Source organism: Lissotriton helveticus, chromosome 1_2 (genome assembly GCF_964261635.1).
Source record: "Lissotriton helveticus chromosome 1_2, aLisHel1.1, whole genome shotgun sequence".
Classification (NCBI taxonomy): domain Eukaryota; kingdom Metazoa; phylum Chordata; class Amphibia; order Caudata; family Salamandridae; genus Lissotriton; species Lissotriton helveticus.
The window spans coordinates 445,544,096-445,600,728 of NC_136058.1; the positions used below are offsets into that span (position 1 = coordinate 445,544,096).

At 48.1% G+C, this 56,633-nt stretch overlaps 1 protein-coding gene across 5 annotated transcripts; it reads right to left on the bottom strand.

Moving 5' to 3' along the window:
- Positions 1 to 701: 701 nt before the first annotated feature.
- Positions 702 to 35,297, bottom strand: LOC144807692 (uncharacterized). Of its 5 annotated transcripts, none has more exons than XM_078673335.1 (4): positions 34,954 to 35,297; positions 6,357 to 6,439; positions 1,072 to 3,159; positions 702 to 986 (listed from the first exon to the last, which is right to left on the bottom strand). In XM_078673335.1, the coding sequence occupies exons 3-4, from the start codon at positions 1,971 to 1,973 to the stop codon at positions 956 to 958; spliced, it is 933 nt and encodes a 310-aa protein (XP_078529461.1). In that variant the 5' UTR covers positions 1,974 to 3,159; positions 6,357 to 6,439; positions 34,954 to 35,297; the 3' UTR covers positions 702 to 955. The 5 variants fall into 5 exon arrangements, with proteins under 5 accessions (XP_078529461.1, XP_078529460.1, XP_078529459.1 ...); XM_078673334.1 differs by having other exon boundaries at positions 34,904 to 35,287; XM_078673333.1 differs by having other exon boundaries at positions 702 to 3,159; positions 34,954 to 35,287.
- Between the last annotated feature and the right edge of the window lie 21,336 nt (positions 35,298 to 56,633).

Sequence of the window (56,633 nt, forward strand, 5' to 3'; positions counted from 1 at the left end):
CGGTCCAACAATGGCTCGGTCGTATAATGGCTATTTATCATACGCAAGTGGCAGTATATGCAAAAAAAAGCGAGGGGGCTAGGAGGAAAGAGTCAAAGGTGTGGGCACCTCTGACGGGTGGGTGGCTACACTTGAAGAGGGATAGTAGAGCATCTTTCCATTCTCTATAAGATGTGGGAATGGGAATCAGTTGGGTAAATTTTTCCGCAGGTGTCTTCTACGTGGGAAAGATAGGAATATATGTATAAATGTTTGATCAGTGTATAAGACGTGACATGAATTAATCTTAAGAACGGACTGTCTACTTGGAGAGGTACGTTAAAACGTAAGCTATAAAATGTGCAATAAAGATATGTTTAAAAGAAAAAAAGGAAAACATCAAGTCATTCTCAAAGCTGTTGCAAAGGTAACCCATGAACCTGAGAAGAGGGGCTGTGGACTGTGCTTGGTAGAACCAAAAACCTACTTGAGGAATTATCAGCGTCAGCTTTTTGAGATTGGAAGTAAACCAGTTTTGCTCTTAGTATAAGTGGTTTACAACCACTGGAATGGATATGACAAGTGCTTCTGGCAAAGGGTATATTTTTAAGGTTTTTCACTCAGTGTGGGCTCTCTCATGTCGAAAGGCATCCATTCTACAACTCAAGTGTTTCTGACAGTCAGAACAGTTACAGGGATTTGGCACAGGACGCGTTCTTTCATTTTAATTGAAATTAATTTTATGAATAAAGCTTTTCTGGCATTCAGAACACTAATAAACACTTTTCCTTTATAACATGGATCTTCCAACTGAATCTTTACATACCTTCATAACACTCATACATTTATTTTAGCTAGTATTGGCTTTTACATGTGGAGTGAGAATTATTGTATAACTAAAGCTTCTCTGGAATTCAAAGAACTGAAGAGGTTCTTCCCCCATTGTGTGTTCTCTCATGAACAGTAAGGTGACTTTTCACACCGAAGCTTTTCTGGCATTCAAGGCACTGATAAGGTTTTTCCCCAGTGTGAGTTCTCTGATGTATAATAAGACTGGTTTTATAACTGAAAGTTGTTAGGCATTCAGAGCACTGATAAGGTTTTTGCCCAGTATGAGTTTGTTCATGGTGAGTGAGACAAGCTCTTTCCCTAAAGTTTTTGTGACATTCAGAGAACTGATATGGTTTCTCCCCAGTGTGAGTTCTCTCATGTAAAGTTAGACTGAGTTTATAACTGAAGCTTTCCCGGCATTCAGAGCACTGATATGGTTTCTCCCCAGTGTGAGTTCTCTCATGGATTTTAAGACCACTTTTCAGCCAATATCTTTTCTGGCATTCAGAGCAGTGATATGGTTTTTCTCCAGTGTGGGTTCTCTCATGTTGAGTGAGAAGGTATTTACGACTAAAGTTTTTTGGGCATTCAGAGCACTGATGGGATTTCTGCCCAGTATGGGTTAACTCATGCCGGGTGAGAACTTTTTTTCGACTGAAGGTTTTCTGGCATTCAGAGCACTTATGAGATTTTTGCCCAGTATGTGTTCTCTCATGTTGAGTGAGATCTGTTTTACATTGGTAACTATTTGGGCATTCAGAGCACTGATAGGGTTTCTGTCCAGTGTGAGATCTCTCATGGCGACTGAGATTGGTTTTTTGAGTGAACCTTTTGTGACATTCAGGGCACTGATAAGGTTTCTCTCCAGTGTGCGTTCTCTCATGTTGAGTAAGGCTGAATTTACACGGGAAACTTTTGTGGCATTCAGAGCACTTATGAGGTTTTTCCCCAGTGTGAGTTCTCACATGTCGAGTCAGATGGTGTTTGCGAGTGAAGCGTTTCTGGCATTCAGAGCACGGATGACGTTTTTCCCCAGTGTGAATTTTCTCATGCTGACTGAGACTGGATCGACAACTAAAGCTCTTCTCACATTCAGAGTATGTACGAGACTTCTTTTCGGTGCTAATATCTCCAAGTTCGGTTTTATCTTGTATACATTCCATTATCAGATAAGATTTCTTTCTGAAGTTAATATCTCCAAGTTGAGATTTTTCTAGCAGACACACCAGAAGACAAGACTAAATCTTATTCAGCATGTGTTTAGCATCACCCACTCAAATGTGGTGCACTTGTTCAACTTAACACTTGGACACTTATTTAGCCAAAGATCACTTCTCTGTGGAGTTCACAGTTTATAACCTCTGTAGGCAACCTAATTCACCCTACAACCTTAATATCAGCAGCCCCTGGTACTTATGGGGAAGCCTCTCATGGGATTTTTGCATCTTTATTACATCTATGTGGATTCTCTCACCCTTTTCTGATACATATTTGTTTATGAGTTAATGAAGCACTGATTAGGTCTTTGGTTGGTGTTCAGTATTTCAAAACTAGGTACATATTCACATAATGTATTGGCATGAACATTCAGAATACTTTTATGTATCGGTAGCAGCACATTGTTTCTTGTCACCCTTCTTACATATGTCTCCTATGTCTGTATATAAGACTACAATGAGGATGTTAAGGATTTTGCAGGTCTTGCCCGGTAAAAAGTACCTGAGGTCACATCTAATGGGCAAGGATGATAGTGGACATGTGGACCCTGACTACAAGCAATAGGTCATTGGTCACACAGGTGCTTTTATTTTCCCTCATTCTCCTTCCTTTGGTCCCACATCGCTAGTTCGTAACTAGCAGATATCTTAGTCCTAACCTGACCACCTGGTCTTTTAAGCAGCTTCATTAACACTGTATAATTGATGAACAGATATTTGTTTTTGATTTAAAGACTATTCACTGGATATGGTGCTCAAGTGTTCCATTTTGCTGAGGTCTGTTAAAAACTCTTCAAGTCCCCCTAGTTCTGTCTGTATGATCTTCTCTTGGATCGGATAGAGCTTTAGACTGATGCTTGTCCTCTCTGGTTGAGACAGATGGTCTTCCTGCCCTGGGTTAACATCTCCAGGGTATTCTTCATATACCATTAGAGCAGCAGGAAATCTATTTATAGAAACTGCTTTCACATTCTTTATTTTACTCTAATCTAAGTTCCTCACCACATCTTTTTCATAGATACTTTCCTCTTGTTGGAGCTCTGAAGCAACTTTATTTCTTTACCATCAGTCCTTTAATAGTTTTCAATTATACTGATCACCATTTTGTCTTCTACGCCCACTCTTCAATAACCTGTGGATTTAAAACCAGAGATTGTTAAATAATGCAAACTGGAACAAAGGAATAACATTTATTAGCTAATCCAGAGTCTGAGTTCATTTTGGGCGAGGGATGAGAGGGCTCTAGGCATTCTTGAGATAGAAAGCTTGGGAACACTGGAACACTAGATTGAGGAGGTCTAAAGATGGAAATTCTGATTAACAGTGTTGTGCACATCAGTAATAATCAGTTAGCTATTCAAGTGTCTGATCAAAACTTCCTCCCACTCACTGTGCGGTATACCTCTTCGCACAACTCACCAAACCAGACAAGCAATATCTCAAAGAACAAGCACTCACACCCTCAAAAGAGTCTCCCCTTCCCAGCACCACAAACAATAGAAAAGATAAGACAAGAATTTTGGAATATCATTGCCAACCTTAAGCTGGCAGTTGACTTACTACGGCTCAGGAAACTAGGAGACCGCATAGAACTCCAACCCCCTACAAACACGTAGTAACAAGCACACCTAGATGGATCTCTATGCCTTTGCCAAAAAACTATACGCCTTAACAGGACAACAAACCAAATGTTAAAGGTGGACATTGATGACCTTTGCCAATCTTACATAACATACCCTCACCACACAGAAACAACTTATAAAATATACACAATAGCTATAAATACGTCTTTGGAGCAATGAATCATCATAGCTTCTACTATAAACCTCTCAAAAGTAAGACAGATCACATTCAACCCAGGTAATCAAGACAGAAAAAGAGAGCCTAAAAAGACACTGAAAAGCTTACCGCACAACAGCAATCAGCAGCTAAATATGCCAAAGACATAGCCGACCCCATCCTGTCACATAATCTAGACCAGGGGTGTGGAATTTAATAAAATATCTACATTTCAAAGGGGCAGGATGCTCCAGAAATCTACTTGTCCTTTTAGTGCCATGTAGTGTGGCGACAAATTATGGCTGCAAACTCCTTATATAGGAGCTCTGATATAGCCTCTCTGATTATGCCAGGGGCTCATACCATAGTAGTGTTTGAATATTTGCAGTCCGCTTATGTTGCCACGTTTCCGCAGATCTACATACTGGGGCTGAAGGTAGTAGTAAGCCATAGTTCTAGGGTTAGAATGACATTTTGAGCCCGTGCAAACCTACTAACTTACATACTTTAAGGGTTTTCAACAACTCTTCTCTGATCTTTTCCCATACTGAGAAATGTTGGAAATTTATTCATACTGAGAAATGTTGGAAATTTACTCCTTACTATGACAGCCGTAAACCTTCTTCCAGAGTTGGGAAAAAGAGTGGTTGGAGGGAAAGTTAACTTGCAAACACTCAGATGTTCACATGAGCAAAGATGCACATGCATATTTGCTCATGCCAAAATGCAGTTCATAAATATTTTTTAGGAGTACTATTTTTTGTCCTACATCTGTAAATTCTTGAGAATTCACGAAAGCGGTATATCTGCACTTAATGCAAGGACATATACCCTGGGTGCACTTTTTAGACTTTCTTTATTAATTGGTTCTCTAATTTAGTCTGGCGTTGACCATGACGTATTGCGTTTATTAAAATGTTGTCTCTCTCTCTGTATCGGCTGGCTTTACTGTGAGTGACAGCATTCTGCTTTCACAAGGAGCATATGGACACACAGTAGTTTTGCTCAATGCCAGTAACTACTGTGCAGAATATGCTATTTGAGACCAAAAACACATGTTGCTTTTGCCAATGTTTGTTTAATGGTAAGGGCCTGGCAATTCTCTCACCAATAAGGTTTTACAAAAACCATGCCAAAACAATTCGCACATTGATAAAACTAAAAGGCTGACCACCAATTTCAGACCTACTGGCTTTGCCGATGCTCGTTTATTTTTGTTTCCCATAATCTTACGGAAACTGGTTACACTGATTTTCCATAATGAATAGTATTGGGAAATACTAGTGTGCATCAACACGTTACGGAATGATGCTGCAGCTGCAAAGAAATGGTATGTGAAATGTTATAGTGGTTTAGCGATTTTTTTAAAGCAATTTTTTTTTGCTTTCATTCATTTATGAACATTTTATTTTGAAAACAGAATCATCAATCTTGCTTTCGATTTTCTGCAAATATTTGCTTCAAATAAGAGCATTCTGGGAACATTATACATAGCCTCATATTGCCAAACTTTGAAAACGTGTGTAGATGTTTCTATAGTGGAACCACAGTCAGTAGTGCAGTCGGAGCTTACAACATTTACTCTCAACCTAATAATAAATGCTTTCAATTAATAAACCATAAATACAAGCTTGAACAGCATTAATATATGGACAAAAATATTACCTTAACTGCAGACCGTACCCTTCCCTGATCTATAATGTGGTACTGCAAACTGGCAGCCAACGGGTTTGTGCTGCAGGGAGTTGGGCCTACTTGTCCCAAGGACAAAACACAAATGAAAACGTGTTGCCCTTGGCCTCAAACAATATGCCCTGGGCGTCGGCCTATAGGAATTCCACATCCCTGCTAGACACAACAATCCTACCAGTGACCCGATTAAATAACGCTTCCACACCACTATTAGATAACTTAGTTCCACCTAACTACAACATCATTAGACTGGACCACACAGTAAAACCAAGTTGGGGGCGTGCGGGTTGCATGCATTCACAGATCAGCCTTACAAATCAAACGATTCCAAATGGAGAAGATATCCTCCTGTGAGTTGAAGTCCTCCGGGGTTAGGGGGATTTATTCCCTGACCAAATTACACATTATCTACCACCCTCCTGGAGACAACCAGGCCCTCATGAGCAATTAACAATCACAGTACAGACCTTAAGTCACCCGAAAACAATCTTCTCTAGGTAACTTCAACCTAAATTGAGGACTCACATGTGACTGTAATTAATCTTTTTTAAAGACCATAATCTGGTGCAATCAGGGGAGAGAAAATGGCCTACTGCTAGGGCGGTCGACCTTGAATCTGGGGAACTGGGTTCGAGTCTTGGCCATGCAGCTGAACATACTGTGATTCTAGGCAAATCACTTAATCTCCCGGTCCCTAATAAAAATGAAAAATAAAAAAATGGGTCCTCATGTAATGCAACTGGTGCTATGTAAAGCGCTCTGATACCCGATCTGGGTAAAGTTCGCGACATATAAAACTCTGTAAAAAAACAAACAAACATGCACAGGTCGAACACATGGCAAAGGAACATCACTAACCTTTATCTCCACAGCAGAAGCACTATGCATAACGGCATGCGATTAGTCAGATCATCCCAGCATCTCATTCCACATCTCAGCTCCTGAAGCAAAGGCAACGAGATAAGAGGTTAGACTTAGACGGTGGGCCAGGGATACTAGAAATAAGAATAGAGATGATCTGTACGATCTATGCCAAAGAAAACTTCAACCCCAAGGAAGCATTTCCGATGTTCAAAAACTCATGGAACACTACAACAGAACTATGAATGACAAAATGGAGACGGTAGCCCCCACCTCCCCAACAACAAAAAAGGACCAAAAACAAATTAACACAACCGTGGTAGAACGGTCATCAAAATGAAGAAAGAAGCAGACTCCGATTTGCAGAGAGACGATGGAGGCTAGCACCGTCACCATACCTAAAACAGCTCAGAACTCTGAGGAATTCATATAAAAATGTATATTTATTTATGTTTATAGTTTTGTATTACGCGAACATGACCCTAGTGCAGGGGTCTTCAAACTGTGGTGCGCGACCCCCAGGGGGGGCGTGGAGCGACACAAAGGGGGTCGCGCCTTCACAGTCATACTTCTGCCCAGGCCCAAGGGCTTTAGCCCCCCTCCTCCCTCGTCGTGTGTCTCAGCCCAGCTGCTGTAGAGCAACTCGAGTTGCTGGGGGCTCGGCTGGGCAGTGTCTGGAGTCATCTCCGGCACACCCAAGTTTTTCACATGTCTTTAAAGACCATTTGCATATTTAACATGACTTTGCAAACTGGTTACAGCTGTCTCTGACACACTGAGCCTCAGACGTGATCTCCCAGTTCCTCTGTCTCTGACACTCTGTACATCAGACTTTATCTCCCAGCCCCTCACTCTTCCCCAGTCTCTGACGCATGGCAACATATGAAAGATTATGGTACAGTAAATTCTGTCAAAAGAATATTTGCAAGATGTGCATGATTTTGGGGATTCAGTTTGTAAGCAAAACACACAGTAAGACTAAGAACGTGTCAACAAATATTTAACCCCTTGACCGTGGTGAAAATGTTGCCGCGGTGGGGTGATTTATGGCGTGGGAGTGGTTCGGAGGGCCCCCGGCCGTCCTCCGCACACGCCCACCGTGACGTTGGACGGCCGGCGGCCATCCGACGCACGCAAGTGGTTAAACAGATCAAAATAAATCCTGTGCCGATCTACGCCCGATCCGTGTTGATGCCTACAGGAAAAACTGACATTAACTAAATGCTGCGCATGAGGAAATCCATGATAAAAAGAACCTTATTTCAAGTTACATATTTATTATTTTCAAAGAAGGTGCTCGAGCAAAAATAAATCATATACCCGGATCACATATTGTGCCTTTTGTAAATATTTTGTCACATCATGCATTCTTGATATGTCACCGATTTAAATCCTAGAAAGTGTTACCACTGTCTTTTTTCTTTACATTGTAGTACTTGTTAATATCTGGATACCATTTTTGTGTCATGTTGGCCTTGTAGCCCTCCAAAGGCTATTTAAAGTTTGTAGATTTATACAGCGAGGCTTATTACCCGCGAGGGTGGCCAGTCGCTGTCTAAGGGCACCGGTACATTAAGTGGTTTGCCCACAATCACAGGATGTTGCGCCAACGCCGAAAATCCCCAGCTCCCGAGTCGGCAGCTCTCTCCGCTGCACCACAACCTCTTCCTGCTGTGAAATACCGTGGTATTTGGATACAAAGAGACGCCATGCAGTGGCCTTCCTGGTCGCCAGCTTCAATCCTGGCGGCCCCACTTGATTGAAATTTAAGATTGCAGTGATACTTGTAAACAAGGGGGATTGAAAGAAGCACTACAAATTATTCACTGTGCCTTATAGCAAGCAATTTCTTTTTGTCATGATTTACCCCTTGCTAATATAGACACGTGCTCTAAGCATCAATCGCCTAAATCAATGGAGCTATCCTGCCACAGTCTTGACCCTAGGCCAGGTGCCTTCACCTACCAGGCTATCTTACTGCAATCTGATTGTATACATCACATAAGCGCCAAGTACTATTTTTTCATTTTATTTTTTTCATCTTTTTATTTAAATGAAAACAAATACACACTTAAACAACGACCGGAGTGCATAGGGTAACCACAGTTGCAATATATCGACACAGACTTCTATACATTACAATATGATTTAAGGAGAATGAAACAGGCCTAAGAGTCCTCCGAGTCCACACTGACTGGGTCTAATTCCGGAGGTTCACAAATGTTGCCTCGGTAAGCATTCCAAGCTCCCCATATCCTGACCCATTTGTGGGGCCGCCCTCTGGAGACATACACAGACTTCTCACGAAACATACACCAGTCAACATCTTCCATCCATTTTCCAACCCTGGGCGCCCGTGTTGCACCCCAGAGCTGTGCGATGTTACGTTTGGCGACTGCACAAGCGAGAGCCACCCAAACCTTACCATGGCTCGGCAGGTCCGTGGGCTCCCACACATTCAACAGACATCTCGCCTCCGAGTCGACCCTCAGCTCCCACACTTCACTCATTTTGGAATGTATTCACTTCCAGAAAGCACGGACCCTCTCACACTCCCACAAAATATGCATGAACGACCCCGGCAACCCACACCCCCGCAGGCAATCAGCTGACCCAGCCAATCCCATCCTCTGCAGTCCCAGGCCTGTGATGTAAGATCGATGCAAAATTCTAAGTTGAACCAAACGGAGCCTCATGGGGACTGCCACTTCCTTGGGGGATGCTACCGCCTCCCTCCAGTCCTCATCGTCCAGAACAAGGCCGTCAGCGACCCATTGGTCGCGTAGGCGCACGAAGGGGTCCTCTGAGTGATTGATCAATTTGCAATATGTAAGAGAGATCGCCTTGGTGGGCAGAAGGCCATCAAGAATGCGATCCTCCAGAGGGGATGCCACCGGTAGCACCTCGTCGCCAGAAATAGCTGCATTCCAGGCGTGGCGGATCTGGAGGTAATGGAACCGCTCGGCGTCATTCAATCGATACTTGGCCTGCAACTCCTCGAATGTCAGAACCCTATCTTTGCCCCACATGTCACGAATCTGCGATATTCCGATCAAGTCCCAGCGATCGAAGCCTTTCGATTTCCAAGGCATCCCTAACCTCTCAGAACTCCACAATGGCGTAGACAATGTCAAACGCCCAGCCCATCTAAGAGCACTATTGGCCTCATGCCACACTCTCGTGGAGCACAAAGTGGGCCCCTTCAATGAAAACCGGCCACGCTTCGCGTACAAGACACGGGTGTACTCTCCCCCCGGCACCTGACCACGGTCCATCACATAGCCCGGGTCAGCCGGGGATCCATAAATTACGTGGTTGATAGGAGCCAACTGAGACGCCCAGTAATATCTCCGGATGTTTGGCAAACCGATCCCACAGCGCCAAGTACTATTATTAATGATCCTAACACCTTTCTCTGTTTGCAAACATCTGATATGCACCATACGCACATTTCTTGCAGCTCTCAAGTGTTGTGGGCTTTGCTCCTGCTCAGCACCAATAGAAATTTAAAGTGGCATTACACATGTCCATAGCGGACTCACATTCGTGTCAAACTTTATCACTGAAAGGAAGATTTCTGTCGGCACAATGTGCTCAAGAACCCTTAAGGAATTCCAGATTGGCACTGGCATCACTGTGGACATTCTATTTGTTTAATTTCATGCCACTTGTGCATATTTCCCACGAGTATTCGTTTCCGTAGTTACTTTTCGAGCAACATCTGTCTTAATTCCGCACTGAGTTGCCACTCACCTCCTTGTGTCTGGGTGCATTCACTCTTTGGGTGGCTGTTCGTAACGGGCACATTTGAGATCTCTGTAGTTTAGGCTGAAGGTCGTGCAAGGGCCTTTTCAGTGGGCAATTTAACAATTCATGTGATTTGTTTGGTCCAATACAGAGATACATCGGTTTATATCAAGTAATGAAATCTAGTTACAAAGCGCGATGTTACCCCCAGTGAAAAGATGTCCAGGCGTAAAGCTAATTAAAATTCGGCGGCCTCATCACAGCTGTTCAAATTAACAATGTTTTAAGGAACTCTCTAAAAGAAAGATAATCTATTATCAGTCTCACGGTCAAGGTCTGCCTGTTCCTTACATTTGTATTTTACAATTACAACTGTTGTGTGAGAATGCATTTAATGAAAAGGAATATAAAGTAGGGCTGCCAAAAGAAAAATGCCTGCCTGTTTTGTTTAAAGAGCCTGCAAAGACCTCCTCGACACTAAATAGACTTTTAAATACAAAAGTATGTATGTATTCGTTATGTGACTTTTCTGTCTTTTTTCTCTTTGTCAGTCATGGATCATTGAGGCAGCCCTAGAACACACTTAAAAGTGCTTTCTATTTATATTTGCTGTTCGAAGTATGCACAGATAAGTGCTGAAAATACAGCTTTAGGTGACTGCTTATTTTTGTTCCGACTGGGCCATCAAAATAATCTGCTGGTAACCCTAACCATAGGACTGTAAGTTTGTTGTAGGATCAGCACATTATTTATTTCCTCCACCCTCGATCCCCGATTAATGCAGCAATAGTTTAACTTAGATCTTAAACCCTACGCCGCCGTCAATAACATGCGGAGCTATTTCAAGTGTCTGGAAATGCACCCTGCATTCAGACAACTCGCTCCTCATTCTCTCCCTTCACTTTCACGCTCACCCTGCACTCACACTGATCACCATGCACTCACACCAATCACCCTGCACTCACAGTAATCACCATGCACTCACACTGATCACCATGCACTCACACTGATCACCATGCACTCACACTGATCACCATGCACTCACACTGATCACCATGCACTCACACTGATCACCATGCACTCACACCGATCACCTGCTCACCCTGCACTCACAGCGATTACAATGCACTCACACTGATCACCATGTACTCACACCACTCACCCTGCACTCACACCAATCACAATGCACTCACACCAATCACCATGCACTCACAGCGATCACCACGCACTCACAGCGATCACCATGCACTCACAGCGATCACCATGCACTCACAGCGATCACCATGCACTCACAGCGATCACCATGCACTCACACCATTCACCCGCTCACCCTGCACTCACAGTAATCACCATGCACTCACACTGATAACCATGCACTCACACTGATCACCATGCACTCACACATTATCACTCTCACCCTGCACTCAAAGCGATCACAATGCACTAACACTGATCACCATGCACTCACACCATTCACCTGGTCACCCTGCACTCACAGTGCACTTGCGCTGTTCACCCTATACCTCACTCTGCAGTCACACAGGCACACTACTCATCCTGCACTCATGTGACACTTCACTCCCCTTTCACCCACACAGTGTGCAGAGGGTTAATGTGCCTGCTACAAAGAACGTGTACCATGCAGATCACAGAACTGAGTGCGAGTAAACTATGAGTAGAGCTATAAAAAATGAAATGTTTGTCAGAAAGGTGCTATAGAGAGATGAGGTGCATTGTTCTTTAGTGGCAGTGAAGCAATTCATGGAGAAGGAGGAAACTGGGGTGGGGCACCAAAAAAGACTGTTGCACCGTGTGAGACCAGTGTTAGGACCAGCCCTGGCTGGGAGTGTTAGTCCCCTCCAAATTTCTGGTCTAGTGACTTCCCTGCTTCTGGCTATTATTATTATTTACATTTGTAGTGCGCTACTGTTACCAAAAGATGTCCTGGAGCTAATAACCATCTGCTGCCTGTAGGCAAATGAGAAACACACAGAAGGAGAACCAGCCAAATGGGGTAACCCACAGAGCATAGAGAAAGGTTTTTAGATCTTGCTAAAGGACAATAGATTCTTGGTGGAGCAAAGCAAAGGAGGGTGCAAGTTCCATAACTGCGCAGCCTGCACCAAAACAGAGAGACAGACAACTCATGCCTTCTTGAATATGGAACAATAAGCAGAGTGGCACAGGCCGAGAGGAGCATACGGGTCCGACCCGTATGCTTGGTGAGGAGAGATGAGAGAGGACAGCAAGGGAGTGAGAGAATTCGATTGAAGAGGTCAGGGATGAGGAGAAATGTGAATTGCCAAATAGAAGTGTGGACACGCAAGAATTGAGTGTGAGCCAAAGGTGAGGGCTTCTGTTACAACAAAGGGGAGATGTGAAAGTTGAATGGGGGGACTGGAGAGGTCTAAGATACAAATAAACAAATATTTTAATGGAGAGACGAGGTGAATGAGAAGTGCTGAGGGGCACGGGAGGTGACAGGAACAGAGAGGCCATGAAATAAATGCGAGAGACTGTTAGAGATGAGGACAGTGAAAAGACAGAATGGCAAGAGGTGATTAAAGGTGAAGTGAGAGGTTGAATGGGGAGAGTTCAGAAGTTGTAAAAAGGGGTGAAAGAAAATGGCCTGCATAGTGAGAGAGGATCCAGGGTTAGGAGAGGAGAGAGGGATGGAAGGGAGGGGTCGAGAGGAAAGCTACATGGGTAAACTGCTTAACTCTGCACAAAACCGCCGGGTTTTTAAGGGACCCCTGCTTCTCCTGGCCAGGGCCAGGTGAGCTTCTAATGTGGCAGCACGTATTCCTGCAGAGTGGAAAGCCCTTCTCAAAGGTTGACTTGAAATCTTTACGATGTTAATTGCTGTATTTTGGTTATAAACTGGTACTGATGGGGTGAAATCTTTCCTCAGTGTTACTGTGTGTAAAGAATTTCAACATAATGAAGCAATGCTATCCCAAAATACGTGGCATAACATCACTTACATTTTCTTCCCACACAATTTAGTCAAGCCTGTCGCATAATTTGGTCCTCACTGCCTCATAATTCTAGTAGCCCTGCCTACAGGTTTAAAATTTTTTGTCAGGAGGGGGTCCTTAATCCTCAAAATGTTGACAGGGGGGTCTCGGCATCCAAAAGTTTGAAGACCTCTGCCGTAGTGAGTATCAGAAAGCTTTACATGACGAGAGGTAGGGTATCTGTTGGACTGGTAAAACAGACATGAGTGAATGACAAACACAGCAATGAAAATAAATAGAGTAAAAAGCTCGATCTCAATAATAGTTAGCAATAAGATGGTCAAGCATCATAAAGAGTAGTTAGTATGGTTACATTTTAGTAAGCATGAATATATTGTCTTAGGGTAAAAACCTAGTCAGCAGAAAAGATTATGCTTCTTTTTTGAAGGAGGTGGTAGAAGAGATTAGACAAACGTCCGGCGGTAGAGAATTCCATATCTTAGGTGCGAAAAAGGAAAACACGCTGGCGCCAATTTTCTTTTTATGGTTTCATAAGCAGGGTGTGCGCGCTTCACAATAGTCTGCAGTCCCCTCATGGTTTAGCTTTTGGGCCTGATATCGGGAGGTATTGATGTGTGACACTTTAGGAGTCATGCATGCAATTATTTGTTGAGATCTTGCTTCGTACAGTCGCCAGTTCAGGGATTTTAGGGCTGGGGAGATGTGTGTATTTCTTTGTGTTCCGGAGACAAGTCTGGCTGCCGTGTTGAGGGAGACTCTTGGAGAGTCCAATTTGTATCGAGGTAAGCCACATAGAGTGGCACTACCATAATCCAGTCTGGGCAAAACAAGAGCTTAGACCGCTTAGACCGTATGATGTGAGGAGAGCAAGTGAGGGCTGCAAGAGGTTTCAACCAAAGATCGATCTAGGGGAATTTTATTCGGCGGTGAGATGAGAAAGAATTCCGTTTTGGCAATAGTGAGTTGGTTTTCTGTGAGCCAGAGATGTGTATTTTGCAAGGTGGAATTGAGGAATGTAATGTCCTCTGGGAAGCTGATTTTGAGATTCAGCTGAGTGTCATCAGTGTAGATATTATAGCTGATGGTAGCAGATTTTAAAGTAGTTTGCCAGTAGTTCCAGGAAAAGATTGAAGAGAATGGGTGAGAGAGCAGATCCCTGGGGAAAGCCAAGAGTGATCGCATGGGGCTTAGACAGAGATAAATTCATTCTGACTACCTGAGATCTGTTTTAGAGGAATGGGGAAAACCATTACAATACGACCCCTAATAAGCCCATCCTTTGTTCCAATAGTCTATCGTGATTAACTGTGTCAAAGGCGGCTATAAAGTCGAGCAGTATCATGAGGGATGTTTCATTTAGATCCAGTGTTAATATGTCTTCCACAAAATGAGTAAGTGCAGATTCAGTGCTGTGACCTTTACGGAAAACTGAATGGTGTTTGTCAAGGAGTTAAAAGTTGTCTATGTGGTTGCAGAGTTGAATCTAGACACATTTTTCTAAGAGCTTTGCAAGAGTAGGGATGTTGGAGATTGGCTGAAAGTTATTAGGATCAGAGCAGTCTGCGTTGTTTTTTTAAAGTGGGGGTGGCCTGCTTTTAGGCAATCAGGTATAGTGCCTTGATGTAGCGAGGCATTTACGATCTTAGACCATAGGGGAGAATGAAGGCTGTGATCTCTTTTGAACATAGATGGAGGTAGAGGGTCAGTGAAGTGACTAGATGGGTTATATGATGAAAGGATTTTGTAAATGTCACTTTCATTGATTGAGGAGAATTTGTGGCAAGGGGCCTTGTTTTTGGAAGGGTACCTGGATGGATCACTACCTTCAGTATACTAGGTGGTGAGTGAAAAACTGAGTGATTAAGCCGGTAGTAGTTCATTCACTAGTTGTAGCTCATTCTCTATCTTTGTGTTTTTTTCCATGAAAAAGGCAGCCAGTTCTTCACAGTTTGGGAGGGTGCTGGTTCTGGTGTGACTGTTGCTTGACTATTTCTGGCTTGGTCAAGCTGTGCACTAAGAAATTAGCTTTCACTTGCCTTATTCTTCTGTTGTATGTGTTCCTCGTTGATCTTAAGCATTTTAGAAGTTCTAAGGATGGAGAGGATCTCCAGGCTCTTTCTGCAAATCTTAGATTACGTCTTTCGGTGTTCAAGTTGTAGGTGAAATAGTCAAAGAAATCCTCAGCACACCATCATAGGTGTATCAACAATTTGTTAAGTGCACGATGTAAGCACAAATTATACACAAGTTATTTCAAATTTTTATTTTTTTATTTTTTTGGTCTTGCTTCAGACAGCCAACACTTATTTCATTGCTTACAAAGGAAAATCGTCCCGCGACTTTCTCAAAGCTATGTCCTTTTTGGTAAAGACCTTTCTTTTGTGGTGATCTATCCAACCCACAAAGGGATTCAGTATCTTGAGCGATGTCAATAAGGCAGTCCATGCATCTGAGGGATCCTATTTTGTCCCCAAATCTTGAGCTTGGAAGTCAGATGGTCTCGTCCCAAACGTCGCTCTCAGTGTAACTCGAGGACGATTTCCCTTAACAGCAGGGGCTGCAGATTGTGCAGTTGCATATTCTTGCCCCTGCTGGAGTCAAGGAACAGTTGTGGTTGGACCCCTGTGGCCCCCTGGACTGTGGGCGGAGAGGTGGGGCCTTGATTGCTGCCTAGCAAGGCCAAGGAGGAAATCTAATGGGGTGCTAGAGACCGAACTTCTCTTTGAGGGTGCTATGCGGCACATGGGATGCTGCACAATATCACAGGCAATTTACAACACATTTGACACAAAGGGTTTGCTGCTGAGCTACACATGGCCTGGTCCTACTGCTGCAGGCCATTTAGGTCAGTCGGGGGGTAGGGGGTTGTCAGACAGAGCTGCCTCCTCTTCTTGTTACTTTCTCCTCCCCCACCACACTCCAGAGAGGATAATATAGTGACTACAGTGCCCAGATTGACGAAGACGCAGAAGCCTTTGGTGGCTGATGAACTGAGGTGGTTGACGCAACCCGGTTCTAGCGCACGGGGGCACCTGGTGTGCACACGATGGACAAGGACAATATGGGCTGCTTTGTTAGGGCCAACACAATCACACAGTATACTACCCCTTGACACCCCCGCAAAGAATAACAAGACAAACCGGCACTGGTAATGAGGGGGAAGATGGCGCAACTTGCAAACCATCATGGCGGCTATCCAGGAAGCTCCTGGAAAGTCAAATTGAGACTGTGTCTATTGATGTGAACATATTGAGAGCCGATTTACCTAAAGTAGCAGGTAAAGTATCCACGGCGGAGGAGATATAGTGGACTTAAAAGGAGAGGTGGCACCATTCAAGCAGCACGTGGCCCAGACGTCCAGTCACAAGGGCCCTTGAGTGCCAGGCCAAAGTTGCGGAGAGGCGCGCAAGGCACAGGAACATAAGAGTCCTAGGGTTCCCTGAACAAATTGAGGAGGACAGGAAAAATCAATTCCTGGAGCGATGGATACACACCCAGTTGCGTCCGTGGGGCTTATCCGAACTCTTTGCAGCGGACAGGGAACACAGAGCCTTGGTGCCTTCACCCCCCCCCTCCCCCAGTATCCCCCCCAGGCAATAATCACCAAAATATTGATCTAATCAGATAGTGACTGTATCCTCTGGGCTGCAAGAGAGACTTAGAATCTCTGCTATGAAAACAGTAAAATAGTCACATTACCGGAGTATACCAAGTAGGTCCAGAAGCAGCGGAAAACCTTTCTGGCAGTAAAACGGAAGCTCCGTGATATGCAACTGCAGTACATGCTGCTATATCCAGCCAAACTGAAGGTAATTGCACAAGGCAGGGCCTATTTCTTTGAGATGCGCGCCGCGCCCCCCCCCCCCCCCCCCCCCCCGAAGAACAGTGTAACAAAGGACGGGGTGGGGCACTTGGTCTGATGGAAGAATCCGAAATAAAAGGCACCCGGGACAGTCCGCGGACGGGGATCAACCAGATGAACGGCACCATGAATCTGAAAACCATCAAGCTGGGTGCCTCCTTGTAGGAAGGTGGCTACCTGACTATGGTTACCCCAGATTTTTTGCCTGTGTTTAGCTGGTTTTTTGACTTAGTTGACCTGGTTCCCTGCTAATCAGGGCCCTAGGCCATCTGCTCTCTCTGTAAAATGGATTCCATGTACCCTAGGTACATACCAATTGGAAATGGACTCCTTGTCAGCCCCTGTAGAATGCACTATAGGTGCACAGGGCATAGGGGCCACTAAGGCCTACCAGGGGCTGCAGCATATCTTTTGCCACCCCTGGCTGGTTCTTAAATTGACACAACTGGCTGATCACTCAGCTGGGGTAAGGTGGTGTACACACCCCTTGCTTAGATATAGTATACCTATGTCTAAACCTATATCTGGACACATGTAAACCTGTGAGCCACTCCTATAGACAGGCCTCACCAATCCTGGAGGCTGGGTGCATGGTTTTTATGTGAGATGGAGCTCTAGCATGAGCTGAGCCTGTCTGCAGCCGTCGGGAACAAATCCCTAAGCTGTTTCAGGATAATGCCATACCATATACTATTAAGTGCCTTATAATCCTCGCGGTTATTTAGCAACTCTGGTTTGGCTTTATCAAAACATGTCGTGTAAGGTGTCATACGCTTTGGAATACCATCCCCTCGCCAGTTCTGGCGACGGGGATGGCATTCCACCCCTCTAGAGGGGTAAGACATGTTACTTCACTTTAATGCGGTTGATTTCTCCAAAGGCCTTAAGATCCACAAAATGGATGCCTCTGCCACAGACAAATGTCTGGACCCCTGGAGCTGACCGAAACCCAGTCAAGGGGGTCCTGGACAAAGGGTTTCCTGTCACAGGAGGGTGTCACCGCCCTCCAGACAGGAGATAGTGTATTGTAGCAGGGAGGTTTGAAAGAAACCAGACACTGCCTGGGGCGCACAAGGCTGCCCCTTGCATAATCCGGCCAAACCGGTTCTGGGGCACTCCAGCCCTCGTGCCAGGGCGGCCTGGATCAAAGGAAGGGGGTGTATCCACCCACTTCCTGGGTCCCACCCATAGGAGGGGACCTAGCAGGTAATCACGCCCACCAGATTCGAATAAGAGTGGGAGCAGTGCCAATGCACATCAGATTTCCTGGAAGAAACATTTGAAACGATATTCTGGACCCTTCGCCCTCCATCTCAACGTGGAAGCCCGAAGAATCTCCCTTGTGGTCAAGGAGTGACCACCCTGCAGCAGCAGGCACCATCCAGCCCTCGACGTCTACTTAGTTGCAGTTCCCGCCGGAACTCGAGCGACTGAGATCGACGAGATTAAGCCTGCCCAGCTTCTAACAGCCCGATCCACAGTCCCTGCAAAGCTGAGACCCGTGGAGGCGACCGGAAGCGTGGGGCACGCCATCTTGAAGTGACCACGAGACGCTGACCGTGCAGCCCACGAGTGACCCTCGAAGCTGTACACCGGGGTTTGAGAAGCCCCCACCCTGAGCTACTCCTGAGCCGAAGTTCAGCCCTCCACACTCGACGAGTGCTGCGTGGGGCCCTTTGGCACGATTTGGCTCAACGCGTTGGCCCGGTCACTTGCCAGCTGGCTTGTGGTCCCTGTGCCGACGAACTACAAAAGAAGACTCGTGATTCTGGTTGCTCCAGATCCACACCAGCTCCCCTGAAAGGGAGCCCCGACTCTGACCTTCCTGGCCCGAGTGAGACGCCATCTTCCAATCCCGCGTGGATTGCTCTTACCAAGGCTTGTTTGCTCCCAACCGGAAGCCGACTGCACCGACGGTGAGAGCCTGCGTGGGACAGATCGTGACCTGCTCCTGGACGTCGCAGATGCCCCAGAGCCCACGTGACAGCGAAGAGAAGCGCCTCGACGACCACCTGATTGCGCCCGACATTGCCTGGTTCCGTCCTGGTTCCACCCTGGTCACTGCTGAGTGACCCAGACTCTGTCCCCTCTGCTTTCAGGTACTCTACAACTTGAGTCCACCCTTGGACTCCACCGGACACTTCATCTTCACCCTGCCTGCAGCCCTTTCAGCTTCAAGCACCAAGAGCCTGCGTGTCAAAACCCGACGCCACTTCGACCCTGTGCACCCACTTCCTGTGGGTGAGGTAACTTTGCTCCGCCGGTGTTCCCACACTGGTGCACACCTCTAGGGTCTGTGTGTTAAGTTTTGTTCCTCTAGGTTCAGCGGAAGTGTCCTTAAACTTTAACTATTTGACTTTTACGCACCATTGGTTAACATTGGTGCATGCGTGCGCTTTCCGCACATCTCCCGAATCCCGAGGGCCATTCCCGACTTCAGCATTGCTTGTCCTGACTGCTCCCAGCGATTCCCTAGGCCCTAGGCCTAACCACTGTTCGAGTGGCCTCTCTTATACCACTTGTTTAGTATATGGTTTGAGTGGCCCCCTGCCCTCATCCATAATTGTGCAACTTTGTATGTTTAAACAGTGCTTTTGATTTAACGCTTGTGCCCCTTTATTCATAAAGAATACTGGGGATTGTTTTTAGTAATAAACACATATATTTTTATAATATATACTTGTGTGGTGTCCTTTCATTTGGTATTACAGGATTGTATGTGGTAAAACAGCTCGCTTAACACGACCTCTTAAGTTAAGCCTTTAGGCTGCTTAGTCCATGCTACCCCTAGGATAGCTTGTCTAATAAGGTTGACTTACAACCAGACACCATAAGGGGATTGTTTGGTCAGGTAGTAGGTGGTTCCAGAATTGGAAACATCCCCTACCAGGCCAACTTCTCACACTCCTCCTCACCGAACACTGAATCTGGGCATGACACAGAGGATACCCCGGAAACAATGAACCCGGCGACGTACATAGTCCTTGAAACCATCCTGGAAGCAGCTCCGGCGACAGAAGCTACATGAAAAAGGGGACATTCACACGGGCGCTGTTGGCTGCTCTGACATTTATAATAATTAAAGAATGAAGTGCATGTGGGCCACTCATTTACTACTGGGGTGGTGGGGGGAGGGGCAGAATGAGTGTGAACAGCCTGGTTGGGGGGGAAGGAGGGGGGGACGGAGGTGCCTGGAGTGGCAAGAGGGGAAACGACAATCCAAATGTAACACTGAGAGTACTGCAACCTTATTGGGGACCCCCGCTGGACTACACTTCCCTTGATGGGCATTTTGTAGGTATAGTGATGGGCGGGCTAGGTCGTGAGGCTGGTTAATTTGGGAAGTTCAGTGGCCCCTGTTGGGCTGCGAGGGAAGCAGCGCACATCCTGGAACAAGCATGGGGAGGGCATTGACGATAGCGCTGTTGCACGTTACTGGTCCTTGGGGGGTGGAGGGAGCATGGCACAGTTTGGTTTGTTTTTTAGTAGTTGTTATATGCAGCACATGTGGAATGTGGATGGAGTGCACAGCTGGTGACTGGAACACCACCAAGATAGATATCGCTATGACAATGGAGGTTAAGTTCCTTAGTTAAGATGTAAGTGGATTGGGTACAAAAGGTAACAGAGTACTCACGTTTCTTAAGCGACACCACGTCTGAGTGTCCTGCTTGCAAGAAACCCACCTGGATGACGTGGGAGCCAATAGGTTGACAAAAAAAAAAAAAAATGAAGTGGCCAGATATTTCACTCATCCTATTTTACTAATGCCAGGGGTGTATTGATATGGGTGGCTTTTGGGACGCCGTTTATCTGCAGTACATGAAAGCCGACGTGAACAGCCGATATGTCCTACTCAGGGTGATACTTGACAGACGGGATATCACTATCCTAAATATCTAGGCAGCTGCAACGAGTCCTCAGGGCAGAGGAGATGGCATTAGCGGGAGCACGTGCTGCAGATCTGAACAAACCAGCTGCTGCTGCTGCACTGGAGTGGGTCGTACGTACACGCATCAGTGACATATGGGAAGGTTGCAGCTGCGCGGCGTGTGTGCGGGCAGGGACTCGGGAGAACACGCGATAGCCCTGCTGCGGTGGTCAGACCGCCCCAAGTAACAGATGCGCCGACGTCCCATGCCGCATTGGGAGCTCGCACACGCCTGAGAATCCTTTGAGCGCTGAAGGGTGAGTGCAGTCAGTTTTTAATCAGTGAATCCCCCCTGACTGAGGTTCCACACAGGGGAGGAGACAGCCGTGCCCGGGAATGGGCTGCGAGATTTAAGCACTCTCAAAGACCGTGCTCTAGCAGCGATAACAACTGAGATGCGCACAGAGGGAGGTTCTGCACCGGGCTACAGAGGAATCCCCACTTGACTCTACATCGAGCTACAGAGAAATTCCCACCTGGCTCCCCACCTGCATCTGAAGCTGTACATTACGGAGGTCCACAATCACTGCTCGGGAGGGTGGAATTGTCTGAGTGTGTTGTCTGGGGACCATCATGCACCTCCTGACGCAGGCATACCACTGCTCTGAATTCTTGGTGTGCCTCCACTCATTGAACATGGATAGCGCCAAGTTTGATCTAGGGCGGCCGAGCACCACAGAGCCTGGCCCACTACACACGGGCTCACTGGGGGCCTATTGTTCTTCACAGCTGCAGAGGAGAAGTTGCAGGAGCAGTGGTGCGGAGTTCGTTGCGTCTGGTACTACCCACGCCACTCACACGGTGATAGTACCTTGGTCCCACGAGACGCGACACACCAACACGGCCTCCGACAGGTGCACAATGGGGAAACCGGATAAATCTCAGCCAAAAATACATTTTGATCAAGCCAAAAAAACAACAGATTCAGGCACAGCAGAACAATCCTCCACTCAGGCGCCTATGGGGGACGCGTACCCTGCTGTGTCAGTGGCTTTTTAGTCAATGTTCACGAAGATCCAAGCCACGCTGACTAATATAGATGGGAAGATCGATACCATGACCTATAGAGTGGATCGTATGTCGAAACGGCTCGCGGAGAGGATAGATATGGAGGTGTTAGACCTGACACCTTTTGGCGTGGTTCTTCCCCCATCTTTTTGCCTCTGACTCATGTGTTTTGATGCTGTGCTGGATTTCGTTTTTGCTGATTTAGATGTTTTGGACACTCTGCCACTGCTGATCAGTGTCAGAGTGTAAGTGCTCCTTCTGTAAATTGTGATATTGATTGAGTATACCTAATTGGCATATTTGTATCACCACGAAGTCCCTAGTAGAGGGCACTGTGTGTGCCAGGGCTGGTGATGACAAATGCTACTAGTGGGCCTGCAGCGCAGATTGCGCCACCCACATGAGTAGCTTTTAAAAGGTGACTCAGGCCTGCCAGCGCAGGGCCTGTGTGCAGTCAGTGACTGCCATGTCAGCCTGGCCAGTGTCCCCACTGGCTAGGCCTAATCCTTCCCTGTCTGTGCACATCAGTCACCCCTATGGAAGGCTCAAGGTACCCCCCTGGGCAGGGTGCAGTGTATGGATAAGGTAGAGCGTGTGCTAGTGCAGGTACTATGCTCTGGTAGTGGGCTACAGCCATTTTGTGTGCTCACCGCTGTAAGGCTATCTTGCTCCATAGAGTAACATGGAGGGGGGCTAGGCCCATGTGATACCAGTCTATCTCCCCATAGGAGCAAGATGGGACATAAGTGAAAGATATCCCTGGACTCAGAATTTAATGACACATCTTTTAGTGAAGGGTGTTTTTAAATCCTGTGTTGGAGAATAGCACTTTTAGAAAGTGGCTGTTCTCTTGTCTAAACCTTTCTGTGTGCCTGGGTTTGTGGAATGTCTGCCTGGTCTGGATGTGACAGGAAGGGGCTGCAGAGCCCCAGAGGAGAGGGTCGGAGCCATCCCGGGGATGAAAGGGCACATCTGCCTGCTTGGGAGGAGGGAGGAAGGAATGCCAGATAAGTGCTGGGCTGTGCCTGCCTACCTCCCCCACATTAGCTCTCTCCTGGTGGTCAACTGACCCCACTGGCCCTGAAGCTGACAGGAAGAAGAAAGCCAGAGACACCTCAGTGCTCCGCAACCCCCAGAACTGGTTTAGACTGGACCCAGGGCCTCCATGCACCAAGAACTTCAAAGACATTGGGGGGTATAAGGAAAGGACCCCTGTCTGCAGAGGATTAGATTCTGAAATTCTGCAAGCAAGAAGGAACCCTCGCTGGAAGGAGGACAGCTAGAGAACGGAAGGAAGACTGCCTTGCTGTGTGCTCTAAGGGCTGACCTGTTCTGCTGTCCACCTGGAAGCTAAGGAGAAGAAAGGGACTTTGCTGTGTGCTGTGACCCTGCCTACTTGAAACTGCCAAGACTCTGCTGTGTGCTGTGTCTACAACTGAATCTCCAAGGGCCTGAGAAGAGCTGGCCCCCTGTCTGCAACCCAGGGACATAAAGGTTGCCCAAGGACTGCCAAGACCCTGCTGTGTCCCCTGAAGCTGCTGTGGGCTGAAGAGATCGTGAAGCCCTGCTGTTTGCCTGACCGTGGACCCTCTGTTTGGCTGGAGGGTGCTGCGCTGTGCATTGTCTGCCCAACCGGCTGCTGTGCCGTGCTGTGAGGTCGCCGTGTTCATCGACACGTGTTAGGTGCAGACTGAAGGTTTGTGAGCCTTCCCCGAGCAGAGCGCACTAAAACAACCTGCGCGCAGCTTCACCACCGCGACCCGGGGTCAGTAAACCCCCGACGAAGGGCCCCGTACCTTGCTGGTACCAACGCGACCGAAAACGAGCCCGCTGCTCTCCGATTGGCCGAGAGAGCCGGGCCCCCTCACCAAACGCCGCGACGGGATTGGCCCGTGCGGCGCAGCGTCATCACTGTTGCCGTGTGGTGATTGGCTAGGGCGAGGAGCGTCATCGCAGGCTTGACCCGGGAGCCGCACTGCCATAGGCTGACTCCCGGGTGCTGTGGAGGCTCGCCCGTTCTGCCGCGTCTGGATTGGCCCGCTCGACTGGAGGAGCCGAGAATTCACCGCGATCACCGCCGGGCCCGGGGAAGACTGACCTGACCTCGCCGAGGGACCTGAAAGAGTGCTCCAGCCCCCGGCCTGCCGTCTCTGCTCCCCGCTGCTCCCTGGAGAACCGAGAGCGGGCGGTGGAGCGTCCTGAGACCGGCCGGGCTGGAGCGCTAGTGAGCGCTCGCCGCGAGGTGCGCCTGGAGGGGAATCCCCCCTCCCAACAGCATTGCGGTGAGACGCGCTAGAGGCGCGAAGGGTCCCTGACGCTAGGGGCCGGGTCCCGTTTATGTTATAAAACCTTGGCATGATCCTTGGCTCGTTTTGAGAGCGAATTGCATATAAATCAGTGGCCATATTTTTAAGTGCTGATTTGAGAGACTAGAGACTATTTTTATTTTTATGCTAAGAACTGCCTATTTACAAGACCTACTAAGAATTAAGTGCAACCTTGTTCTAAATGAAGTGTTTAACGTGCAACCTTTAAGTTAGAAATGCTATGTGTTCTAAAGAAGTGATTATCATGCAACTGCTTCATTTACATGCTGAAACTAGATAAAGTTATATTTTATATATACTTACCTGTGTGGTCTCAGTTTGTGGTGGATTGGGAATTGCTGTTGTGTTAAGTGCAAATGTTATCCACATTGTCTCCGAGTTTAGCCTAGACTGCTCGCGCCATGCTACCTAGAGGGTGAGCAGGGGTTATCTCAGAGGGTTATTCCGTCGCCCTGACCGGAGCTAGGGGTCCCTACTTGGGCCAAGGTACTTACCTTTGCCAACCAGAGACTCCCGGTTCTAACAGGAGGAAAGACGGATATCGGATTCAGAAGACGCACAACGCCAAATGGAAACAAAACAAGAAAAGGCCGAGAAAGCACTGGCTGCTATCATGGCGAAATCAGAAGATTTAGAGGTGAGATCCCGCCATAACAACTTACGCGTCATGGGTGAAGCGGAAACAACAAACACTGGAAACATGGAGCGCTACTTTGAAAATTTACTAGTGACCCTTTTTGGCAAAGACACGTTCTCGGATGTCTTCATCATTGAAAGAGCACACAGATCACTTGCCCCGCCGTCTCTGCCGGGGGCCAGACCGCGTCCGATCATTGCAAAACTTTTGAACTATAGAGATCGGGATGCAGCGCTTCGAAAAGCCAGGGAGCTGGAAACCTTAACACATGATGGATGAACATTTCCATATACCCGGATTTCATGCAAAAAGTCCAAGAGGCGCAGAAAATGTTTTTAGCAGTCAAGAAATCACAGAGGGACCAGAATATTCAATACGCGATGCTCTACCCAGCACGGCTTCGGATCACTGATGGGGAAAAAAAAACAAGATCTAAAATGACCCTAAGGACATCCTTACATTTTTGCAGCTGAAGGGCGCTCCAGTACAGCGTAGAAAATCAACGAGGGGCACGTAGTAGGAGCAAGGACACACTTCAGATGTTGAATGATTGACAAACCCCCCTCGACCCTTGGACAGTACTGGGACATTGCAGCTTGTCTTCAGCCGATGACGAGCTGCATGGACACTGATAAGTAAACGTCACGAACACACGTCATGACGTATGGTTCCTGAAATGTAACCTGGCTTTTTAATCAATAACTGCGTTTCTTTCCGTACCTACTGCTTGTTGCTATTTCTCAGCCCGGGAAACCTTTTCGGGTAGCTGTCGCGCTTTATAAGCCCAATAAATAAATAAATGTACATGCGCATGATGTAGAGCTTTTCTTGGTGCTGTGGTCTGCATTTTTGATAAGTGGTTTCTTCACAGAGGTCAGAGGGCTGCGAGGTTGAACTTAGATGATTAAGCGACCCCCCATGTGACTATGTCACAGGGGTTTCCGGCGGGTGGCTCACGCCTCCATGGGTGCACCACATTATCTTCTGGTTTCTAATGGGGTTTGTTTGAAGAGTAGGAAGGGGGGGTTCTAGAGTTTGTTTGTGGGATGGCTTTAGCAATTTGGGGCTGCTGAAGTGGGTGGGGGAGGCGAATGGCAAGGTTCAAAAGCTGGGTTTATTAATGTGATTGAATTACCAGAGACGCTTGAACTCACATTGATCGCATTCTTTGACCTTGGCAGCAGGACACCGACACAATTTCACTTAAAGCCTTGTGATGACTATGGGTGAGAAATATAATTGTGACATGGCATGTCAGAGGGCTTAATACTCCCCAAAAAATCAGACATTTGTTCGTCTACTTAGACCACCACAGCGTACAGATCGCCCTCCTGCAGAAGATGCATCGGAGTATGTCCACTGAGGACGCCTACCCCGATGTACCCAACCTAAGTCTAGTACTAGGGAAGAAGTAAGTATTGTGTAGCATGGGTTTTAGTATCTTTTGCCAAGAATCTATCCAAGATTTCTCTTAGGGTCTAATCAGCTCCGTACCTTGGTTTTAGAAGGACGGAGGTCTGGTATCTCTCTGTCTCGGGACTCGATTTCCCAACACCCCGCAAGGGGAGCTTGGAAACACTGGCGCTGGATTTCTCTGCAAGAGAAAAGACAGCGTCTCTCTCAGTGCGTCAGCTGGAGGGTCGGCTTCCTTCAGCACTTGCTGTAGCAAGCTGTGTCGGGCAAGTAGATAGTCGAACTGCTCCGCACCACCGTGTGTTTGCCTCGGCAAGTGTGGGTATATTTATACCTTGAAAGTGCCGAGTTTGACGTAAGGTTGGACATAATAACGTCATCAAAGAATGGCAGTTCTTTGAAAACTCCATGAGTTCTTAGATAGATCAATATTCAAGCAAGGGGAAGTTCCTGACTGCTGAAGGCGAGTCTTTCCAAGAAATCGTTGTGGCTTTTAGGAACTAGTGGAAGTATCCATGTCTGTATTTGGATTGTATGGGCTATGTTTAAATATGGTTATGATTTCTATGGCTATATTAGGGCAAGGTGATTTATACCTTTATAAGGGCATAATCGGGAAAATTACACTAGGGTCCTAAAATCCTATTTAACAGTACAGCTAAGGAGGGTATGCATTCTACACCTGCACACAATAGCTGGTCCTGATTGGACTACTGGCTACTCAGTGAGAGGGCCAATGACTGGGTTACGGATGTCACGATCCACCCACGCACATTGTCGGATCATAATCCGGTGCTGCTCGCCTTTAAACATGCAACTAATGTACATTGCCCATACATATGGCGCTTCCGTGCGCATGCTCTTTTGGATAAGCTGTATAATAATAATGTCAGGGAAGCCATCAAACAATGTTTTGCTGTAGACACGGGTACGGTGGACAGTGCATCCACACTGTGGGAAGCTTTCAAAGTGACTATTAGAGGGGTTTGAATCAGCACCACAGCGGATATTCTTAAAGATGTTCGAGGCCAACTAACACAGGCCGAGCACTAACTAACAGGTTGAGAACGGTAATACACAGACAATCCCTGTCCTGAAATCCTAGCCCGTATACATGAACAAAAAAGGAAATACGACTCACTGGCAGAATCGGAGATCCGCTACATTGCACGCAGACATGTGGCGCGAGCCTATGGGGAGGGAGGGCGCCCAGGCAGAAATTTGGTCACTATAATAAGAATTTGTGAGGACTATCACCACATAACTAAGCTCACAGACAAGCAGGGCACGGAGCATTACGGCCCGAGGCGATAGTGGAACAATTCCGCAGATTTTACTCTGATTTACACACAGCACGGGGGAGTGCGACGGACGCGGACGCCTATCTACCCGGCATTGCCTGTGCGTGGCTGTCGGGTGGCCACCGTCAATCTTTGCCAACCCATAGATTAAGCGGATATAAAGGCGGTGGTATGCACGTTCCCAACCAAAAGGCGCCGGGGCCAGACGGGCTTACAACTGGAATCTATCAAGAACACATCGATCTGCTTGCGCCTTATCTGCTTGAAATGTATGCAGAGGCACATGAAACTGGTGTACTTCCACCGTCCCTCCGCGAGGTCCTGATAATTACGCTGTTAAAAAAAAAAAAAAAGGCCCCGGACAGGTGCGAATCATATAGGCCGTTGTCTCTGATAAACTTGGACGCTAATATACTGGAGAAAATATTAGCTACCAAGCTTCAGCCCCTCATGCCCGGACCAATCGGGATTTATCCGGGAGCGCTCCACGTCTAATAATTTGAGAACTATCTTTGCCAAGTTCCATGTAATGAACCCTGAACTGCCAGCCGCCGAGGTCCTCCTGACGCGGCAAAAACATTTGACTCCATTGAGTGGAGTGACATGTTCCATGTACGGCGCCGCATGGGATTCCTGCCACTGTTCCTGGGTTGGATAGTACTTTTGTACAACAGCCCTGTGGCACTGGTGCAAGTGGGGGGGGGGGACTGGCAGCACACCCATTTCAAATATATAAACCATATTTACAAGCTGACCGGTGCCCTCACACCTAAGGGTAATTTGTGCATCATACATTGCAAATACATTCACCAAGTCTACCACACGCCTGTTAAACTACAGAGATGAGGCCTTAGAGAAACTAGTAACTGTAAACGATGTGGACAGCCGGAACCTGACTTCTTACATTTGGCGTGTGGGTGCAGAAGAGTGCTGTTGTTCTGGGAAGGGGTATTGCAATACCTACAGGAAATGACTGGGATTGTATTGCAGTGTGTTCCGTCAGTATGTTTGCTACGCCATGTACCTCACTTAAAGGGTGCGATTGGAAAATGTATGTGCGCTGTGCTGTTATTGGCCAAGCACCAAGTCGCGCTGCACTAGGAAAGTGCGTTGGCTCCTATGACTAAGCGTTGGGTGAAGGATATGGTTTATTGTAATGAAAATCTTGTATTATATGTAGAGGAGCTACCGGCTGCGTCAAGACCCATGCATATATGGGAACCTCCACGTCAATCCCTGCTAAGCCTGGCTTCCAATGACACACAGTTTGATTAGGGTCACTACTAATATAATCAAATGATGTGCTGCCGCAGGTTATGCTTAATTGGTCACTGCAAATGCTGATAAGTAAGATACTGGTTTTGTTTAAACACTGTTGGGGTAAAACTCAGTCACAAATGGTTGTATGGTTGTTCATATTGCACTGCCTAACGTGGCATTGTTTCAAATGCCAATACATTTATTTTTATATGAGATACTCAGACACTATATAAAAAAAGGTTGCAATTTGAACAGAAAAGACAAATTGATATCACAGTGAACAATATTGTTGTGTCTTTTAGCAATAAAACCACATTTTAAAAAGCTCCAACCGTCCCACTAAATTTTCACTTTTAGGGGGGAAAAGGCTCCCACTTGGCATGAGAGTCGAGGATCAAAAGGGAGAAGGAATACAAAAGGGGAAAGTAGAGGGATCCGGGCGGAGTTACAGTCTCGGACGTGTAAAAGGCCCATATATTTGGTCAGTTTTGTGAGACCTTAAACACGACAGAGGGAGGGAGGGAGGGATAGAGGGAGGGACAGAGCCAAGCTGGATCCCTGGAGGAGGTCACAGAGAGAGTCCCTGGGAGCTGTAAAGATGCAAGGACGCAGTGGTTAATTGATTTAAACCGTTTATTTCTCCGGAGCGCCGGGGCTGGCTACCTCTGGCGGTGAGCGCCAGAGAAAACTAAATCTCCGCCTACCACGTCCTGTGACGTGGTTCCTGTTCCGCTCCTGGAACACTAGAGCGCTGCCACATCTCCCCCCTTTATGCACAATAAACAAAACTTTAAAAGTCTTACTTCCAGTCCATTTCATAGTCCTTGAATCTCTCCGGTACCTTGACTCTCCGCCCTGCTCGAGTTTCCACTCTCTCAATCTTTCTCTCTCCTCCTGTAGTCTCTTGTTCCCTTCTCTCTCTCGCACCTTCTGTTTTCCCCTCCTTGGCCTTCTTCTCACTCTCTTCTATGCCTCTGTTCTCTCCTTCCGTTGTCTCTCTACTCACTCTTTCCTCCTCTGCTGTTGTTAGTCCTTCCGTTCCGTTCACATACTCCTCTTGCCTTTCTCCACTTACACTTCCTCCATCCTCTGCGACATTCTCCGTTCCTTCTTCCGCCTCGTCTTCCCATTTCAGTATCTTGCTGCATTTGGCCATTCTGTCCATGGACCAAATTTTTCCATCGCTCAGGAGAGCTGATCTGGCATACGGCTCCACCACTTTGAGGGGAGGTGAAAACTTGCTCTCTCCTTTCTTCTTCATGATGGCTAGCTTCACCCTCACCCAATCACCTTTGTCCAGTTCTGTACTTTGAGTGTTCCTTCTTCTGTTGTAGTGTGCCGTGTAGACATCCTGGGCTCTCTCCAGATTTTTCCTTACCACCGCCGGTGACCATTTACTCTGGACAATCAGCTTCCTCCATGCTGCGTTGTCTTTGGTGAAGGCTTCTCTGCCTCTTAAGATCTTGAAGGGGCTGTAGCCTGTGCTACCCGGTGTGATTCGGTATGCCCAAATCATCTTCTCCAGCTCCACTTCCCAATTCTTGCCATCTTCAATGGCAGCCTGTATGGTGCCCATAATCACACGATTAAAGCGTTCCACCTGGCCGTTTCCCGCCGGGTGGTAGATCGGGGTGTGCTTCACTTCAATTCCGTTTCTGTTGGTGAAGGCCGTCCACTTTTCTGAAGTGAACTGGGGTCCATTGTCGCAGGTGATGATCCTCGGAATACCTTCGCTGATAAAGGTGGTACGCAAGAACTTTATCACTGCCTCAGTATCCACTCTCTCCAAGACTTGTAGCTCGGGCCACTTGGAATACCTATCAATGGCGACCACCACGTACTTTTGAGTGCCTTCCTTGTTCAAAACTGGTCCCATTATGTCCACTGACAACATCTCCCACGGGCCATCTGGAATCGGAAACCTTCCCAGCGGGGGTCTCAGCATGCTCTGGGCCTTGTCCGATTTTGCGCAAGACTCGCAAGAGCGCACATGTCTTTCTACCTGCGCGTCGATGGCTGGCCACCAGTATGTTTGTCTGGCCAAGGCTTTCGTTTTTGTGATGCCCTGGTGCCCTTCATGTAGTAAAGACATCAACCGTTCCAGAATGTTCCTGGGTGGAATCACCTTGTCCCCTCTGAGTAAGAACATTGGGTTTTCAGCCAAAGACAGTTCCTCTCGGACTTCCCAGTATCTCTTCAGTTCCTCCTTCAAGTGTCTCTTCTCGGGCCAGCCATGAACAACATATCCTTTTACGGCCTCCAAGTCTGTGTCTTCTCGGTATGCTTCTTCCCAGTCCTGGGCGCTTATTACCTCTTCAGTGTCCTGGATGGTGGCAACCACATATCCTTCCCACTCTTGTCCTTCTTCATTCTTTGCTTCGTCCATGGCAGCTGCCCTACTTAGGAAGTCGGCCACTTTGTTCTGTGGCCCTGGAATGTGCTCGACGTCATAGACAAAGTCCAATAGCCGTAGGGTCATCTTGGCAATCCTGGGCGTGGCATGGTCATGTCCACTTGACGTCAGGACACGAACTAAAGGCTTGTGATCGGTCTTTATGAGAAACTTGGCACCCCACAAGTATTGCCTGAATTTTTCTACCGCCCAGACCACCGCCAGCATCTCTTTCTCCACCACACTGAACTTCTCCTCATTGGGCGATAACGAGCGGGAGGCGAAGCTGACGGTCGACGTCTCTCCCGACTCCCCTCTCTGCATTAGTACAGCTCCTAGGCCTCGGTCACTGGCGTCTGTGGTGAGAATAGACTCAGCTTCGGGGTCAAATCCCTTGAGGGGAATGGCCGTACCCATTTCTCGCTTGAGTGAGTCGAACTCTTCTTGCTCCTCTTTACCCCACTGAAACTTGTTCTTCTCCTTGAGCAGTTGTCGTATGTAGTGTGTCTTTGTTGCGAAATGAGGGATGAATTTGCTGTAATACTCGGCCATTCCTAGGAATGACCGAACATCTTCCTTTCTCTCCGGCGTGGGCGCTTCCATGATGGCTCTCATGTTTGTTTTCTTCGGAGTTATGCCTTGTCCACTCACCTCATGGCCGAGGTATGTGACCGACTGCACTCCCAAATTGCATTTCGTCCACTCGGCAGTCAATCCACTGTCTTGCAGTTTCTGCAGCACCTTGTGAAGTTTCACGTTGTGATCCTGCCTCGACTTCCCCATTACCAGAATGTCATCCTGGAAGAAGAGGACATCCTTAAGGTCTTTTAGGAGTTTATGCATGATTTTCTGGAACACGGCCGCGGCAGAAGCTAAGCCGAAGGGCATCCTCACGAACTCATAGCACCCGAAGGGTGTGATAAACGACGTGAGGTGGGTGCACGACGGATGAAGCTTAACCTGATGATAGGCCGATGAAAGGTCCACTGTGGAAAACCATGTGACGTCCTTTGTTTTCGCCAGCATTTCACTGATGCGCGGCAAGGGGAATCTGTCTATGACAATGTTTTTGTTTAACTCCCTTAGGTCCACGCAGAGACGTACCTTGCCGTTGGGCTTTTGGGCTACCACCAGGGGAGACAGCCACTCCGCGCTCTCTATCGCCCTGATGACTCCCTCCTTCTCCAACCTGTCCAGCTCTATTTGTACTGCCTCTCTGCTGCGGAACGGAATGTTCCTCACTCTGTGCACTACTGGTACCGCCCCTTCCTTCAGTTTGATGAGGTGCGTGTACTTGCCCAGCTCGCCAATCTGCCCGTTGAACACTTTGGGATATGTTTTCCTCCACAACTGCACATCTTCCCTGACCGCCATGTCCATGAGTAGGATCTTCTCTATGCCACCAGGGTTGAGCTGGATCCCCAATGCTCCTTGATCCTTCCAACTCAGAACAGACGGCCCTCTCTCCGCTACGTACAGCTTGCACTGCGCATGACGACCTCTAAATTCAAATAAGAGCGGGCAGTATCCCAGCATGGGGATCTTCTGTCCAGTGTACGTTACTGGTCTCACATCCATGGGTAGGAGTGTTTCTTCGATCCTCGCTGCAAAGTTGTCTTCCCATACCTGCCTCTGGACTATTGAGATGGGCGCTCCGCTGTCCGCAATCATCTCCAAGGGTATGCCTCCTATGTGCATGTCGAGACGAGGCCTGTCTGTGTTGGAACCGTCCATCTCTAGAACTTGGACATCAATGTACAGGAATTCCTCCTCTTCACCCTTGTCGTCTTGATCACTGGAGTCTTCTCTCTGATCATGGTCTACCAAGCGCACTATGGCATTCTTCGGTTTTCTGCGACACACTTTCTCGTAGTGTCCAAAGATGTTGCAGTAGGAACACCTGGCCTTGAAGGCGGGGCACGCCTTGTCGTTTCCCATGTGGTTACTGCTACCACACCTGTAACACTGGTTCCTATCTTTTCTGTGTGTCTTGCTGTCCGTCTGTGATTTAGTGGAGAAGTCAGCTCTGTTTCCTCCCTGCGTCTTCCGCGTCTCATTTTGCTTCCAACGGTCGTTTCTGTTTGGCGCCATTACCCTACACACTGCTTGCGATTCCTGGGCGTCCCTCTTCGCTGCCTGGGCACACCTTTTCGATAGTTCGGCCTTTTTAACCATCGCCCAGATCTCCTTGAGTGGAGCGTCGCCATTCACCCACAATTTCTCCTGTATGTGGGTACTGGAGGTATGCATAATAATTTGATCCCTGATGAATTCATCATGCAGTCCCCCGAATTTGCACGTGACTGCTAATTTCCTCAGTGCTACGACGTATTCGTCCACATTTTCTCCGCTCTTCTGTTTCCTCTGAAAGAAGTTAAATCTGTCAATGGCGACACACACTACAGGCCTGTAATGTGCGTCCAAGTCTTCAATGGCGTGATCAAACACCTCCGTGTCCGCTGCGGCTCTTTCTCCTTTCACTATGGTGTCATAGATCCTGAGCCCTTCTGGACCTAAATTATGGAGAAGGATCTTCTTTTTCCTCTGACTCGTGAATGCGGTCTCGCCTTCCTCTTCTAGCGCTTCCAGATAGTTAAGGAAGTACCTCTTCCAGTCTTCCCATTTCCTTTCCGGTTCTCCGCTTTTCGTGAGGAATGGGACGAGTTGGGTGAGAGACGTGCTCTGACTCGCCATGGTTGGAGCCTTCCTCCTGGTGTTAGGTGTGACAACAGTTTTCCTGGATGGACTCCCTGGGGCGCTTTGATCTCCTCCCTCGTCCTCTCTGTTCTCACACTCACTGTCTTCTCCCGGTTCACCCTCTGTGGTGAGAGATTCCGCCTCTGAGCTGCTTCTTGCCTTCGCAGTCGATGTGCCTGCAGTATCCGCCAGCGTGCACCCCTCTTGTCTGTGCTGGGGCGCCTGTGAGGGCTCACAGTGATGCAATAAGGCTGGTTGCTTAGTTGGTTTCCTTCAGGTGTCTTCCTCTCTCTAGCTGTGCTCACTCTCCACCTTGGGGTGTAATTTACCCGTGCTGTGGCCTTTACTGGGCTTAAGGACAGCTGTGGGGCCCCCTCCTGGCTCGTGGCTGTGCTGGCGCCGTTTTTCGCGCTTCTTCCCGCCTTGCCGGCTCCTCTGCCGCGCTCCGTTATGCTTCTCACGCGTAATGCGTGTAATTAATGGGGTCGCGTGCTGATCCCGACTCGTCGCCACTGTAAAGATGCAAGGACGCAGTGGTTAATTGATTTAAACCGTTTATTTCTCCGGAGCGCCGGGGCTGGCTACCCCTGGCGGTGAGCGCCAGAGAAAACTAAATCTCCGCCTACCACGTCCTGTGACGTGGTTCCTGTTCCGCTCCTGGAACACTAGAGCGCTGCCACAGGAGCCCCCCCGACAGAGGAGGGGTTCAGGGAGCACCGGGGACCCTTCAGCTTCAGACAGGCTCGGCCCAGAGGGGCGACTGCGCAGCTCTGACTGGACATTGAGCTCTGAGCTCACTGCAAGATTAGTGTCCATTTTAAACATACGGCGGTCTCTGCGGGGGGAGGGGGTGTCACTGACCCAGGACTCTCTCAACCCTGGGGGGAGGGCTGTATTGGAAGAGTCTGGCTCGGCCGCCATGAACGCCCCCCCCCCCCCAAAGGTTGATGGAGTCTGCCCCCCCCCCCCCCACCCCCGGTCTCCCACGTACCGGCGTCAGTCGCGTGCCTGGGGTCGGTTGGTGACGTCGGCCTCGTGCACCTCTCCTCTCTGGGGTCAGTTGGTGACGTCGGCCTCGTGCACCTCTCCTCTCTGGGGTCAGTTGGTGACGTCGGCCTCGTGCACCTCTCCTCTCTGGGTTCAGCTGGTGACGTCGGCCTCGTGCACCTCTCCTCTCTGGGGTCAGTTGGTGACGTCGGCCTCGTGCACCCCTAGTCTCTGGGGTCAGTTGGTGACGTCGGCCTCGTGCACCCCTCGTCTCTGGGGTCAGCTGGCGGCGTCGGCCTCGTGCACCCCTCGTCTCTGGGGTCAGCGGTTCACCGCTGGCCTTCGGTGCTCCGCTTCTTCCGGGTTCTTCTCTTCCGCGTTCTCGTGACGTGCGGGTTGTTCTGCTGTTTTATAGGTCCCTGGGTCGTGACGCGATGTCCAGGCAGGCAGCTGTGAGGGTCAGCGCGCGGGTTACGCGCTCAGTGCTTCCTTCCCATGGCCGGGCTGCCCCCACCCCCGCCCCTCCCTCTCGCTGCGCCCCTCCCCCCCGCACTGAAGGGTCTTCTGCCCCCCTCCCTCCCTGAGAGACACATCGACTGCCCAGGGTCACAGGAGGCTGCGGCGCCGAGATTCAAACTCCAGAGCGGCCGCTCCGAGCCTCCCCCCCCCCCCCGGCCTGCAGTGGGGGGGGGGACACTCCTGTCTGCCGAGGATCACCGCCTGACACGCTGAGCCCCGGTCAGCGCCCCCCCCCTGGTCTCTGCGGCCCCCACCCCCTCTCCCCCCTCAGGGGCGCTGCCTCTCCCCCCTGCCGCTCCCTGCACTGCCTCCATGTCAGGCGCGGGCTCTGCGGACCCTCATCCGCCGCTGTCTGCGCTGCTCTCGGTCCTCTCCAGTCTCTGCGCTGGGGTCCGTTTGATGCACATTGGACACCCCCCCTCCCCCCCCCGCAGCAGTAACATGTTTCAACGAGGGCTGCTTGTAGGGGCTGAGATGCCACCTTCGTCCTGGCAGTCATGGAGTTAGATGCGAGTGCGGCTCCTGTGGGGGCCTCTTTCCTGGACGGCGGCTCTTTTCGCCTGCTTGGGCGTGGAGCAACCACTGACTGGTCACCACTTACTGCAGGGTTTGTCAAGGGGGTGACATTTACACATTGGTTATTTCATGCGATTTTATAGGGCGCAAAGTACTTTACCCGAAGGTGTCAGTGCGCTTTTCAGAAAGGACTAGGTATGTTACATACACTTCAACATCTAAGCGACAAGCTCAAAAGCTCTAATAAACTTATGAATGATAGTCAGCACAATATTTTAACACATATACCCGTGGTTGGTTACATATTTACAACTTGCAAATAATTCAAGCATAAGATACTAGCATGTCATGTGTATGTATCCTCTCTGACACGGCATTGAGGGGAGTTTTAACCGTTACTAAGTTTAGCTAGTAGAGTTGTTTATATCACCCAGTTGAATACCCTCCACCTGCTGTGCGGGAATATACCCAGGGTGGATCACATTTTTGACCTCTAATCAAGCTAAAAAATGTGCCCAGCAGCAACATTTGTGCTGCCTTGGGGTTCTAATCCTGATACCTTTATAAACTTTGGGCAGATTGTAGCACAGTTGGTATTCGCCTTACTGTGCATAACAGTTATGTACTTGTAATGCCTCACAAAGACCAGTATATCTAGTTTTCTGGGCTAACAAAAGGGCAGACGTTTTTCTAGCCTTCCTCAAGGTTTATTTACACTCCACCCTGGCATATTTCAGCCTTGGTGAGGACAGTGAATATGGGGGCATGGGTAATGTTTTGCATTGGTAGGCTGGCAAGCTCAAATGAAATAGATGCACCCATTGTCAGCAGACCTAGCTCAGGTAAACAGTACTCCCGTTTGGCACGCATATGAAATTGTTCATGTGGTTTGGGCTTTGTGTGAGGTTGGACCAAGGGGTTGCCCTACAGTGAGGTATTAGGATACGTTTTAAGTCATGCAGCTTGCAACCCCCGCAAGGGCCCCGTCTTGCTGTAGGTGCAAGGTTATGGGTGGTGTTATATATATGGATGCTATGACAGATAATAAATAATAATAATAATAATCCACATTTGTAAAGCGCACAATCACCCGTAAGGGTCTCTAGGCGCTGGGGGCCGTCGGGAAGATTAAGCAAGCTATTGTCCAGAGTCACATGGTGCTGGGCTAATCTGCCGCCGGCGCTGGGGATCGAACCGTGATCCCCAGATTCCAACGTCAGTCGCCCTGGCCGCGGCGCCACACCTCTCCATGACAGGAGAGTGAACCATGCGGCACGAATTGCAAAACATTCAGCATCATGTTTTAACCCAATGACCAAGACAGAGTCTTGAATCATTAGGCCACAGGGAAACACAACAGAATAATTCTAAACCTGTGGTATCTGGTTTTTCCCGCCCTCCACCCCTCGCTATTCTCGAAGGGGATTTCCAAGAAAACCATGTGGTAGATACAGGACGAAGAGCCTGAATGGTGTGGCACGCTATGCCAGGAAAAGTTTACAGCTTAAAAGTTTTAACCCTATGCCATGATAGGCTAATCGTCCAGGCCAGAATCATGGGGCCACCGGGTAACTCGACTAGGTATGTTTTAGCGTACAGAGGGCACATGTGGTTTGGTGCAGGGTAATTCCTCCCACTCCACCACGTGCCAGCCAGAGGGGGGGTGACTGGTCTTAGAGGAATATACTTTATTAATCTATACTGATTGGCATTAGCACTTTCACTTTCCTGAGGCGGAAAGCCAGAAAAGTTAGGCAGCACATCTCAACTCTGGTTTTAAAAATTTGTTTTAATCTGTTTTTACCTTCTTCTCTTGCTCATTTTGCACTCGGCTACCTTCATTGCACTGTGTATCACCCCGCGCAGCCGATTAGGCGCTGTCGCGGGTTGATCCAGGGGTGAGTCGCCATCTTGCAGGGAGGCGCAGGGTTGGCGGTCTAGTTCTTTCGACCCTCCCACCCTCTTCCTGTTTAAATGTCTGGCACCTCCCATCGGCGCAGCGAGTCGGGCCGATGGCGCTCCCGTCTGCGCCCATAAGGGCCCAGGGGCCACGACCCCTGACCAATTTACGTCACCTAGGCTCATCTATGGAGCTGATCAATTGCATGCTTTGAGACCCATACCTATCCATGCAGCTGTTACCTTTGACATGCTTGATCAGTTCCCACAAGCTTGCTCTTCATCCTAAGGTCACCCTCACTGGTCTTTTAGTGTATCGTCCTCCTGGCCCAGCTAATGCCTGGCTGGTACAATTCTCGGATTATATAGCTTCGGTTTTAACATCCTCCAGCAACTTCTTGGATGTTGGGGATCTGAATGTCCACTTGGAGAACCTGCCAGGTCTTTAACCACGCTAAAAAGTACCTCCATCCTAATAACGTGCACTCGCATGTCCTCTCTCTCCCTCCCCCCATCCCCCAATCCTGGGCCCACTTTAAGTCCCTGGCCGCAATGGTTTGTCTCATGTAATGCTTCCGGTCAGTGTTCTTGCGAACCCTGATTTTAAATCTTCCTCCTCCCTGATGAAAACCAGCTCAGTAAGGCAGGCGGCTGCTTGGAGTGTTGAAAAATGTACTCTGTGAGGGCAGAACGCGGACATAGACAAGCGGGATCCCCGTAGGACACTAAATGCCCATTCTAGGGCTGGGGACATCGAGCCCTCTAGGGGAGTGCCCTTCTTTGAAGTGAATCCCATCTCCATTGGAAAGTCAACCCCTTACATGCAAAAGTCCCACCCCTATGTAATTAGCATTTGTTCAAGAACCCTTTACCGTTTTGAAAAGAGGTTTGCCCATCCCAATTTAGAGAGCCCCCACCCTTTTGATGATTGCCCTGTCCTCAGAGACGTTTGCTTTGTTAAAATTCTTAAGAGAGAGGCCTTCCTCGTTTGGGTTAGTTCTGAATATTTGGCATGAGTTGTGTCTAATTCAATGTAGCCTGGCGCTTTACAAGCTTAATAATTCCATACAGTCGCAGAGGTTTCCTTTGAATCCGTATTTTCTTTCAGAATGCCTTCCCTCCAGTGATTTAGCATCAGTCAGAAACGTTGTCTACCCTACACCAAATCAAGTCATTTCTGTCGTCTTGAGGACTGCCTGCAACAGGAACATCGAATTGAAACCACAGTTACGAATTCGTCCAGTCTCTGAAACAATGTAAAAGGAATATGTTTGGGGAAACCTCTGCCTCCTCCCCCTCCCCAGCCAGCTTGGTGCCGTCAGCACCTCCCCTCTCTCTCCCCGCACACAGCCTTGCTCGCATTTCTCCTCCCCCTCCCCAGCCGCCAGCACCTCCCCTCTCTCTCCCTGCAGTTTCACGGCCGCCAGGCCGTGTCTCCCTTTCTTTTTTCAGCCTACCCTTTTTTCAGCCCCTGTTGTGCCGCCCGACTTGTTTCTGTTTGTTTTCTTGTTGTTATTTTTTTTGGTTTGGTGTCATGTGAGTTGCTTTGCAGAGAGCATGACGCCCAGCCCAGTTCTCCCTCCGGTTGGGTGACTTGGCAGTGTGGTGGGCGTCACTGATATGTGTTGCCCTGGACTAATGCAGGCGTTAACATAAAACTGGAGTTTGGGAGGAGCTTGGAACACATGTGTAGGACGTTTTCATGCGTCACTGAGGAATCTAGTGAGTGTGCGCTTTCCAAAACAAACCTATTCAAAACAGGCATTTAATTTGTTTGAAATCGATGACAGGGACGAATTACCTGATAACAACGTTCATTTTCTTTCTTTTTAGCATCACATGGCAGTCTGAAAATATAATTCTTAATCAGTGTTGCAGAATTGTGCACTTTAATGTTTTTAGGTCTTGCGGACAGACAGCTGTAGTTATTCATCAGAGATGCCATTTTACCACACAGTACAGAGAGAGTGTGCTTTTGGTCCAGCCATTTGCTGTTGACTTTTTTATCCGCTGGTACGATAGTCATGGCAATGTAAGGAAGGCTGCATGAGTTTGACATTATTTTCCGACTGGGTGTTGTGATAGGGTGAGGTTATATGAAGATCCTTTTCCCTGTGCAACAGTTCATTCTGCACCTCTTCACAGCTCAGTGTCCTGTTGTGCAGGATGTGGCCCCTCTCTCAGCCGTTTAGCTTCTGCCTTTGCCAGTGCTTGTTGAATTGTGTCATAAGCACAGTCCATTGCAACTGCGGAGCTCAGCCATTTGAGGTGTTATTTTTTTTCATACAGGCATACAGCCAAAGGGACCTAGATGTTACTTCACACAGTACCAAGGCCATTTCACCCCCTCACCCACTCATCCTCACACACCCTCACTCACCCTCACACCCTCAACCCCCCTCACAACCCTCTCACCCTCACCCCCCTCACCCTCACACACCCTTACCCTGACCCCCTCACCCTGACACACCCTGTCACCCTCACACCCTCACCCTCACACCCCCTCACCCTCACCCCCTCACTCACCTTCACACCTCCTCACTCACCCTCACACCCCTCACCCACCCTCACACACCTTCACACCCCCTCACACACCCCTCACCCTCACACACCCTCAGTCACCCTCACACTTCCCCACCATCACACACCCTCACATCCTCTCACCCTCACCTACCCTCACACCCTCACCCACCCTCACACCCCCTCACCCTCACACCCTCACTCATCCTCACCCCCTCATCCTCACACACCCTCACTCACCCTCACACCCTCACCCCCTCACAACCCTCTCACCCTCACTCAGCCTCACACCCTCACCCTCCCTCACACACCCTCACCCTCACACCCCATCACCCTTGCACCCTCTCACCATCACCCACCCTCACACACCCTTACCCTCATCCCCTCACCCACCCTCAGTCACCCTCACACTCTCACCCTCACACCCCTAACCCTCACCCCCTCACCCTCACCCCCACCCCCTCACACACCCTCACTCACCCTCACACACCCTCACCCTCACACACCCTCACCCTCACACCCCCTCACTCACCCTCACACCCCCTCACTCACCCTCACACCCCCTCACCCTCACACCCCCTCACCCTCACACCCCCTCACCCTCACCCCCCCTCACCCTCACACCCCTCACCCTCACACCCCTCACCCTCACACCCCTCACCCTCACACCACTCAGTGCTACAACACATATTGTGTTACAATAGGTGTCACATTTGCGAAAGATAAAACTATTGGCATTGTAAATAACAAAGCTATTAATTTCGCTATTTTCAAAACAAGCAAATAAATAAAAAATGTGTCCTTTACAATACCAATAGCTCAAACTTTCCTAATGCGAGACCTATTGCATTGCTGTGCTTCTCTCCCCTGCTGCACTCTCCAGCTCTCTAGAGATGTGGCCTAATGACCGGAGCGGCCATCTAAGTCACGTAAATACAAAACATGTTGCATTCCAAATGCTATAGGTGTCACATTCGCGAAAGTTATAACTATTGGAATTGTAAATGACAAAGCTATCAATTTAGCTATTTTAAAAACCAACAAATAAATAAAATATTTGTCATGACCAATAGCTCCAACTTTTCTAAGGCGAGACCTATTGCATTTCCAATGCTTGTTTCTAATATACTCCACCTACATTGCTTTTCGGCATTGCCTGTTCTTTGGTCTGACCATTATTTAATTAGGTTTACTTTTACACCTACTGAAGCATTGCCGCAATGTAGGGCCCCAGTGAGTATTCGAAAGAGAGACTGGAAAAAGTTGGACACCTACCAAATTCGGTTGACAATGTGGAAACCGCTGCCAGCGCTGTCAACTCCTGGCTCATTGAAGCTATTGACACCTGCCTTCCCTTTGACCATAAGAAGATGAAAATCCATAGAACACATGACCCATGGTATAATGAGACATTACAAACTGATAAATCTCGATGTAAAAAATTGGAACGCGCCTGGAGAAGGGATTACTCTCCTTCAGCTGGCCTTACTTATAAAAATGAGTTGTAGCGTTACCATAAAGCATGTGCCCTGACAAGGGCAAATTATGCAAATAAAATTATCTCGCAAGCGGTTAATAAATCTAAAGTACTTTTTAGCGTGGTTAAAGACCTGGCAGGTTCTCAGACTACGGCCAAACCTCCCCCTGTTGAGCAGCAAGTGTGATGAACTCGCTCAGTACTTTATCAAAGAGACAGCAACATCTCTGCGACTCTGCCCCCTAATTTAGGGGAGGTCACTGACTCTCCTGCTCCGTCCCTGGCATTACTTCTGTCTTGGCCTGATCTTCACCCCCCCACTCTCTTGGAGATCCTGAGCAAGGTTAAGTCAGTCTCTCCGATTGATCCCTTGCCTATCCCTATACTGCGCCTTCTGGATACCCCTCAACTCTCTATGATTTGCACCTTACTTAATCAGTCACTCAACACTGCTGTCGTCCCTGGTTGTTGGAAGCACGCAATGGTTACCCCGTTGTTGAAAAAGCCCACTGCTGATCCCACGGTTCCTTCCAACTTTCATCCTATTTCTTTATTACCTGCATTTTCTAAAATCTTAGAGAGGCACATTCACCAGCACCTGTCCCAGTTTGTGGCAACTAATAACTTGCTACATCCCTCTCAGTCCGGTTTCCGTCCTGGTTTTTCCACCGAGACCACTCTTCTTGGCGTAACAGAAAATCTTCGCCTGCTGCTGGACCGAGGTGATACAGTTGCTCTGATATTACTTGATCTCAGTGCAGCTTTTGACACTGTATCTCACAACATACTCCTCAGATCCCTCGCAGCTATTGGCATCGGTGGACTAGCCTTGGACTGGCTTACATCTTTCCTGACGGACCGGACTTTCCAAATCTTTTCTCACTCTTCCACTTCTAAAACGTATTCTTCCCCTCACGGTGTGCCCCAAGGCTCGATCCTCAGTCCCCTCCTCTTCAATCTTTACGTCACTCCCTTGGCACTTATTGCACAACGTTCTGGACTTAATTTATTTACTTATGCGGACGATTCTCAAATCGTCTTTTCTTTATCCCAAGTTGACCCTGCCTCGACCTCCCCCCTGCAGGCGGGTCTCAGCGAATTATCCAACTGGATGAACCACAACCTGCTCAAATTAAATGGTGGGAAGACCGAGGTTTTGGTACTTGGGAATAAACCCGACCTCTGGAGCCCTAGGCACTGGCCAGCTGCTATGGGTTCTTTACCTTCACCTTCCAAATATGTGCGTAATCTTGGGGTGATCATCGACAATGGTTTATCCATGAAATGTCAGGCCAACAAAGTGGCAGCCACCTGCTTTACCATCCTCCGGTGGCTGAGAAAAATCTTTTGGATGTTACCATCCGAAACGCAGAAGTCCGTAGTGGATGCCTTGGTGACCTCCAGGTTGTACTATGGCAACGTACTCTACCTGGGGTCTACCAAGGCAGTCACACGGCGTCTTCAATTGGTCCAAAATGCCACCGCTCGCCTTCTCTGTGGCCGTCGTAAAGCAAATCACATCACAGAACGCCTTCGGGAGCTCCATTGGCTCCGTTTTGAAAGTCGAGTAAAGTTCAAGGCTTTGAGCTACATGCGCAAGATCAAGGCGGGGGTAGCTCCCTTGTATCTTCAGTCCCTTGTCAAACCCTACACTCCTTCTCGTTCTCTTCGTTCTTCTCAATATCTATTTTATGTACCTAAGTACAGACTTTCTAGAATTGGTGGCAGTTCTTTTGTTAATCTTGGGCCAAGACTTTGGAACTCCCTCCCCCCTAGACATTCGCATGGAGAACTGTCATGCTCGCTTCTGCAGAGCCGTTAAAACCCGGCTCTTTAACCAATAATCCCTCATCTGCTAGTGATATGCTGCTTCTGTCCTTTCAGCGCCAGGAAACCCTTATGGGTAGCTGTCGCGCTATATAAACTTACTAAATAAATACTTCTTGTAATTTTGAAGGGACTTTGGCCTATTTTCTGATTTGCCCTTGTCATTTATTCGTTCCCGCTCCCTCAGAGCCGTGTGTAACAGATTGTACCCTTCCCAGATGTGCTGTCCCAATCTGTCTCTGGGGTTCCTCTTAGGACTCAGCTGGCTATCTTACTACAGAAATGGTTATATCAAACAGTTGGCATCATTGTATCCCACTCACATTTTACAACTGGCCTTTGAGACTGTGCAATAAGGGGGAAGGGTCTTTCAAACTTTTCCTTTAATTTTATTTTATGTATGTTATCTTTAAAAGAGATTCTTCTAATTTGCAGTACCTCAAATGCCCAGTTTAAGGCCACTTGATTTTCTGTGTCCTGCAATCTAAGTGCTTGGTCGGGTGTTGCTTTTCCGTACCAATCGGTCTACAGATTTTCATACTAGGAACAAGAACTCTCTGTGCTACCTTAACAGCAGTATCTGTTTGACAGATGCTTCTTTAGTAAGAAGAGATCAGTGGGTTAAGGCGTGCACTGCAAGGATCGATGGGTATCAGTCAAATGTTTGCTTACAATAGATGTGTTTTATTATGTGCGGCTTCGGCAGGGCCTCCGTACCTTGCTGCCTCAGTTCCCGAGTGAACCTGGAGTGGCTCTACCGCTTCACGCTATGTTGGTGTCTGATGGTCGACATCTGGTCTCAAAATTGTACAGCACCATTAGGGCGCAACGTGAGACACCAGCTAGTCGAGCGCGAGAACAGTGGACTCTTGAACTTGGAGTCGGTATCTCTGACGAGCAATGGGCCTATTGTTGTGGCGTGACTGCCAATATCTCCTCTAGCTGCCGACTGAAGATAATTCACTATAAGATTGTGCAGAGGTTGTACTATACCCCGGCTAAGAAGCTCAGATTCCGCTTGGCGGAGGATGATAGATGTGCTCGTTGTAGGGCGGAGGGAGCTGACTTTCTTCACTTGGCATGGGAGTGCAGTGCAATACATGCTTACTGGGCGCAGGTCCACGACGCCCTGCAGATCATGACTGGAGAGGCGGTAACGTTTGATCCATTGGTGATGCTGTTGGGTACACGAAGGAAGTGCCGGCGCCTTATCGTAGATTTGCAGATGTGGCTCTACTGCTAGCGAAATGAAGGATAGCCTGTAGATGGGGAAGAGGCAGGGCGCCGAAATTTAAGGAGTGGGTGGACGATCTGACATATTGTCAAGATCAATACAACGTATATGCTGAAATGATGCCTGTACGATGCAGACCTAAGGATTTCTGGTGTCCGCTGCAGGTTTACTTGCTGACAAGAGCTGTGCAAGATACAGACTCAGAATGTGAGAGGCGTGTTGGTGTGGGGTAGAAGTGTACCGCCTGACAGGCATTGTGCCTTTTTTTATTTTTTTATTTCTTCGAATTACGTGCAAAGGCGCAATGTGCGATTGATAATACGTCCGGACCGGAGATGGGTTGAGCGCTGCTGACTAACTGCTGCTGGTGCGTGGGGTGAGCTTCTTTCCTAACCTGGTCAATTCCCTTGCTAGGTATTCTGAAGTCCCCATGTGAAGGGCTTTGAGTGCAATGCAGGCTCTCTTGACGATACATCTTGCTTCAATCTGGAGCCATTCTAGCTTAATAATTGAGGGGGGTTTATGTGGCTAGAGTCACATTTACAGAGATGAGCTTAGATAACACCAAGGTCTAAATCACATTAAAGGTCCGTCTCTGGGATAATGGGTTTAACCTTTTTGAGGCGCTTGAGGTTGTTCAAGGCATTTCACGTTGTGGTGTTTGTGAGTAGTCATGCGCAGGCTCGTGCCTAGCGTGATCCTAAGGCCTGCAATTGAGAGCATCAAGGAGCGAGGTCCAGACTTGGATTGGTGAGAAGATGCCTTGTGGAGCGATTAGAAGAAATTCCATCTTCAGGGCAGTTGAACTTTAGTTGATTGCCAGCTAGCCCATACTGTACCTCTTTTAGGGTCAAAATCAGGTAGAGAACATCCCTGAGAGAGATTTGTAGGTAGAGCCAAGTGTAGCTTGCATATATGTGATATGCATGGTTAGCATGATGCAGGACCGCAGTTAGAGGCTTCATGGAAAAGGTTTAAGAGGGTGGGTGGGAAAGACTTAGTCTTGGGGGACTCCTTAGGTTATTGGGTTGCATATGAGAGTAAGCCGAGTTTGATGTGTTTTCTGTGTTAGCTGAGGATCTAGACAGACGAGTTTAAAACTGTGTTGCCAATGCCCATACATGATTTTCAGGTGTTTGAGTGTGTTGTGGGTGACCTTGCTAACTCCAAGGAGAGCTCAAAGAGTAAGAGTAGGCATGAGCCCACTTTAACAAACATCCTGAAGATGTCATCAGTGCCGTTGAGGATTGCGGTTTCTGTGCTGCAGCCTGCCATGAAGCTGTCCTGAAAGTAAGTCACGATAATCTGTCTGTTGACCAAATTGGACTAGTGTACACATTTCCAGAACCTTGGCCAGGAAGGATAGGTTGGTCACGAGACAGAGGTTGCTCAGATCTTTGGGTCTGCTCCTGATTTCTTGAGGAGCTGGGTGATCTGCCCTGGCTTTAAACATTCTTGGATTGTTTATTGGGATAGTGAGGTGTTGATTGTTTTGATCTAAATCGATGCAATGGTGTGACGGAATATATTGACCAAGGGTGAGGGAATGGGATAAGCTATGTGAGTGGTTGAGTTTAGGTCTGACATGACTTTGATACGTTTATAAGTTTATCTTCTGGGAGTGTCTTAATTTCATGCCACACTGCATTGTTCTTATGGGGTAGGCATGGAGCAGGGTATCTGGTGGTTTCCCCGGTTTTGTTTTCCTGACTTAACTTTGGGTGTGTAGTCACTGCAGACCAGCTACTGTCAAGGTAGTCGAACAGAATTTTTGCACTATTGCCAGCAAAACTATTGTGGCGGTTGAATTTAGGTTGGTGAGGGGGGTTGTAATGGGGGTTGACTGATGTTGTAGAGTTTTTTGAGGTGGTTTTTAGCCATGTCTTGCTGCAAGGATAAGAAGGTGGATTTGCTTTGAAGATTGCTTTGAGGTTACCCTGGCTCTGAACAAATTGGCTGCATTACCTATTTTTTTTAACTTCAGGACAAGGTACTTAGGGCCAGATGTAGGAAGTCTAATACCGGTCGGTAACGGCCGAAATTACCGAATTTCGGCCGTTACCGACCGGTATTAGGCATTTGAGATGTAGGTGGCTACATTTCAGATTCGGTAATTTAAGGAATCGGTAAATTACCGAATTCTTAAATACCGATTCGGTAAATTACCGAATCTGAAATGTATGAAGCACTCAAGTGAGTGCTTTTCACCTGTAAGGATTCGTTATTTACCACCAACTACAAGTTGGTGGTAAATAACAAAAACTGTTAAAAAAGCTATTTTGTGCTTTTTTAACAGTGCCATGTGGCAGACATACATGCCCTTGGGGCATGTATGTGTGCCACATGTGCACCCATGCACTATTCAGGGGTGCAACAGGGTGTCATTGTGACACCCTGCCACCCTTGTACGTCTTCCCCCCATTACCGATTCGGTATTCTCCTTTCATTCCTATGGGCCTGGAATTTTACCGATTCGAGAGAAAATTACCGAATGAATACCTACATACCATTTACCCATTCTAAAATACCGAATCGGTAAAATTCGGTATTTTAGAATCGGTCAATGGTATTTACCTACATCTGGGCCTAAGTTACTTTCTCCTGTCTCTACAGCACACATATCACAATTCCAAGCGTCACTAATAGTAGTTTTGATGCTAAAAAAACATTGGATAATCTGGTGAATATGAATTCAGATTGTACTAATCTTTTTATTCTCAACTTAGTACTCACTTCTTGGTAGTGGGACTATAACCCTTTTCACTAAATTGAGGTGTTTTATTTGATAATAGGGGCTCCAATATTCCGGTTCTTTCTTCTGAACACTACACACTTAGCGGTTCTTCTATACAAGTAGGGGTGCTTAGCACCTATTTTTCTTGCTATAAGCAAAGATGTATTACGTGTAGTAATTGAGGGTAATGTTTATCTGGTTTCAGCCCTGAAGAAGTCAATGTGTTATAAATCACAGGACGAAACACGTGTTGGCTGTTGTACCATTCTTTGTGAAAGTTGAAGCAAGAAAATAAACAACAAGGAACATCAATCCTTTGGAATTTTGGACATTATATCTGTGGAAAACTGAACTTTGAGTTTAATTGACTCTTGCCTGAATACTACTATTAGTGACGTTTGGAATTGTGATATGTGCGCTCAGAGGTTCATGTAGAGTTTGTCGCTTTCTTGGAAGTTGTGGATGTAGGATACGCATCTTACCTCTAGACGCACCACATTTATGATAATTTAATACATTTGCCCAAATAACATTGGAGTGAGCGCCCGTAGTCTGTAAGTATCCAAACTCTGATTATTTACTTTCTCCTGTAATTGCTGCCAGCGACATTTTTCTCATATTGCTGGTAACCAATTAATTGTATTTATTCATTTGTATAGCGCCAGAATTGACTCCCGAAGGAGTATCTCTGCGTTTCGGACGAGGAGCACAGGTAGAATGCAACTACAGCCTGAATCAACAGAAGAGAATAGTCTTAAGCAGCTTCCTGAATTGTAAGTGAGTAGGGCACTGAGGTAAATGTAGGGGGAACTCATTCTAGTAGCGCGGACTGATGTAGGAGAGGGCCATTCCCCTTAGTCTTGCCCTCTTAATTCGGGGAACTTCTAGCAAATGTTTAGAACACGAGCGGAGAGACCTAGGATAGTAGCGCAAACATTTCTCTGCCAGATAGGAGGGGCCAAAATTAAAAAGCGCCTTGTGAATGGTACAGGAGATTTTAAATTTTACCCCTATGGCGTATCGAAAGCCAGTGAAGCTGAGCAAGAAGAGGGCAGGAAGCAGTCCTAGGGGGCACATTAAGGACTAGTCGTGCTGCCATGTTCTGGACCCCCTGTAGTCTGCTGATTGAGGTCTCACTCGCAGAAATCGGCAGACCATTACAATAGTACAACGGGCTTAGTATAAGCGCCTGAATCAGAGTCTTTTTGGTGGAATCAGGAAGAAGAGGAAATACTCGACAAAGAAGTCCCAGAGTGTGGAAACAGACACCAAGTGTCTGAGTAATATGCTCTTTCAGAGTGACGGCTTGATCCAGGTGAATGCCTATATTCTTAACAGTGGATTTAGGTCCGGAGGGGTGCCAAAATCAGGTGGCTACCACTCGGGAGACCACAATGAAGTGGCCTTTCCAAAGAGCAAAATCTCAGTTTCTCAGACGTTACACTGGAGGAAATTACTCTTCATTTATTTATTTATTTTGCACATTTGTTAAGCGCACTGTTACCGGAAAGGTGTCCTGGCGCTAAATGACCACTAGAGTGCGTGACGGAGTGGATTAGTGTGTGAATAGCCAGGTTTTCAGGGCCCTTCTGAAGGGCAGCAGGTCGGAAATCTGCCTAAGGGCCAGTGGGAGAGCGTTCCAAGCCCTAGCCGCCCCCAGGGAGAAACTCCTTCCCCCCCCAGCGAGCCTTCCTGACTTTAGGGACTAAGATAAGTCCTTGGTCAGAGGACCTAAGCATCCTGGTCGGCTTGTACCATTGAAATAACGCGGTCATGCAGTGAGGGCCCAGACCCTTCAATGCTTTGAAAACTACACAAAGCATCTTAAAGGCTATTCTTTTTCGCACTGGTAGCCAATGAAGCTTTACCAGATCTTATGCTACCGAAGAAAATTTGGAAGTTCCCGTAATCAGACGGGCTGCTGCATTTTGTAAGATTTGTAATTTATTTAGCAGCCCCTGTTGGGCATTTAAAAGCAGGCTGTTGCAATAATCTAGACGGGATATTGCCAGTCCCGTTACCACGGTCTTTCTGTGTACGTCAGGGATAAAAGGCAGCACTTTTCGTATAGTTTTCAGGATATAGTGGATGGAAGAAGACAGAGCGTTGACTTGGGGCCTGAAGGAGAGAGTGTCGTCCATCAGAACCCCCAGGTTTTTCACCTGAGTAACTGGAGAGGGGGGTGTCCCCATTTCTTCGGGCCGCCATCTTGGGGACCAGAAGTTGTCTTTGGCCCCAATAGCAGGACTTCAGTCTTCGCTGAGTTCAATTTAAGACAGTTTTCTGCCATCCAAGTACTCACCTCACACATACAGTCCTTGAACCTGTCCGCTGTGTCATCCACTCCACCCGGTAGCAGAGACACTACAATCTGAGTGTCATCTGCATAAGATGTTACGCTAAAGCTGAAAGATCTTATAACTGGCGCCAGGGTGGAGGCGTACACATTGAAAAGGGTTGGGCTCAAGGACGAGCCTTGAGGGACTCCACAAGGGAGTACAAAAGGGGCCGATTCATAGTCTCCCATAGCCACCACCTGAGTTCTGCTGGCAAGGAAGGCCTGCAAGATCTTAAGGGCCATTCCCTGGATTCCATAGGCCCTCAACCGGTCCACCAACAACCTGTGGTGGACCGTGTCGAAGGCCGCGGACAAATCCAACATGATCAGGGCGGCTCTACCACCTGCATCCATCACTTGTCTTATGTCTTCAGCAGATTTTATCAGAGCTGATTCTGTACTATGTCCTGGCCGGAATCCATGCTGAGATAAGTCCAGATGTTGTGCTTTCCCTAGAAATGCGCTCAGCTGAGTGTTTATTAGACCCTGTATGATTTTCGCTGGTAGAGGTAACCTAGCGATGGGCCGATAGTTATTTAGGTCGCCTACATCTAGGTTAGATTTTTTAAGAAGAGGTAGGATCGATGCTTGTTTCCAGGGCATGGGGTACTCACCACTTTCCAGCATGTTATTGAAAAGTGGGGTAAGTCTGGCTGCTATGATGGAAGGGACAGTTTTTAAGATAGTGACTGGGCAGGGGTCACCAGGAGAACCTGATTTAATCCTTTGTATCCAAATCATGACATCCTCCTCGGTGATAGGGCAGAAACTAAATAGTTCTCCTGTATGGCTGTCCGTCTCTGACCTGCCTGGGTTAGTCAGTGGAGGGTTGACCTTAACTAGGTGATCAAGGGAGTAGAAGATCTTCTCGACCTTGCCCTGGAAGAATTTAGCCAGGTCTTCACATAACTCCCCACTCGGGGGCGTTTCCACTGATTTGGGAGCTACAAGAGATGTCACTGTGCGGAATAATTCCTTAGAGGAGTTACTCGCATTCTGGATGCGAGCGGTGAAAAAAGCCTTTTTGGCTGATCGAATCATCTCTGTATAGACTCTCAACTCTGCAACTCTGCATCACTCGTCTACAACGTGTGCAGAACGCGGCAGCCAGAGCAGTGGTGGGTTTGCCCAGGTTTTGGTTTGCCCAGGTTTTGCTCTGTTGCCAACACCCTGCGCTCTCTTCATTGGCTGCCGGTTAAGCAGAGAATCCAATTCAAAGTGCTTTGTCTCTCTTATAACATCCTTAAGGGCTCCTCTGCCCAGATTCTTATGAATCTTTTGTCTCCTTATGTTCCTGCCCGCTCTATACGTTCCTTGGGCCATGAACTTGCAGTGGTCCCCCGGTTCAAGCTTAGTCGAGCTGGAGGCCGCTCATTTCGAGTGCGTGCTGCGGCCCTGTGGAACTCTCTACCTTTAAAGATCCGTGCCCTGGATTATCTTTTTTCATTTCGTAGGGCCATTAAGACTTTCTTATTTCTTTAGTTGTTGGCCCTCTTATTCTGCTGCCTCTCTAGTTGTGTTGTGTTGTCTACCTTGACAAGCGCCAGGACCCTCCTTCGCTGGAGCAGCTGTGCGCGATATAAGTTTCCATAACATAACATAACATAACATAACATTCAGTAGCTTTTTATCTACCTCCTTGTGCTGTTTCCTCCAGTTTCTCTCCAGTTTTTTGCATTTCACCTTGTGGTCTCTAATTTGTTCCGAGAACCAAGGAGCTGATGGACTAGAGCGTGTGGAATGGTAAATTTTAGGGGGTTCTAAATGCATACATGCCGCATCTAGCCAGTTAGTGTAGCTTCATCCAGTGTGAGATAGCTTTCATTCCCGAGGAGAAGGCCAACTGCACCGATGGTGTAAATTTGGAGTATCGTCGGCATACGATATAGGAGTAAACCCATGGGTCCTCAGGAGGTTGGCCAGGGGAGCAACATAGATATTGAAAAGTGTGGGGCTCAAGCATGAGCCCAGAGGCACTCTCTTGGACAATTCTAGAGGTGCCGAGTGATATGGGCCAAGATTGACAGTCTGAGAGCGACCGGATAGGAAACTCGACAAACATTGGAAGGCCGAGCTTCTTAAACCTTCTGCAGTCTTCTGAGTAATATTTGGTGTGAAACCATGTCGAACGCGGCAGATAGGTCCAACAGCACCAACATCGTAGAGTGGCCTTTGTCTAGGGTCATCCTGATGTTATCGGTGACCGCTAGCAGGGGTGATTCGGTGCTGTACTTGGGCCTAAAGCCAGACTGGAAGGATCAAGACAACCCATAATTCGACATGGTTGGAGAGAGGAGTGTTAATATGTCTCTCCAGAAGTTTACTCAGAAAGGGGAGCAACAAGATGGGCCGGAGATTGGACAGATCTGTCAAAGGGGCCTTGGTGTTTTTATGAATGGGCATAACCTGCGCTACTTTCCATTCTGCCGGGATATGACCGTCTCTTAGTGAAAGGTTGAGAAGTTGTTCAATTGAGGGGGAAAGTTGGGTGGCCACAGAGGTGACGACTTTGGCTGGGATGGTGTCATGGGGAGACCCGGATTTTATTTTGTGGATCAAAGTGATAACCTCTGCTGAGGTCAGCGGGGGAAAGCTTTCCAACATCTGAGAAGTAGCCGGTACAGGTAGAACCGCAACAGAGGGGGGTGGATCCTGGCTATCTGACAGAACAATTTTTTTCATAAATTTGCTGAATTTTCAGTGAGAAATATCACGTGATATTATTGCATAGTATTTGTGTGGGTGCTTCGAGGTTTTCACAAGCCTTGGGATTGGTAAAAGACTGGAGTATACAATGTAGTGTTTTAGGGGCATTGCCAGCCATGTCCAATTGGGAGGCTATAAACGTTTTACGCCCTTCTTTTATATTATTATGATATCTGGACAGAGCGGTCAGAAACTGAGTTTTATCATTCTCATCATGAGTCGTGCGCCAGTACCTCTCATATTTCCTGCAAAGTTGTTTTTGCGCACGCAGCTGAGGGGAGAACCAGGCAGCCTGCGTCCTTTTGGAGTGGTTAGGAAGAAGTTTCAATGGTGCAAGATAGTCAATCGTCTTGGAGAGTGCACAATTGTATTTCGCCAAGGCTTCTACTATATTATCTGATGTGGTAGTCTGAGGTCTTGAAAAGGAGGCTTGAAAGCTCTCCGGGGTGACTTTCTGCCATTGTCTACAGATATGGTGGGTGGCCGGAGTTAGTCCCTTTAGCTCCCTTTGTCCCTGAATAGAGAATTCAATTAGCGCATGGTCGGACCAAGTGAGTTGGAAGGGGCTGTGAGAAGTTGGCCTGATAGGTGATGTTTCCAATTCTGGAACCACCTGATATCAGACCAAACAATCCCTTATGGTGTCTGGTTGTAAGTCAACCTTGTTAGACAAGCTATCCTAGGGGTAGCATGGACTAAGCAGCCTAAAGGCTTAACTTAAGAGGTCGTGTTAAGCGAGCTGTTTTACCACATACAATCCTGTAATACCAAATGAAAGGACACCACACAAGTATATATTATAAAAATATATGTGTTTATTACTAAAACAATCCCCAGTATTCTTTATGAATAAAGGGGCACAAGCGTTAAATCAAAAGCACAGTATAACATACAAAAGTTGCACAAATATGGATGAGGGCGAGGGGCCACTCAGACCATATACTAAACAAGTGGTATAAGAGATGCCAATCGAACAGTGGTTAGGCCTAGGGCCTAGGGAATCGCTGGGAGCAGTCAGGACAAGCAGTGCTGAAGTCGGGAAAAGCCCGCGGGATTCGGGTGCAGTGCAGAAAGCGCACGCATGCACCAATGTTAAACAATGGTGCGTAAAAGTTGTAAAGTTAAAGTTTAAGGACACTTCCGCTGAACCTAGAGGAACAAAACTTAAGACACAGACCCTAGAGATGTGTACCAGTGTGGGAACACCGGCGGAGCAAAGTTACCTCACCCACAGGAAGCGGTGCACAGGGTCGAAGTTGGGTCGGGTTTCGTCACGCAGGCTCTTGGTGCTTGAAGCTGAAAGGGCTGCAGGCGGGGTGAAAGAGAAGTGTCCGGTGGAGTCCAAGGGTGGACTCAAGTCGAAAAGTACCTGAAAGCAGAGGGGACAGAGTCTGGGTCACTCAGCAGTGACCAGGGTGGAACCAGGACGGAACCAGGCAATGTCGGGCGCAATCAGGTGGTCGTCGAGGAGCTTCTCTCCGCTGTCACGTGGGCTCTGGGGCATCTGCGACGTCCAGGAGCGGGTCACGATCTGTCCCACGAGGGCACTCACCGTCGGCGCAGTCGGCTTCAAGTTTGGAGCAAACAACACTTGGCAAGAGCAATCCATGCGGAACCGGGAAATTGATTCTCACTCGAACCAGGAGGGTCAGAGTGGGGGCTCCTTTTCAGGGGAGCTGGTGCAGATCTGGAGCAACCAGATTCGCAGGTCGAATTTCAAAGTTCGTCGGCACAGGGGCCACTAGCCGGCTGGCAAGTGACCGGGCCAACGCGTTGAGCCAAAAGAAGCAGAAGGGCCCCACGCAGCACTCGCCGAGTGTGGAGGGCTGAACTTCGGTGCAAGTGTGGCTCAGGGTCGGGGCTTCTCAACCCCTGGTGTACAGCTTCGAGGGTCACTCGTGGGCTGCACGGTCAGCGTCTCGTGGTCTTTCCAAGATGGCATGCCCCATGCTTCCGGTCGCCTCCATGGGTCTCAGCTCTGCAGGGACTGTGGATCGGGCTGTTGGAAGGCAGGCAAGCTTGGTCTCGTCGATCTCTGTCGCTCGAGTTCCGGCGGGAACTGCGACAAAGCAGACGTCGATGGCTGGATGGTGCCTGTTTGCACAGGGTGGTCACTCCTTGACCACAAGGGAGATTCTTCGGGCTTCTACGTCGAGTAGGATGTCGAAGGGTCCAGAGTTTCGTTTCTTATGTTTCATCAGGATAATCTGAAGTGCATTGGCACTGCTCCCAGTCTTATACTAATTTTGGGGGCTGGATTACCTGCTAGGTCCCCTCCTATGGGTGGGACCCAGGAAGTGGGTGGATACACCCCCTTCCTTTGATCCAGGCCGCCCTGGCACGAGGGCTGGAGTGCCCCAGAACCGGTTTGGCCGGATTATGCAAGGGGCAGCCTTGTGCGCCCCAAGCAGTGTCTGGTTTCTTTCAAACCTCCCTGCTACAATCCACTATCTCCTGTCTGAGGGGTGGTAACACCTCCCTGTGACAGGAAACCCTTTGTCCAGGCCCCATTTGGCTGAGTTTCGGTCAGCTTCAGGGGGTCAGACTCTTGTCTGTGGCAGAGGCATCCATTTTGTGGATCTAAGGTTCTTTTAGAAATTAACCGCATTTAAGTAAAGTAACATGTCTTACCCCTCTAGAGGGGTGGAATGCAATCCCCGTCGCCAGAACTGGCGAGGGGATAGTATTCCAAATTGTATGACACCTTACACGACATGTTTTGATAAAGCCAAACCAAAGTTGCTACGGCCCCTCGTGGCGGGATGCCTGGCTTTCACCTTGTGAATACCCTGCAGGGGTATCTCACAGGGGAATACCAGGACGGGTTCTGTGAGAAGCTGGCCTGATAGGTGATGTTTCCAATTCTGGAACCACCGATTATCAGACCAAACAATCCCTTATGGTGTCTGGTTGTAAGTCAACCTTATTAGACAAGCTATCCTAGGGGTAGCATGGACTAAGCAGCCTAAAGGCTTAACTTAAGAGGTCGTGTTAAGCGAGCTGTTTTACCACATACAATCCTGTAATATCAAATGAAAGGACACCACACAAGTATATATTATAAAAATATATTTATTTATTACTAAAAACAATCCCCAGTATTCTTTATGAATAAAGGGGCACAAGCGTTAAATCAAAAGCACAGTTTAAACATACAAAGTTGCACAATTATGGATGAGGGCGGGTGGCCACTCAAACCATATACTAAACAAGTGGTATAAGAGATGCCACTCGAACAGTGGTTAGGCCTAGGGCCTAGGGAATCGCTGGGAGCAGTCGGGACAAGCAATGCTGAAGTCGGGAACGGCCCACGGGATTCGGGAGCAGTGCGGAAAGCGCACGCATGCACCAATGTTAACCAATGGTGCGTAAAAGTTGTAAAGTTAGAGTTTAAGGACACTTCCGCTGAACCTAGAGGAACAAAACTTAAGACACAGACCCTAGAGATGTGTACCAGTGTGGGAACACCGGCGGAGCAAAGTTACCTCACCCACAGGAAGCGGGTGCACAGGGTCGAAGTTGAGTCGGGTTTCGTCACGCAGGCTCTTGGTGCTTGAAGCTGAAAGGGCTGCAGGCGGGGTGAAAGTGAAGTGTCCGGTGGAGTCCAAGGGTGGACTCAAGTCGAAGAGTACCTGAAAGCAGAGGGGACAGAGTCTGGGTCACTCAGCAGTGACCAGGGTGGAACCAGGACGGAACCAGGCAATGTCGGGCGCAATCAGGTGGTCGTCGAGGAGCTTCTCTCCGCTGTCACGTGGGCTCTGGGGCATCTGCGACGTCCAGGAGCGGGTCACGATCTGTCCCACGAAGGCTCTCACCGTCGGTGCAGTCGGCTTCAAGTTTGGAGCAAACAACACTTGGCAAGAGAAATCCACGCGGAACCGGGAGATTGCTTCTCACTCGAACCAGGAGGGTCAGAGTGGGGGCTCCTTTTCAGGGGAGCTGGTGCAAGTCTGGGGTCACCAGA

What these genes read in the sequence shown, in the direction of transcription:
- LOC144807692 (XM_078673333.1), bottom strand. Translation starts at nt 1,973, where the DNA reads ATGGAATGTATACAAGATAAAACCGAACTTGGAGATATTAGCACCGAA.